A 65,330-nucleotide genomic window follows, 5' to 3' on the forward strand; every position below is an offset into this window, starting at 1 on the left:
GTGTCGCCCACAGCCTGTGACCAGGGTCGGGTCCACCACCGCTCCATGTGAATCATGATGTGCTGGATCAGTCCTAATCTTGTTATGGATGTTCCCGTACCCTTGAGAGGAGCACAGAGGAATGGACGGAGCTTTATCAGATTTCACTGTGCTTTGGAGTGTAAGGTCATAGTGGTGTGTGTACTGCATGCGAGGTGTGTGTGAGGTGTGTATGCGAAGTGTGTACTGTGGGAGGTGTGCACGGCAGTGTCGGCCTCAAGATTATGTGTCAGCGATGCGATGATGGCTTCATTCAAACAGCAGCTGCTCTCCAGCAAAAATCCACTATGTGGTCACAACAAGATTCTCTCAGTCATAATAGCCTACATTGCAATGCCAACCTCCTGCCCCGTACAGGCCGAGCTGGGCTTTCTGTTTCTTTAAAGCCTGACATGTTCAGCAGATACAGCTCTGTTGAATATGTATTGTTTTAAGAAATGCATCACTCATCCCACATTACAAACATGGTAAAATACCCAACTATATTCCTAAAGTCAAAGGTTTTATGGTTCTTTGTTGTATGTCTTTGCTTATATCCACTGACAGCTCATCATTTGCATATTCACTCCACAGGGACAAAACGACTGCGAGTAATGAATGCAAATGAACATACTGTATGTCAGAGTTGCTTCGTGTCTCTGTGAACACAGTTTTACCTCATAATATCACACCAATTAGTCAGTCTCCTGTCTGTCATAACGACTACAGTATGTGATGAGTGATTTCTCACGGTTCACTTTCACTTTATAAAGTAATATCATTCAAACTTAAACACAGTTTGACCAGTTTTTATACAGAGCATCAACCTGCAGCTACTATGTTGCTTATTTATAATTTAAATGTTTTCAGATACATATTTTAGCGTGCCGATACAATTAGTAATACACTGTGTGGATGTCATGTTGAATGAGATGGGCACATTTTGAGGACATACTCTCTAGAGAGTTTGTAGTTTTAAGATTAGCCTAGTAATTAGTCTCTCTATCCCTATCTGTGCCTCCGGGGCACAGATACCCCAGGGCATGCTCTAATGATTTAGCTATAGGGCACCCGAGCCTGCATGGCGACCTTGGGAAACTTTGTAAAAGCTGCTGAAAGTTGGGGTAGGATACCATTAACCTATAAGGAAACATTTTCAAAATGTCATTTAGTAGCATGTGACGTGTCAAACTAGGGGGTTTTAATTATTCTGAATCCATTCCAAGCAATCGTTTTGCACGAAAAACACTCCTTGGCCACTTTCCCAAATGTGATGATGACCTCATCACATTGTGATGACGGCTATGGCCGTGTATTGTATACTGATTGTATTGGAGTTTCTTGCGTGTGTGTGTGTGTGTGTGTGTGTGTGTGTGTGTTGTTTTTTTGTAAATGTAGTTTTTACTCTGTTTACTTGTTGCATGCACAAGATATAACACCAAAATTATGATATTTATATTTTGCTACTGCTGTTAACATTAAGGCACTACACATAACAACAGAAATCAATTCGATACAACATATATAATGTAAACACTATACAGACAAAAAAGTGATTACATTATACATTATAATATATATATATGTATGTATATATATATATATATTGCTAATGAGTTGAAGAGATGCAAATAGTCAATTTGAATAAAAACAAAGCATAAAAACAAAACATACATTTATATTTTATATGACAATATACATTATGATTCATGGCAGCACACAGATCTTGAAGAAGAGATTACAGATCATTTGTCCCCTTTCTGCAGTTTCTTCTCATTCTCTGGTCTCTGTTTTTTAAGCTTCAAGTCTTCCAGAATGGTCTTTGCTGTCTCCTTGCCAGTTCTATTCACCACAGCTCTGACCCCCAGGTTATTCACATTGAAAGCAGTGATGCCCACATTAATGGCAGAGTTGACAGCCTGGTCTGTGGCCTGGCCAACTGCTGCCCCGTACTTATGCTGTACAGTGGTGACTGTCTCCGATGCTACATTCTGGATAATGTGCTTTGCTGCAACTTCCAAGCCAGTCCACATAGTCGCAAGACCTACAACTCCACTGGCAGCCACTGCCATGGCTCCATTGAGGTTGGTGCATATATTCTTGTCTTTCTTCACAGACTCTGGGATCAGCTTGCCTCCATGCTTCTTCACTTGTTGGGCTAGCTCCTGACCCACACAGTTAGTGACAACAAACAGTCCATCTGTTAGAAGCTGGCTGACTTTGACTGCTCCTTCGGTGACTTGCTTGGCAGCAAGGAGCCTTTGTGCCACAGCGGGGCTGACATTCGTGGGTCTATTGTCTGGAGTGATGTGTTCCCTGAGTTTAGATGCCCCCTTATGAATGGCCTTTCCTGAGAACTTGGCTCCTTTTGTCAGACCCCGGCTCAGCCATGACGCACCGGTGAGGATGCCACTAGAGACCTTCTCACTCCACTCAGGCAACGTTTTTTCCTCCTCGGCTGCAACAGTCTCCTTAAGGGGAGCAATGGGTACCTTCTGACGTAGATTGATGGCCTCTTCAACTTCATCTGGGGCCTGAGACCTGAGGTCTGTCATCTGGGCAAGCAAGTCCTTGAACAGCTCTCTGTCTGCATGTGGCAACTCAGAGGACAGTACCACCCCCACATAGGATCCTGGAGCCGTAGCCATCATGTCAGGGAACATGAACACCCCAGTATTACACAGCAATACTGGTGAGCCTGTGGCCGTGAGAGGGTACAGCCAGTCACACACCTGTAGAAATGCTGGTGGTCGGTTGGGCATAATCTCGCAAGGCTCAGTAGTAAACTTCACTAGGCGCAGAAAGCCAGGGTAAGAGGGAGTGCTCACTTGACCCTCAGGTTTGACAAAGAATATCTGCACCCCTTGAGGTAGGAAGAACACCTCCTCTCCCTCCTCCTCGCCCATGCTCTGGAGTGATCGTGATGATTCAGACATATGGCTGTAGAAATCTTCCTCTACCAGTGACATCTCTCCTGCATCTGTCCCATAGGAGATGGTGAGATGGCCCTCAGTTGTCAGAGGGGTGCCTTGAACCACAGACCGTCTCGTGGGCAACGGTGACATGCCAACACTGTTGAGACCTACGGCACCAGCCAGTTTGCCGAGCAACGGTGGTGAAGGCCTCTCTGGTTTCTGTTTGGTGGGGAGTTTGGGGTACAGGCTTTCAGAGGGAGTGTCTGCATATACCTCAGCAGAGGTAGGTACATGTCCCCTTCGCAGGTCTGAGCTGGTCTCTAACATAGCAAGACGGGTAGTAATGTTGTTCAGGGTCTCCTGCATTTCCCGCTGCATGAGTCTGGCCGACTCCCAGGAGCTGCCAACACACTCGTCACCCTGTGAAGGCACGTTGAGGGCCCTGAGCAGGTGCTGTCGCCCTTCTTTGTACAACACCAAGGCCTGTGCCTTCTGTTGAGCTTCATCTGCTGTCTGCCCTTTACCGATGACCCCAAAGGCCCTTTCATAGGCATCTTTAATTACTTTAAGTGCATTATCTAATTCATTGTTTTTGTCTTTCTCCATTGAGCTCCCCAGAAAACAAAAAGCACATACTATATAACAAGACACTTGATCCTGTGGTCTCTATTGGCAGATAGCAGACTCCAATTTATACTTTCTGTGCATGTCAGCCACAGAAAAATGGAAGCCCAAATATTAAGATAACATCGTAGATAAATGACATCATAGATAACTGACATCATAGCCTGATAACATGACTCCATTACGGTTAAACTTTTAATAAGCCATCACTTCAGTGTTGTAACCCTTCGGAGTTGGACAAATCACAGTCCAGTAACGTTGAAGTAACGTTGTATGACTTTATTCTGTCACTCTTGTCCTTGGTCATGGCCCTGATGACCCATGTGTGCCTTCACTTATAAGGCAAGGACTGGGCAGACCGCCATCGCTGAGAATGTTTGTTTAGAGCCTAATTAAAAATCACATCCGTTTAAAGGGAGGGGCGCTCTTATCATGCTATGATTAGGTGATGTAATGATGACAAACGGTGTCAAAACAAACATTACATTCTCTTTATGGGATTTTATGTTTGTGTTAGGGATAAGATGACGTACATTTTCCCTTCATTGTCAATGGCGTTTTTAAAACAAACATTGAACTAAAAACAAACATTAAACCTATATAGGTTTAATAACCAAAAATAACCGGTTGCAAGTCAAGTCTATGGAGTTTGTTTAGGGTAGTTATGAAGTAATTTTCGAGGAATCTAACATGGTTAAAATGAGTTACAATGGGTTTGTATAGGGAGGGGGCGGGGCAGCTAAAATGAATATCTTATATCTAAATACTGAATTGAGTGACTTAAAAATTGTCTAGGGTGTTTGTTCACATAAGCCTGAGTAGACGATAAAATGGCCAAACGTTTTTTTGAAAGTGAAATATCCCTTTAAGGATTACCCGCCATATGCCGCCGGCCCTCCCATCAGGCAGAACAAGCAGTTGCCTAGGGCATCATGAGGGGAGGGGGGCATCCACCAAGCAAAAAACAAACAAACATGTACAGTGCTTTAGAACACAAGGGGGCCATGGTCATTTTGCAAGGGGGCATCACGAAAAATCCTGCCTATGGCACCAAATTGCTCAGGGCTGGCACTACTCTACCCACTAAACTACAGCGGCGTGTATGTCTTGGAGAGCCCTGACATCAATGCCACGGCTGGCGGCTGTACATGGTCTCCTGTGTTCAGGAACAGAAAGACCTGTCCTTGGGAGTGCAAAGACAACATGTCGGGACTCGGTACGCCTGAAGGTCTTGCATAAAATGAAAGCACGTTAGCCGACATGTCCGCTAGGCAGGACAGATGCTGGGCGAGGGGCAATAGGGTTATGTTATCCTGATTAGATTAGGTCCTTGTGGAGGTACTGTATTGTGAATCTCTATCACCTCAGTGTCACATTGCAGAGAGAACGGCAAGCAGACCTCCCTCTGTCTCCCTCTCTCTATTATTTAGAATCCATTATACCTCTCTAAGTCTTGCTCTTTAGATATCAATCTGACGAATCCTCTGAGCTGTTCCCTGTAGAGGCCACCTGTATGCAATCAATGCTGCGGTCTCAGGCCTCATACACACATATTAAACGATCGACCCCCGATCCCAACGGCCCTTACTGCATGTCATTCCCCCCATCTCTCTCCCCATTTCCTGTCAGCCTACTGTCTGTCCCTCCATAAAAAATATAAAATGAAGGCGAAAGCCACAAAAAAAAACATAAAAGAAACCCAAATTGTTGTATACCCTGCCTTTTTCCCCCTTCTTTCTAACTATTTGATCTGACCAAAACATTGTGTTTATTGTCATGATTTGTCACAACAAGAGTTGGATTTGTCCGCAGCATAAAAGTCTTTAAAAGAATACTTTGTGAAAAGTCTTTGGGGAAAATGAACGGGGAATTATTTCCTGGGTCCTCGTCGGGGGCGGGACTGCAACGCTCTAGCATGGTGATCTGGTAGAGATTTGACTCACTGACCCACTGCACATTCAGCCATGGGACTTAGCAGAACCTCACTGTTGTGTGGAACAATACACTGAGTTCTCTAATATGATGCATAGATTCTTGATGTGGCTCGATGGGCTGGGCCTTAACCCACTTCTTTTCTCAGCAGAGACAATGGTGGCTTAATGATATAGGCCTATACATGTGAGTGTTAACAATCAGTATGTGGATTTACCGGTATATCTATGTCTAGCCACTGTGCATCACATTTTGGTCCTTCTGTATAAGATATTTCTTATGATAATAAATGCCACAGACGAAAAACAGTCTAAGTCCACACTATTGATCCATAATGTATAAATGATTGATAAGGGTTCAGGACAACGAGGCCTTTTCGTGGAGGGGTCAGAATGAAATTTGGACTTAGACTGTTTTTCGTCTGTGGTACTCAGATCATAGTCATATTGTGGTGTAGGTCAGCACTTAGACACAAGAGATCCCTGTTCATAAATCCATTTATATGTTCTGCTAACTCTGCAGAGCTGTCAGAAAGCAATTAAGTTGAGTAGTGTGCATTTTATCGAGAACTGTCAATCCCTCCAACTTAATTAACTTCCATTTGGTTCCACGAGATCTGACCTTCACTGTGTAAATAGTAGTCACTCTTTGTACAAACATGGACTCAAGGTAGGGTGACACTGTCCAACCAGCAGAGTGCAATCTGACAGTGAGGGATATTTAAAGTTGACAGGAACAAACATGGCTTGGGCACACACACACACACACACACACACACACACACACACACACACGCACACACACACACACACACACACACACACACACACACACACACAGCCCCCCAACTGTGCGGAACATTCCCCAGAGAATGTACACAGAATAAAGTCTGGTTCTCTAAAGACTAAGTGGTCAGTAACATTCCCTTGACCATAATTTACGGGCGGTAGGTTAATGGGGACTCATGGTTCACAGTGACAAATAAATTGTCTCTGGATTTGTATGCAAAACAAGTCATTCTAATAGTCTTAACATTATCCAGTAATTTAATCTGCTCTCGTAATGGCCGTTTCATTTGTGCTGTAAATCACTGGCTGCCAGATTTTATTTTTTCCTGTCCAGTGTGTTTTCTTTTGAAAGTGAACCAGTCATTAGAATAAACTATTGGCATATGCAATGTTCCTCCGGTAAAGTGGCTTTTAATAAAAGTCTGAGGAGGAAGGTTGTTTATTAAAACAAATGCTCCTTCTTAATAACCCGATGTCCTAATGGCTCAAACAATCAAAGATTAGTCTACATTCTGCAATCAATCCCTCATTGAGTGTTTTAGCTTGGCAGAGAATTGTTATTGTCTCTGTCTTTCTGTTTTCCATTAAGTCCAGCTCAAAGCCTGAGTTTTTAATTAAACATGGTGCTAATGACGTGGCAGTAACCACTGTGCTAACATTATGACTTCATGTGTTTAATCAGGGTAACACTTTTGAAATGACACACAGAGGGAGGGAGGGATGGTAGAGACTAGAGACACAAAAAGAAAAAGAGAAAGAATCAGAGTGTGAAAGAGTAAGAGAGAAAGAAAGAGAGAAATGAAAGAATTCTGCACATGGTTTAGAAAAGTCAACCATGTGGAAAATAAAGGAGGCTACGAAAATTACATCAAGATGAAAACAGCAAATGATAATGTAATCCTCCTGAAACGCTGCTTCTTTAGGCTCAGGTTCCAGCGTCGTCCAGGAAAAGAAACAGAAGATTATCTGGTGCGAGAGCATTAGACAAGAGCCTGGTCACCCAGTTCATCCAGCTCCTGTTGTACTTCACCTCTCCATTCTAGCTCTGTGTGTGAGTGCGTGCGTGCTTGCGTGCATGCGTGCATACACACAGGGCATATGCCCTAAGGTCACCTATGGCTTGTGTGATTTGTTGTGTAAATTGTGCCACATTTTGGTCTGGGGGAGATAATCTGTGTATCATCGCCGCACGGAGCAGAAACACAAATTGGCCACAAGGTATTAAAGACGATAAGCCCCAATATGTATGAACTCAATGCTCTTGAGGTAAGGCACACTTATGACCGTGTTTGCACGTGTTTAGAATGTCAAATATGCCCAAATGTGCTTCATCACATTTGTGATGACGGCAATTACCTTTTTAAGCCCGAGGAGTGTTTTTCATGCAAAACTAATGCTTGGAATGGATTCAGAATGATGAAAACCCCCTAGTTTGACACATCTCATGCTACTTAAAGCATAATGAAATTTTTAATATTGTGCCTTATAATGGTTGTATGGTACCCCAACTTTCAGCAGCTGTCAAAAATTCCCCAGGCTAGGGTGTTTGGGATATGTTACTAGAAGAAAGGTGAAGAAAATTCTTGGTAAGAAATGTATTCCCAGATTTATTAATATCCCCTGTGTTATCCACCTTTAGCTCAGAAGAATATGAGAAATTCAAAGCTTCCCTTCCATCAAATGTGTGGATGGAAGGCCGTCCTCGGTGCAGGAAAAACAAACATCACCCCAGTGTCTCATAACCGCTGCGGCCAGTGATTTGATATTGATTAGGTTTGGCAGCAGGCAGGGTTCTCCACCTTATTGTTCCACAACAGGACAATGGAGTGTTGACCTCCGCTGAGTCCCATGACCTCTGTGCCAGCTGTAGTATCCTCTGTTATGGCTCCACAGCAGCCTGCGTCCAGAATGCTGAATGAGGGTCCATGACTCAGACAACACAGCCCTCCTGATAAAGTCATCATTTTCTCACTACCGCCGGAGGATCAAAACATATACATCTCTCTGTTCCTCTGCCTCCGCCTACATTCATGTCTACCCTGCTAACTAATTTCTTTCTCTCCCTCTTTCGGGTCAGTAGCTGTTCAATGGTGTGGAGATAGTGTTGTTTTGTAATTAATGTTTCTGTCACTGAAAGAGTGAAAGTGCAATAGAATCTGCTCTGCCTCTCGGCGGTTCCATTTGAATATTGCAGTTTAGTGTTGGTCTCAGTTTGAAGTGCTGTGAGGCCAGATGTGGTGGCGTCCTTCAGCTAATGTTTTCCATGACTATTATTTTATTCACATTTAGTTTTTAGCTTAGTTTAGTTTGTTTCTTATTTGTATGCACTCATACTGTAGGTTTTAAACTAAGCAAGGAAGAGACAATTATCAATTAAACAACTATTTGTTATGCATGTCTAATCATTGTTTTTAATTAGATTAATCCCCATTCTCACTGGTCCTGATTCATGACATGGCACATGACGTGGCATTTAGCCCTGTTTGGAACCTAGCTCACCCTAGCTAGCTCACCCTATTAGCTCTGAGAAGAGATTCCGTCTGGAGCTATCCAGGCAGAGGTAGAGCTTGTCCAAGTGCAGTGAAGATCACCCTTTTCGCAATATCGTATCCAAAAAGTTAAGGTATTCCCAGAGAACTACAGATGTTTTTCCGGAAAGTTGCCGAATTGGGAGCAGTACTGGCGCCTGCAATACAAACACAAACTGCACAGCTGCTTCCATTAATTGACTCAAATCAAGCTGGCTTAGAAGTGTGTCTGTATCAGCCAGTGTTGTTACCTTATATTCTTATCTGTACAACTATAGCCTAATTTAGTCATTTGATTAGGGGTCAAGCCCGAAGGGAAAAAGACCCCTATTGTTTTTGTACCGTCTTTTCGTCTTACGCTATTTTTCGCAGTTTTGAGAGTTGTGTGCTAGCTGTCATTTTCCACGAAATTTGGCAATATGGTCGTGAGTGAAGCTGAAATCTCCCAATGAATTAATTATCTAATCTGCTCTATCCACTCTTGACGTCAAAAAGGTGATGTCAAAGATTTTCGTAGCCTGGTTAACCACTCCCCTCGCATTTCCATTAATTTGTGTGGAGTCTGGACCCTGCTAATGCACGGTTGGTTGCGGGACTACAGCTTTGACAGACAACCCCTTCAGCCAATCAGCGTAACAAAGAAATGTACGTCATCTCCAGTCTCTAATCAGTGAACGACACTAGCCCGGAACACGGGACCTGATTGGGTCCAAAATATGGACCCTGCTAATGCATGGTTGATCCGTGGGGGTAACAAAAAAAGTGATGTCATCTCCAGTCTCCAACCTAATTTGCTATTTTGCTATAGCTTTTTTCTTTATTGCTTTGTTACTTTTACAGCTTGTCTTATCGCTGCTTCCAGAAACTCTTGGCAGCTTTGAGGGTTTGTGTGTAAACACAATATTGTGTTAACACAAAAATTGAATGCTATTGTTGACAATGAATGGCCAGCTTTGAGTGATTGGCCGGGTGTGATTTGTTTTTATAATTGTTTTGTGGTTTATTTGATTCCTTTAAATGCATTCAGAGTCTGTCAAGGAAGGTAATTACTTGCAGAAGCAGAGCGTGCAAGTACTAGTTTCGCCCGGGACTTGTATGCACCGTCCCAGCCGTCCCACCATGCAATTTTGATGCGTATGCACCGTCCCAGCAAATTACGTAATTACTAATTGTGCCTGATACGGCAGTGGTGGCAGATTACATACATGTATACATAGGAGCATTACCTTTAATCCTCCCAACACTAAAACATATCGTCATAACGTCACCATCTAAAACCAATTACACTCTGGCATTGGGTACTTTAATCCACATCTTTATTACGTAATCATTGAGAGCTAGTTATACATATACTGTGTGTATATGTATAAAAGCAATGGTTTTCGATGGTGGTGACGTAATGATGTTTTAGTGTCGGGAGGATTAAAGGTAATGCTCCTATGTATACATGTATGTAATCTGGCACCACTGCCGTATCAGGCACAATTAGTCATTACGTCATTTGCTGGGACGGTGCATACGCATGAAAATTGGCGGGGCGGAGTATGCACTCGACAGAGTGCAGTTCTAGTTGTATACAGTATCTATCTCATGGGTCATTTTTTACCTTGTTTGCGTTGATTATGCCAATTACTAATCATTGTGGGTGGGTGCACCTGATATGCACCCGGGTCTTGACTTGTCCATTGATAACAGTCGAAGCGGGTGCACCATAAGTGAGCTAGAAATGTTGAGAGGAAAATGCTCAGTTGCTTGAGAGTATAGACACCACAACACCAAGATGCCATGGCCTTCAGGGAAGGTATAGCCTGTTTTCAGTTAAAGTTCTTATCGTTGCCATGTAGGCCGTTCCCTAAATCCTCATCCTAATGCAAAATGTACATAATATTGTCACAAAACAGTAAAATTAAACCATTTGACACTCCTCACAATGTAATAAAACAAAAACAAGTCATTTGCACACCTACAAAGGTATACATTGACAGAAGACCAAACGAGGGTCCTGAGGTGCTGAATGAAAAATACTTCACATGCAATTAAAATGTTTTAATGGGAATAACAATGTTTTGGTCTGTTAGAACAGTGGTTCTCAACCTGTGGGTCGTTATACAATTTTAGATTTGAGCTATGTATTATAAAACATGTATTTCATGTAACATGTAAAATGTAACATGTAACATGTAACATGTTTTCCAGAAAACACTTAGGATTTAGAACAGTAGTTTAGAACAGAAATAGAAAAATCGTGAAAATCCAGAAACGCTACAAGTAACTGGACGCATCGATCTCTTCGACGCCGCAGTCCGGAGGCGCGTCCGTTCCGAAGTAGCGATCCCCAAAGTTCCCTATACCGGGAATGATGTGGAAGAGGCTGTCCACCTTCTTGTCCACGGCGGTGGTGATGATGCGGACCTGGGGGAAGGCGTAGGCCACCGAGTGGACCCCCATCTCGGCCATCAGCAGAGACACCAGCAGGATCTGAGCCTCCTGCACGTCGTGGTCCAGCAGGACCCGTATGGCCATCATGGCCGCGGCCCCGGTGGACACGGTGCAGTCCATCAGGATGACGTGGTCCTCGCTCATGTCCTTCGGCAGACGCAGGTAGTGGAGCTCCGGCTCTCCCGTGTGGTTGGTCTGGATGAGGATCTTGCCGATGCAGACGTCTTTGCAGACGGCCCTCAGCGCGGGCTCCATGGTCTCGCCAGCACGCAGGATGGACACGCCCGTGATCCTCTTCCCGTGGAAGGTCCTGCCCTCGTAGTCCTCCCCCTGGGGAGTCTGGACCACGCGGACCTGCGAGGGCAGGAAGGAGAGCGCCCGCTCGATCAGCAGGCGCATCAGCCTCTTGGAGTAGAAGATGAACTCGTCGCGGCTGGTCTCCTTGTTCCTGATGATGGTGTGCATGATGCGCACCTGCGGCGTGCTCTCCAGAACGCTGAGCGTCTGGGGGAGGGGCTGGGCCTGGTGCGCCGAGGCCAGGGCTGCTATATCCCAGCGCAGTTTCCTCTCTTCCAGCTGGCTGTGGACATGCTGCACGATCAGATCGACGGCCACCATGTTGTTACCGCCCCGCGGTACCACGATATCGGCCAGGCGCATGGTGGGCTCGATGTGCTGCTCGAAGGCCGGCTTGACGTACTTGTTGTACTGATTGATGACGGACTCAATGTCCCTCCCCCTCTCCGAGATATCCCTCTTCAGCCGACGCACCAGGCGGATATCAGAGTCCACTTCCACGAAGATCTTCATGTCCAACAACTGCAAAAGTTCTTTGTATGCGAAGGCCATGATGCCCTCGAAGATGATCACACTGGCTCCATAGACCGTCTTCCACTCCTTCTGTCGGCCGTGCGTGGTGAAGTCGTACACGGGGATCGTCACACTCTTTCCCAGTTTGAGTTTGCGCAGCGTGTCGGTCAGCAGGTCAAAGTCAAATGCTTCAGGGTGGTCAAAGTTGTAGTTGTTACTTGCGGCCAGATCATGCTGTTCCGGGGTCAGCACCTTGTAGAAGGAGTCCATTGAGAGCAGGACCACCCACGGCACGTCCAGAGCCTCGATGATGTTCCTGGCTACGGTTGTCTTTCCCGAAGCGCTCCCGCCACACAGACCGATGACGAAGGCCTCTTTGGACTGGGTTCCGTGTTCGTTGTACCACGGGGGGCGTCCGGCCGTGTAGATGGTTCGCTTGGACGTGCGCAGCAGAGGGGGCTCCGATCGGCTGGTGGTCCGTGTCCTTGGTGACAGAACTTTGTTTACAGAGAGCTTGTCCTTGGATCCCTCTACATCTCCACTGTTGGATACCGTGGAGGACCTCTCGTCATCACCTTTCATCTTTGATAACATTCTTCCTCTACTCGCGGCAGACATTATTAAACATAAACGATGAAATATCTAGTCTGTCAATCGAGCTGTGACATCATTGGCCCGATCAGCCAATCACATGTGAGATCGGAACATGGCTTTGCCAGACATTTGTGACAAAATATATTTACTGGGAACAGTGCATATTGCAAAAGTACATCATAATGGACTTAAACAAACATTAAAGTCCATAGACTTAGCTGGCAAAACATTACATCATCATTACTGCCCTAAACAAACATTAAAGTCCATAGACTTGGCTGGGGTTTGGAAATGTATAATTAGGCTCTAAACAAACATTAAAAGTCCATAGACTTGGCTGGCCTATGATGTAGTTTCGGAAAGCCATCCACGAAAATGGGGATATCCATACAAAATCCAGAACTCAGCTGCCCACATGCTCAACATTACCGTTCCAGAGACCATCATTAAACCAGTCCCCAGTGACCTTCACTGGCTCCCGGTCAAACAAAGAATCCACTTAAAAATAACACCTGCAAGGCTCCATGCAGGTCATCATTTTCAAAAGTCATGCATTAGAGGGGAAAGTGCCCCTCAATAATACAAGCCGTAGTAGTGTAGCCGACAAGTGAAGTATATAGCTGAGTACTTGGGGCCAGTCCGGAGCCTTTTGGCATTCCAAACCTGGACATGTAAAACTGATGTCATTTTGAAGACATCACTGTGAAACACCGAATTTGGGCAAGAGCGAAGCCATATACGGTTATCGTATTCAGAGGCTTAAACTACATCACGTCTCTGGACAGACTGGCTATTTAAACGGATACTTCCAGAGCACAGCGTATACTCTGTGTGTTTCAGTACAATATATTTTCAGGGTACTTTTAATTGGACTATTCCTATTAGTTTATATACTTCTACTCACTACATCTCTCGTAGCCTAACCAAGATGGGCGAGCAGGGTTATGGGTTTTCACTGACCACATTCAGTCCTTCTGGTAAACTGGTCCAGATCGAGTATGCCCTGGCAGCTGTAGCGACTGGGGCTCCGTCGGTGGGGATCAAAGCCTCAAACGGGGTGGTCCTCGCAACAGAGAAGAAACAGAAGTCCATCCTGAACGACGAGCAAAGTGTCCACAAGGTGGAACCCATCACCAAGCATATAGGGATGGTCTACAGTGGCATGGGGCCGGACTACAGGGTGTTGGTACGTCGAGCCAGGAAGTTAGCCCAACAGTACTATCTGGTTTATCGGGAGCCCATCCCTACAGGCCAGCTGGTCCAGAAAGTGGCCTCCGTGATGCAGGAGTACACGCAATCCGGCGGAGTGCGTCCATTCGGCGTGTCACTGCTCATAGCCGGGTGGGATGAAGGCCAATCGTACTTGTTCCAGTCTGACCCCTCCGGTGCTTACTTTGCGTGGAAAGCCACGGCCATGGGGAAGAACTACGTCAACGGGAAGACCTTCCTCGAGAAAAGGTACAATGACGATCTGGAACTGGAGGATGCCATCCACATGGCCATCCTGACGTTGAAGGAAAGTTTCGAAGGACAGATGACGGAGGAGAACATCGAGGTGGGCATCTGTAACGAGGACGGATTCAGACGATTGAGCCCAGCTGAGGTCAAAGACTACCTGGCTGCCATTGCCTAAGACAGTGCTTCTCAACATTTTGTATTTTCATTTCAAGCACTCTGATATCCAATAGACCATGGACGCCCATTTGTTAGGATTTATTGTTTTATCTTTCTCTCCGCCACCATAATCTACAATCCTATATCCAATAAACGTATGGGTCCATTTGGTACAGACCTATCTGGCTATGGCATACCGTATATAGAAAGACTGAAAATAGATCAGAGAAAAAGCCACACGTTGGAGCTAAACATAATGAAAAATAAAAAAGGATCAGCATAATAGATGACAAGCTTGTAGATCTTCTATTGTCTCCCAAAGTTTTCCCCAGAATACAGATACTGGGGTTTAAGTGGTTAATTTAGCCTACAGCTTTGGAAAAGAAATCACCTGGCTGAGCTGGGACAACTCCTTACTTAGTCAAAAAGAAGTGACGCAGTCTATCGACCTGTGATGTACAAAATAGAAAATCACACTTGTGTGAAGTGAGGGGCGCTCTTATCATCACGTTCCGACCAATTACAATTGGCGTTGTCACTTTTCTGTCCTCACTTTTTTTACAGGCACACTGTCAATCGCCTAGTCCAGGCATCTCTTCCTGGTTTTGAAACATGGATGGAAATTATGCTCGTGCGCGGCTTAATTTGTAGCGTTGGCAAAGCTGTGGAGACACGGTCTGTCTGTCTCCACCCTGGCTACTCCCACATTAATTTCCACCTCACTGGGTGTAAGCACACCTAGGATTCCATGCGTGGCCAAAAGCTGCTGTCCCATTTACTCATCTGTCTCCCTCAGCAGTTCCATTCCATTACAAACATCATACAAACGGCAGTATGTATACTAATAAAGAATGACGTACACAGTGATCATTTTGTGTGGGGGGGGTAATTTCCTAAGCCTAGACTTTTTATTTGTTAACACTGTTGCAATAGAAACCATGTTAGAGGTCATGTTTTATAAATCAAACATCAAACATGGGCAACTGCGGGGGCCACATGCGCTCACCTTAATTCACTTAATGCAGCCCACAGGTTAATTAAGTTTAATGCATTTTATGTCCAATGTATTTGTGTTTAAGTTCATGAAGTTTACATAAGCAGTATAACTAAATGCATTTGAAATTAAATAAATGTGTGACTTTTCAGGATTCCAATTAAAAATAGCAAAACATTATTCAGCATTCCAATTCAAAATAGCAAAAATAGCAGATCTACAAGCCCAAAATGCATTGCATTGCATCGGCTATTTTTGCTATACTTTTCCGTGACACTTTTGTGTGACATATAGGGTGGCCCTCTTGTAGTGAGTGTGGAAATACAGTGGCTCTCTGGAGTCAGTGTGGAAATTCAGTGGCTCTCTGGAGTCAGTGTGGAAATACAGTGGCTCTCTGGAGTCAGTGTGGAAATACAGTGGCTCTCTGGAGTCAGTGTGGAAATACAGTGGCTCTCTGGAGTCAGTGTGGAAATACAGTGGCTCTCTGGAGTCAGTGTGGAAATACAGTGGCTCTCTGGAGTCAGTGTGGAAATACAGTGGCTCTCTGGAGTCAGTGTGGAAATTCAGTGGCCCTCTCCATCATCTAAGTTGCCCACCTCTAGCATAAATGGTAAACATAAGTTTACTGTACTAAAGTGGAAACTTCAAAAGTCTCTTGAGTCTTCACTGTTGCTGCAGGGCTACAGGATATTTTATTTTGGATCGCAACCACAACTCAACTACCTTCAACAACCACAACACTGTAGATTCACATGAGTCTTATATATTTCATGTAGAGCTAGAAACAGTCACTGAACATGTGACAGACATCCCAGTTATAATGAAGGATTGATCTACCAACATTTTATTTGTTTCATGTCAAGACATGCCTTGATATTAACAATACTTTTGACGCCTTAAATATTTCTAAATAGAAAATATAGTATGACCACGTTATTTTGCTCCTGATCCGATTCCGATCATTTGATTTTGAGTATCTGCCGATACCGATCTTTCCTGATCCGATATGTATAAAATTAGGAATATCGAATATTGCATATCGGCTATATAAGTATTTATTTTAATGCACTGTGTTATGCACCTGTCCTAGGGGGTGCCAAGGTACACAACTAAAAACAGGGGAGTTTACCAAAGAAATAGAATGTATTGGTTAACCAAAAATATTGGATGTTGAAAAGTGTGCATGGTGGAAAAGGTGTAGGAGGCAAATGAAAAGAACAGAGCTGGGGAAGGACTGGGGAAGCAGGCATTTATAGGCGTCGGCACCCGGGCCCAGGTGCGAGCTGATCATCATTAGTAGCTCTGCTCCCCAATCCTATTGGACAGAGAACATACAAATGATTAGAAGAGCAAGACACCGAACCAGACAACCTAAGAGTAACGTATAACACACAATATAGGGAACCGTCATATCGGCTATATAAGTATTTATTTTAATGCACTGTAAAATATTTTAATTGTATTTTGACCCCATGGGAGAATAGTCACTGCTGAGGCAGTGACTAATGGGGATATCAAAACCATAAACAATAAACTAAGCCTAGTCCAAAAGTTGTTTTTTGACATAGCAACCTCCACTTGAGGCTGGGTTGAAATTGGATAGTTTATATAATACTTTGACTCAAGTACTGCGCTCAGTTGAGTAACCCTGGTTGTGTGCCTTGGCATGAACTGTAGCTTTGTTTTTACAGGGATCTGTGGTGTAGGTCATAGGTGTAGGTATGTATTTCATCCACTAGATGGCAGCAACTACACACCATCAGTCGCTCACAGGCTGATAGAATGCAGAAAAGTTGCTCTTCATCACAAACACAGCAACAACAATAAACAAAGAAGGGCTCACATTTTAGTAAATTGGGCATGTTCAAGATTTTACTTGAGTGAAAGTACAAACGTATTGGGTTTAATATTGGCCTACTTACAGAACCAAAGTATTATTTTCAGAAATAGCAGATCTGCAAGCTCACAATGCCCCCAATGTTTTGTGAGTGAGCTTGTAGAAAATAGATAAAGTAACTAAAGTTTTCAAATAACTATAGTGGAGTATAAAGTACAATATTTCTCTGAGTTGTAGTGGAGTAAAATGGAAATATTCAAGTGAAGTACAAGTACCTCAAAATTGTACTTACAACAACTAACACCAATATATTGTCCCGGTGAGCTACTCAAAATGATACATACAGTATTGTTATTGTTTGACCGTTTTATTAAGGTACAAAGTAGGTTAAATATCACACATATACACACATACATAAAACATTTAAATAAAATCATTAATCAATTGGGGTCATTCAAGGACTTGAAAACAGAATGGAAAACAGAAGAGACACCAGTATAGAGACCTGAGGGACATCCAGTCAACCATTTGGGCTTGAAGTGTTTAGTTTGATTCCTTTATACGACACTGACAGTGGTGGATAGAGTGGATGGAGTCTATACAAGAATGCTACGAATGGCACTAGGTGTCACTGCTTCAGGCACCCAGAACTGGTGCAAGTAAATTGACCCTATGGGAGCCAACCCAGGGCAAAGCCAGGAGTTTAAAGAAGCGTACCACCTATGTAGACGTGCTGCGGCACGACAGCTTGGCTGACAACACTGCAGAGCTCAAGAACGTTGAAGAATGTTGGATAGGAAATTGTGGAGGGCAGCGATCCAGGAATCCCGAGTTGGTGTTGGCTAGACCTCACTCTCGCAGCAACTGTATACTAACTATATGACAGCGGTGGTGATGAGTCATGAATTTCATCAGTCATCACTGATGACTGATGAAATTCATCGAATGGGATCTGCAGAACACTGGACACAGAACATCTTTCAGCAAGGTCCTGCATGTGCAACAGAAGAACACAAAACAGAAGCGTTCCATATTAGTACTTGCTATGAATACTTGTGGCGTACTTATGATGGACAATGTACTCAACCCCACTACATTTAGGCTACTTTAGTCAAAGTATAGACAGTCCTGCTGGAAAATATTAACTAAACTATAAAGTTAAAGTTCCTCAGTCAAATGTGTACACAACTTAACACTTTAGTATTCAATGGTGCATTTTCTTGTTAATTTAGAAATGTTCCCCAATAATTTAAAAGATTTTCAGACATTTTCAAAAATAGAATAGGCCTACAGGTACATACAGACAGTACAAGGTCACAGTGTGTCGCAATGCCTCGTGTTGGGAGCTTGTGGATCTGCTATTTTCGAGCTTAAGTGGTTCATTCATAATGTATTTTGATCCTTTTGGTCATGGTTGCCTGGAGTCAAAAGTCTTGTCTTTGAAATGTAGTGGATAAAAGTCATGAGCTTCCAAACAAAACCAATACTCCAAAGTACAGATAAGTACAGACAAAGTTGATAAACCCAATTTCGTGTGCTGAGAGTGCAGAGGCACATTTTGCATGGGTTTGCTTATTTGCATGCGTTAACATAATTGTGGCTGGCTAACCTTGTCAGGCAGTTGGTGGGAGTGGTGCAGTGAGACGTCTCTCTCCAGGAACAGTCTCTGCTGCTCGCTGCTGGCCAGGCGACAGGTCAGCCAGGTGAGCAGAACACAGCCTGCAATGCCCAGGCCCGCCAGCGCCATGCTGGCCAGCCGCACGGCCGGCAGCGAGGCCAGCTGTCTGGACGCCATGCGCGCAAACTGGATGTTGAGAATGCCACTGATCAGGCCGCAGATACAGCAAGTGGAGAATACGATCATCTGACAACAAGGAACAGAGATGGAAACATACATGCAATACACCTGTAAGATCCACAATTATGTCAGCGAATATCCAGTGGAAATAGCTGATCTATCCACACTTTTCCTGGGCTGTGTGTGCTCCAGTTCCTGTCGATTTGATCCAATGAAAGCCAATGAAACTGGTCAAATGACCAATGATATCCAATGAAATCAACAGGAACTGGAGCACACACAGCCCAGGAAAAGTGTGGATAGGTTTGTAGATTAGCAAAGAAAAGTGTCAGAGTCAATGTGGCTTTTAACCACTCAGCTATTGGTGCATCCTAATCTGCTAGAGTTTTTAACCTGGACCAGTATTCATAATCATAACATATGGATCATAAACTGAAGGATGCAATAACAGAATTTGCTGCCATATATGATATCGTACAAATTAAGATATCAATATACTTACAATAAGTCCTGATCTCTTTTTGGCACATAGCACACCAAACATTCCACTGACTAAAAACTGAAAGAAAAGAATGTTAAATGCGATATTGGACAAAATCAATGGATGAATCACATCATTTGAGTCCAAATACCCAAGATATGAATCCAAATATTTGTTAAAATATTTTTCCTCAAAAATGTAAAATTTCCAAATAGTGATTCAACGTGTTGTGAGCTTACAGATTGTCTATCTTTGCAATGCCTGAACACATTTTAAATGTCTTTTTAATGCACTAAAGTGATTAAAAGCAGGAAAAGTATAACTCATGCTATATCCCAGATTCCAAGACAATATCTAGTCTCACATCACAACATTAAATAATATTGATATCTTGCCCAGCCATATTTGAAAGGAATAAGGTATAGTTTTACGCACACACACTCCACTCCATATAGGCGCTGTGTTGGCCAGGATTGTCCTGTTTGATGCCTGGTGTTGGCGGGCCGTCCCCAAAACACCTAGCAGCACACTGGACACGCCGAACACAGCCTCCACAACGGAGAACACCACCAGACTCCTGATGATCAGCCGTCCACTGCACATCCTGGCATCATTACATCACCGTGATCAGCCGTCCACTGCACATCCTGGCATCATTACATCACCGTGATCAGCCGTCCACTGCACATCCTGGCATCATTACATCACCGTGATCAGCTGTCCACTGCACATCCTGGCATCATTACATCACCATGATCAGCTGTCCACTGCACATCCTGGCATCATTACATCAGCAGACTCCAGATGGTCAGCCGTCCACCGCACATTACTCCAGATATGGTCCAATCAGGTACACTATGTCATCCCTAGACAGTGGTGGGTAGTAATTCAATTATTTTATTTTGTTACATGTACTTAAATAACTTGCTGAATAAATGGTTCTTGTAGTTTTAACCACATGAAACATGTTGTGTCTCTATAATGTACTGAGGCAAACATTTTGTTGTGCCACTGTCCTCGAGATCTAGGACAGTGGTTCTCGATCTACCTTTTCTGGAATCAAACATTTGAAAAAGAAATTGGGTCAGGGACCCCCACTCTACCCACCTCTGGCCTCTGCAGGCTTGGGACAGGTGATGTTGCAGCGTGATGGTGGTTATTATGGACAGACGTCTCACGTCACACAGCAGGTCACTCTGAACTTAACCAGGTCCTTGCTCCTCTCAGCGTGATCCTCGGGTGATGGGGTCTTCCTCGCGTTTGAAGAACCGGTCTCCACCAGACCCTTTACATCTTCAAGCGGACAGATGGGACGCTGTGTTAAAGTGTGGCTACAGCGGAGTCAACCCAGGAGGACTGGATTCAAGCCACCAACCAACGTCACTCATTTCTTTGTGTGACCTTCCATACAACTGTAAAATGCAGAGGCTTATCGCTTAACTCCAAAAGAAATGGACCTGAAAGGGTCCATTTATAGACTGAGTTAAAGGAACACTCTAAATTTAGCTTTTACTCAACTCTTTGTGGGACTTCCACAGTGAAATAATGTGTTAATTTAACTATGAGATGCGGTTCCATTTGTCCACTCTCAAAGTTAAATTAAAACTCTTGGCACTTTACTTCTACTGTCAAAACATAGAGGAAGTTATAGACAGCAGTATACAACAGTATATAATAGTGAAATATGAGTGTTGGTCTGTTTGGCCATATTATATAATATAAGAAAGAGTGTCTCTGCTCCCTCCAGCGTGTGGATCCACTCTTCCGCTTTGGTGATATAAAAGGCTCTCTCAACAAAAGTGGTCATATTTCATCAGTCACAAATAGTGCTGCCTCACTGCCTCTGAAAGAAGGAGAGACCTATTAACACTCTGTGCCCCCCCCCCTCTCAGACTCTCTCACACACACACACACACACACGCACACACACACACACACACACACACACACACACACACACACACACACACAGTTTGCACGAGTGGCCCGTTTTGTACAAAATGCTGCTCATCCAGAATTCTATCCTCAGAGATGCTATGAGTGATCTGGCTCTGCATTTCCTCTACAAAATTAAAAAAATTGTTGCAAAAAACTAACAAAAAAACATTTACGTTTATATTACTCCTAAACATTGTGCCAAACATCACACACACTCCTATCCTCCTGGTGGAGACCTGTGCCCAGAAGGGCACTTTTTCTAGTTCTAGATTGATTACTAAGCGATGTGTTTCGAGCTTGTAGATCTGGTACTTTAGCAGTTTTGGAATTTGAATCCTGAAAAGTAAACAGTTTTGGACATAATGAGGTTTTAACATTTAAAGTGTAACCGTATTTAACTGTCATGTGTCTCTCGTTGTGGCTCTGTAATCTCACAGGTGACGTACTGTAGGAAATCATAACATGAACTGAGAATCCTTGTTGTCGTGAGATGGATCTCATCCATCCTCAGCCCATTGTCCAACACAGCATGTCTTTGTCCTGTGTGCACTCACTGTGCATCATAGTGAATATCCTCTAATTAATTGGAAGGCCGTAATGAGAACACACACACACACACACACACACACACACACACACACATTTGTCTTGCGACCCAGCGGCCTCATATTATTTTATGCCCATATACACCCATATACTCTATACTCATTCGACACAAAAAATAAAACAAATAAAACAAAAATGATATACATAAGAACATGAAGACAGGAGCAATGTCCACAGCTCAGTCTACTCCTGTCCAAACTCCTGATTAAGCCTCAAAGTCGACTGATGGACAATAGACTGTTTCAGTCTGACCTTATTGTACTGTATGCTGAAGGCAGCAACCTATACTCTCCATACAAAACATGGCTAGTGAGGTGACATTATGATAACCTTAGGATGATGTTATCATACGTGGATGTATAGTCTCTGAATCTTTAAACAAATGTTCAGTTGTTGCAGCAATTGTGACTTAAGGTTACAGACAATACCAGTAGCCTACTGAAAACCACTCATAAACAGAAATGGAAAAATAAAAAAAGAATCCGCACCAAAAGATCTTAAATGGCGAAGGAAATATTATTTTTTGCTTTGTTTTCTTACCCACTGATTCAATCTGATTTTCCCACGACAAAATGGTCTATTACAACTACGTGTATCCGACTCTGTTTGCCTCAACGGCAAAGTTTTTGCATTAGTATAATTGTATTAATATTATACATCATATGGGGCACACAATAAATAAGGAAACAATCTGGCTGCTCTCTGAAAGATGTTTGCAATCAACAATATTTGACTAGAGGTTCTATATTCCGTTGTTCGAAATGATAGTGCATTTGCTTCACCACAAGGAGGAAACAGGTGATTTCAGTCTGTACAGAACAGCGGGTTAAACATTGTTCCACTCTGCACAGAGACACTGATAGGGAAGCAGCCTCTGCTGAAACCTGCTTAAATAAATAGCACAGTGAAAGTCAAACAAAGACAGCCTGACCAAAGGAAGATAAATAAAACGCAGAGCTGAGCAGCAGAGCACTTCTGACCATTAAGCAGTACAATCTTCAAAATGGCTCTCTTATTACATTATTTTCTATTACTATTTATTTTTTTCTGCTACAATGTCTGAGGAACTGAACAAAAATGTCAGTTTGAAACCCTGTATGTAAAAAACCCCCGTTAGTTTTCAGAAAATGGAACGATATATTTTAGAAAATAGCGAGAAGCCGATCTACAGTCATGTTACAGTATGTTAAGTTAATGCCTAACATGTAGGAGGTCCATGTTTGAATCCTGGGGTTAGAGATAACATATAACTGATAACAGATAACATATGCTCATTGTTATCAAAAGGATGCAAAATTATTAAATAGTAACAGTATACATTTGTGTTTTATTCATAGTAAGTTTACACATCACATCCAATACATGGATTTCAAGGTCTAGTTTGTATGTATTATCCTTTTGACAGATATGTACAAGTTATGTGCATGCATAAACCTATCAATAAAAACATTTACTATTTATTTAAATAAAATAATAATTATTAATAATAAGGGTAATAATAATAATAACAACAATAACAATAATTGTATATATTTTTGTTTATCTTCATTACACCTGATGGACTTTTACAAGCTACTTGAGACAGTAAAATCCCCAGTGTTAATGTAAGTGTACAAATGAAACTAAACCCTTGGTGGTTGGTGTCCGCTCTGAGAGTGGGAGGTTGGGATTCAATCCCCTGGCCGGGTCATACCAAAGCCTAAATGGCACCCAATGGCTCCACTGCTTGGCACTCAGCATCAAGGGCAAGGCTTGGGCTGGGGATAGGTCCCTGCAACATACTAGCATAATGTCAATTCTATCACAAATGATACAGTGAAATGTCAACTACCCACCTTTCCCCATTAAGCCGGATTTATACTTCAATTTGCTGGTCTACAAGCTTTCAATTGGCTATTTTCGTTGAGCAACTCTATTGTACAACAGTGTATACAATCTAGCAGAATTTATAGACAGCATTAATACTAATGTTGGTATGACATTATTAAAGCCGCACTATGACACTTTTTCAATTAATATACCGGTAATACAAAATTGTCCAATCTGTATAGTATGTTAAAGGACCACTTCACCACTTTTCAACCTAGGTCCTGGCACAATCTTTTTCCTATTCAGTCTGTGTCTCATGGGAGGCTGTGGGCAGTTCAGAAACCCGTCCACCAGTGACATCATCGATGGGGTATACAAGCTAATAGACAGAAATCGTGCCATTTTATCATGATTATTAGTGAGGACCTATTATATGAAGATAAGTTGAAAAGTGGTCCTTTAATACAACATAACTTGGGGTGGTTGTATTGTGTCACTCTCACTCTGCTCTTCTATTGAGACATTTAGTTTGGGTCAAAGGTCATGTCTCACAAACGTGTACCTGTTGTTCAAGGTTCAATTTATCCCCTGAGCAAGCAGACCAAAACATATGACAGCACTTGCTCAAGAGGCATTACATTAAGTAGCCTACAACTTTGTACAGTGATATGGCACTCAAAATGTGGTTTTCAGACCAGGGTTTAAAAATGGTAAATATATGGTTTTCCAAGGCACTATGCATCCACGAGGGCAGCTCCATTTTATAGTTAAGTTAATTATCATAAACTTGTATAAAGGTATGCAAGCCTAAAGGCATGTTCCACCCAAGTGCAATATCACTCAATACGTCAACATATAATGTACACATATCAGGGTGTTTTCAGTTTGACACAACATTCCTTCATAACTCAAACAATAACAAAAAGGACGGTGGAATAAGGTTTCCATTTACCAAGTGATTTCTAACAAATATATAGTGCAAGTCAGTACCTGAAAAAAAATCTGAATATTTTACTATTTAACAAATTCACCTCACAGTCTGAAAAATAAAATGAAAAGAACTGAGCATTGCATCAAAACTCTAGAGAGTTTGGCATAACAGACAGCGCTACAATGAAGAAGATATCAGACATGTAACCATGTAAAAGGCTCCCAACTTGGATCATGTGCATGAAGGTTCATAGCACAAAGTTCTTTCACAAGACTCAGGAAGTCTAGGATTTGGTATAAGCAAGGGGGTGGGTAGAGTCAAGGATGCATAATTTACGCCAAAGATTGTGGATAGATAGGCCATCCCAATGGTAACCACTATAGAGGCCAAATTGGTACACAAATGGCATACAAATGATCTACTCAAGTGGGCGCACTCGGACGGATGTGTTGCTGGAACAGAGAAAGCTCGATCATAAAGTAGATTTTCCCCTGATGTGTCTCTCTGAAAAAATACATTTTAGTGTAAAAAAATGTTCAAAATGTTGTATGGCTTCTGGCGATTGGGTACAATATTTAGTTCAATGGGGCTAAATAATCGTGCAGAAGTCGTGTTCACGACTGCCATTTGGATGAATAGACTCCAATCTAATTCTGATCTGCTGAAAAGGCGGCTTTTCAACAGAAAAAAAAAACTGTTTTTTTTGGTTTACGCTCTGCCACTAGTGAAGAAATTGAATGGATGAGGATGAAAGCATGCATTGATTGTGCGTTGCATGTTGTTACCGGATCTCACAAGAATGTGTTGCTGGGACAGAGATATGTTGAGGATAAAAACAGAAAAAGAAATGCCATTTTAATGTCAGCAGGTTGGGTGCATGGAATAAAGCTAAATAAAATCTTGTGACAGAATATATAATAATCATGATGTTTCGGTATTATCATTCTAAACGTATGTTACAGCCAAACCAGTTGAAAACAAGGAATGATTACTGTACATAGTAATAATGTGTCGGGTGAAACAGGCACTGTCTCCGTTGTCCCCCTTTTTGTCTTTGTTTTCCCCCCATATTATTATTATTTTTATTATTATTATTATTATTGTTTTTGTTTCTCTGGCGCAAACTCACGGCTGTTGTTTGGATTCATTTCAAACGTTCTGTGCGTTGGTTCAATGACTGTGACTTGTCGCTTTTCTGCTGTCCAGCTCATAACATTAGCAGCTGGACAGCTTCGAGGCTGCGGTCATACAGCTTGCTTGCTTCGGTGCAGAAATCAGCCCTTTTGTGGTGCGTGTGGCATAGCTTAGGAGGCAGGCCATCATACTATCAATCATACACCCAATCTTCCGGTGCCGAGACATTGCTTTCATAGAAAACATGCTGGCTAGCCATTATAAATGACTGAAATCAGTCGTGACTACTTCAAACTTTAATCCATGGGGGTGGTTACCGTCTATGGTTGGAGGTGGGTGCTGTCATTGTTTGGAGGTTGGTGGTGTCTATGGTTTGGGGGTGGGTGCTGGGTGCTTAGGAAAAGCGTTGGCCCGTAGGATGTCCATACAGTTGACGGTGATGAGGGCCCCGGTCAACTGCCTCCACTGCCTGGTGACGGGGTGCTTCATTTTGTCCAGGGCCAGGTGCAGGTCCTGGATCATGTCCCTGTAGCTGTCCCCGTAGCGCAGGCTCCATGCATACAGGAAGTCATAGGCAGGCTTCCACATGGACTGCAACAACAACAACAACAAACAAACACCCAGTAAACAAACATGCCTGAAAGCCTTCAAAATGTTCCTCGTGCAAGTTACAATGTAGGCATTTAGCAGTCGCTCTTCTTAATCCAGAGCGATTTACAGTAAGCAAGGTAAACAAGGTAATACATCAATGCACAGAAAGAGTTATCTAGGATCTAAGTAAAACAAGTAAAAGAAGAATCATCAGTCTAAACAGTATATTATCAAGAAATAAATCATCTGTACATTGAAACTATCTGACTGCAATGGGGAGTTAGTTCCACTGTTTGGTAGCCAGAAGGAAGAAGAGTCTGGGACGTGTGGAGCGTTGTCCCAGATGTTTTAGGGAAGGTTCTATCAGCTTCCCTGTGTTAGCTGATCTGAGTGAGCAGGAGGGGTTGGATCAGGCTTTGAAGATATGGGGGTGCCATACTTTTGGTTGCTTCCTAGGCCAACATGTGAAAACTTTGGCTGCTGACTCCAAACCCCCATCCACATTATGTCTGATAGCACTGACATCAACTACACAGTCGGGGCTATAGGGATATGGGATCTGGATTCTGGAATTGGAGGAACCGGATCCAACATTGAGGAACCGGGAATCGGTTCCAAGTTTACGGAATCGTTTTTTGTCACACTGTCAGACTTGGTATGTGGACTTTACATCGGCTATGCAATTACAATACAAAACATTGTACTACCACTCTCAGAATTGCAGACCTGTCCATTGCACCTCACTTTGAGAATCACTACAATAATATGCATGCAATACTATCATGTATGATTGAATTTGTGTTTAGCTAAAATTATAATGAAGGCCAAAATTATCGAGATTTTTCTAAATATAGGAATCGTTAAAGGCAACAGGTTCCCCAACTAGGGAACCCTAGTCGGGGCTGCAAGTATGGATGCAATTTATTATTCTATTTTTATTTATTTATAATTAACTACCGGTAAATTAGTTATTCCAATGTCATTGGTAGGAAGACTTCTGAACTGTCCACCGCCCTCCTCTGAAACGCACAGTGAGTAGAGCATTTCATAGGACCAATTACAATTACATAACCGTAGATACATAAGAAAATGGTCACAGTGCTACTTTAATGAATAAAAATAAACTCACCTGAACGCCGACTTCGCCAGTCTTCCCTCGGTGCGGCGCCTCGTAGCCGGCGATCTGAGCGCTGGACAGTTTGCCGATCCTCTCGGCGAGCTCTCGCCACCGACCGGCCAGCTCCACCGCCGTGGAGAGAATGACTGTGTTCTGGATCAACTGAGCCACCAGGCTCAGCGTGTCCATCTTCAACAGACCCTGGAATACACACACACACACACACACACACACCACATAAACATGAAGGGTACACTACAGTATACATCAAATATAGCAGATCTACAAGCTCACAACGCGTCGCTTCACACCACATTGTGAGCTTGTAGATCAGCTATTTTCACTACTTCTTAAATATTAGTTCAAATTTATGGAATTTCTTTGAAAAGAAAGATCACTGAATTTAGTTTTTAATTGATAACATGTTTTGCTTTTTTGAGAATGTTTTTTGAAAATGTTTTAAAATAATAGTAATAAAAATAATAAAATTTAGGAAACAAAAAAATAAGGGGATGCATAAAAATATGTCTGCAACCCACAGATGGGTAGTATCTGGGTATGTGTGTGTGCATACATTATAGTACTGTATCTAGGTATGTGTGTGCAAACATTATACAGTAGTACTGTATCTGGGTATGTGTGTGTGCATACATTACAGTACTGTATCTGGGTATGTGTGTGTGCAATGCATACATTACAGTACTGTATCTGGGTATGTGTGTGTGCATACATTACAGTACTGTATCTGGGTATGTGTGTGTGCATACATTACAGTACTGTATCTGGGTATGTGTGTGCAGTGCATACATTATAGTATCTGGGTATGTGTGTGCAGTGCATACATTATAGTATCTGGGTATGTGTGTGCAGTGCATACATTATAGTATCTGGGTATGTGTGTGCAGTGCATACATTATAGTATCTGGGTATGTGTGTGTGCATACATTACAGTACTGTATCTGGGTATGTGTGTGCAGTGCATACATTATAGTATCTGGGTATGTGTGTGCAGTGCGTACAGTACTGTATCTGGGTATGTGTGTGCAGTGCGTACATCGATTCTACTTACAGCCATGAGCTCCTGCTGGAACTTCCTCCGGCTCTTCTCGGCGTGGCAGTCCTCCTTGAGCTTCTCCAGGACGCACGACACCTTGTCGGCCTCCGTCTCGGCGAAGCGGCGCGTGATGGTGTCCAGCGCCAGGTCCAGGTAGCCCAGGGCGTCGGCCAGAGCCCTCCAGCTGCCCACCTGCTTGGACACCAGCGTCTCCGTGGTGGAGTACATGTAGGTGAGCTTCTTGAAGGGCAGCGTCATGTTGTCCAGCAGAGCGCCGGTGGTGAGGCTGATGCCCGCCGTGAAGTCCATCACCTGGTGAAAGAAAAGGGGTTTCACTTAGGTAAAAGTATCAATACTGCAATGTAGAAATACTCGGGTAGAAGTAAAAGTTCATTAAAAATCTACAAAGAAAGACGTTTTCACATAATTGCAGTGGAGTAACAGTACAATATTTTCCTCTGAGATGTAGTGGTAGAGTAGAAGTAAAAGTATTGAAAATTGGAAGTACTCCCGTGAAGTAAAAAATACCTCAACATTTTACAGTACTTACAGTAAGTAAATGTACTTAGTTACGTTACACACTGTCTGGTACCAAGCACAATTTACTATTTAGGTCAGGGGACCCCTAGGTGGGTCTTCAGAATTAATACTAATTAATGTGTTTTTGTAATAGGAAAATGTTTTTCTTTTTAGTAGTAGTAGTAGTAGTATCCCTATTCTAAGTGGAGCATTTGCCGAAGATAGTAGATCTACAATTTTCGGCAAAGTGTTTTGTGTAGAGGGAAAAAAGAGCAATACAGAGCCAATGGTCAGGTTTACTAAGTATTGAGGGATGCTATATCCATGCATCACGACAGGTGATGGCGGCGCGCACAGACGCTGCGGCTTTGAGCTCTCCTTTTCAGTGCTTTTTGTTAGTGTTGTTATGTTTGTCAGTCACTGCAAATCCTGTTTATAGTCGACAGGACCTTTTAGGCATTGGACTGCGGACTGATCAATCTGTAAACAATGACTATATTCACTGGACTTACTGTGCAATATGCGTTAAATGTTTGTATTTTGTATTTTATATAGAGTATTATGTCTTTTGTTTTACATGCACTGAGCTGGATTGCAAATCAATTTTGTTGTCTTGTACAATGACAATAAAGATATTCTGATTCTGATTCTGATAAGAAGTGTCTGAAAATACACTTATATAGATACTAGAAAATCATAATGTGTTAAACTGTTAACAAACAAACACACACAAACAAACAAACACTGAAAACAGCGCTGCCAAACAAGTCTAATCTGCAACACAATTTGGTACAATATTAACTGGTAGTCCCTGCTTCAACTGCCAGGGGGCCCTTGGCCTGAAAAACACTTTGTTTGTAGATAATCCAGCAATCGAAACATGTTTTTTTGTCAGATGCAAGAAGTCCAAGGAAAAAGGCATGTAGGACCAGACCGACTTCAGAGCAAAGCAGAGTAACCATGACCTCTAGTTAATAAACAACAAGGTAAATAGTCACATAAGTAGAGTGCAGAGAGAACAATGTAGTGCCTCAAAGAAACTTGAAACTTAGTTCATTGTTTACCTACCAGGTCAACAATGAATGTAGCAGTTTGTCTATGCAACAAGCTATCAAAATGACATTCTGTACTTTTGAAACTAAATACTAGGAGACCAAGTAAACAATGGACATAGCATCCATCTAAACATCAACCTACGGTATCTAAATACAATTCTAAATTGTGGCCAAGAAAAAGTTTAAAAAATCACGCCCGTGTGAAGTGCGGAGCGTCTTATCATCATCATCGTAAAATAAACACTATGTCTATTTTCCCAGACACTATGACGTAAAATTCTGGAATTTAATGTTTGTGTAAGACAAAGTTTGTGGACAGACACCAAAAGCAGGATATAGAAGGGGCTAGTGCCCCTCAATAACTGAACACGTGACCAAATGCCATACTGTACCTGGTCCCGCCCGATGACCTTGATGTTCTTGCAGTGGATCAGGCCGGTCCTCCCCCGCAGGAATCCGATGTACCACTCTTTGACCTTGGAGTTGCCCACCGAGCGCACCGTCTCCCTGGACAGGAGGGCCACCGTGTCTCCTTTGAAGTACTCCAGCAGGTACTCCACCCGCGGCTGCCGCAGCACCGACTTCAGCGCCACGCCGTACCACTTCAGGTGCACCGAGTGCTCCTGGAACTTTGGGAACTGCGGGAGGGCGGCGGCGGGGGGCTCCTCCGGGATGGGCAGCGAGCGCGCCATCTGCTTCCGCCTGTCTAAGCCCCGCCTGGGGGCCGCGGCACGCTTCTCCGAGCGGCTGGGCGCCGCGGCAGGCGACGGCACCAGGAACTGCGTGATGGCGCCCGTGTGAGACTCCCTCACCTGCGGGGGTTAGGCCTGTCTCAATTATTTACATCGTTGCCGTTGCCGGATTGCAATTATATGAGATAATCGCAATTATTTTGTTCGCATTGTCATTTCCATATTTTCAAAAACAGTGGAAATAGCTAATCTATTTGACAGATTATCTGCCCCGTACATATTTTGTTTACGAAGCCTAAAATAAAAATAATATTTGTATTCATAATGTTTCAATAATAATGTTCAATTACAGAAACACAATGAAATCGTTAATGGTACTGGTGACAGCCCTACTATACCTGCAGGTCCAGTTTAATGGTGACAGCCCTACTATACCTGCAGGTCCAGTTTGAAGCCAGTCATCTCCGCTCCCCCGGTGTGGGTCAGCGCCAGCGGGAGCCGCAGCACTTTGCCCATCCTGAGCTGACTCTCCCTCACATCCTTGCTTCTGTCCTCGGGCGCGATTTCAAACGCGGAGTCCTTCACGCCGGCGGTTATCTGCAGGTCGTCGAGGCTGTCCGGTTTGAACTGACGTTTGCCCCACAGCTGCAGCACCAGCGGGGGCAGGTTCTTGCCGTTGCCTCGGTTGTGGACGTCGGAGAACGGGAGCCGGGGTGGGAGGTCGTTGTGGCAGGAGACGACCATGATCACCCGGAAGGACGGGTGGATGTAGCGGGGGCCGTACACGGCCACAGTGACACGGCGGTCCAGGTAGTCCCAGACCGACGTGGCGGGCGGCTGGATGACGGAGGCCTCGGCCGCCGCGATCACGTAAAAGTGCCTCTTGAGTTCCTGCAGCTTGATCTGCATGACGTTCTTGTAGATGTAGCAGTCCTTCACCTTGTGGTAGGGACCCTCTCTCCTGTCAGACACCAGACCCACCAGGGTGGTCATCACCTGGCTGAGGGGGTCGCTCTTCACCTGTCCAGCCAGCTTCATCTCCAGAGAGACGCACTCATTGGTGTTCAGGTTGCTGAGGCTGACCTACAATTTACAATTTTACATTTTTAGACAGTCAAATTACAAATGTTCAGATTGTTGGAATAAACAGACAGGGATTGACACTAAGGGTTGCCCACCTTCCCCTGGTAGGTAAATACAACTTTAGGGCAGGTTTGCTTTCAGGTTGCCCGACAGGGCAAGTCCTCATTTGAACGGGGGACGCAACCGTCTATAAACACAACACGAGATATCTGTCTAAACTTTGCCAGTCTTAAATATAAGAGCACTTTCACATACTGTATAATGTGACGTTTTCACTGTTGCTACACTTATATAATATAAAATAACAATTGTGAAGCCATAGTCATATTCATAGCTATATGTATTCATAGCATGTATTTGCCATAATAATTGAGGTACGACATTTTTTGCACAGCAAAAAGAAGTGTAAACAACAAGGTAAATGGCCACATACTATAAGTAGAGTGCAGAGAGAAAGAATACCAGGTTCACAAAGCATTTGTGCCAATATTTGAAACTATAGGATACCAGGTAAACAATGAACCCATTTCACAGGTTCTGGATGTATTTCCATAGGAATTCTGGACACCCATGGAAATGTTTACACTTATACGAGAATTTCTGATCTACAAGCTCACAGTGTGCCACATTGCGACGAGTTGTGTCCTTGCAGATCGGCAATTTAGGCTTTTCTCTTTTTTTCACATACCTCCCCCATCAATGGGTGGTTAATGGAAACGTAAAACCATCAAAGAACTTCAGGGTTTTTGAATGTGTATAGCAGACGTCAAGTCCACATACCAGCTCCGACAGTGTGATAAAAAACTGTTCCAATCCAGAAACGGTTCCAAATACGATGGAACCGATTCAGGTTCTTCAATCTTCTTTAATCATTGCGATTTGGATTGGATTAGAGTAGGATTAGGGTTTACCCAGCTCTTTTTCAGGCCCAGTTCCGGGTCCCAACCCTAATCACTACCAATCACAATGGGTATACATTTTATAAAAGGCCATGAAAGGAATTCCATACCTCCAGCAGTGGACTCATGGTGGTGGTGTAGTCGTTGTTGAGTCCCTGAGGAGGGTCCAGGATGGCTTTGAGCGCCACCTCCTGGACCTCGCCGGGAGGAACGTGGCCCTCAGGGATGTGCACGGTGATGTCAGAGTCGGGCAGCTGCAAAGAGCCGCCAGCGTGGCCCACCTTACACACCATCTGAGAGCCTGTGGCCTGGGTCTGTGCCCAACCCGGATTCTGGCTTATCAACGCCAGGTCCAAACAAGACCTGGTTACACCCAATGGAGAAATCACAATTTACAATTTGGCAGACGCTCTTAACCCATTAAGAAGACCTGAGGCTGATTCTACAAATGCTCAAACTTTTTCATATCAAGGACCCCTTTGCTGTCGACCGCCATCTGAAAATATTTTAGTCCACGGACCCCCAGAAGCAAAGATTTGTGTTTTTGTGTTAAAAATGTTTGCTTTAACAAAACCTGTATACATTCAAGAATTTGCACAAATGTTCACATTTTTGAATAGCCAAAGTATAAAACAAAACTTTGAGAACCAATGTGCTGTATTTTTTATATACTGTAGCTAAAATGACACAGATGCTTTCCCGGTTTTAATGGGTTAATCCAGTGATTTACAGTAAGCAGGGTCAACACAAGGTAATACATGAATGCATAGAAATATCATCTAAACCAAGAGCCTATCAGCCACGTCTAAATGGGATAAAGTACCACATTTACCTGGTCAGCTGCCGGTGGCTCAGCCAGGCCATCTTGTAGGCCTCCCTGTCGTTCTTCAGCCAGTCAAAATCCGGGTTCAGAACCGACCCCCCAGATGTCTTTTTGAGGCCCGCCGTGTCCCTTTTAGAATCCTTTCTCTCCAGGTCGTCGAGGATGTCCGACGCGCTCCGCCATCGTCCCGATCGATAGGCGCCGCCGGCCTTGCGCCCTCTAGAGTTCAAAAAATGTCCCAGGTTGTTTTCGTCCGAAGACGTGCTGCTGGCGCCATCGTCGTTGGGCTCTAGTGCAGTTCGGTTGTGTACGATGTCATCTAGGAAGGGGTTGGATCCAGACAGCCGGTTCCAGAAAGGATTGCTAGTCTGGGTGGAGGAGTGCAGGGTCTGTGGCTGCAACACGGGCCACTCGGAATGCTTGGTCAAATGGGAGGCATAGTTACCTGTGGAGACATTGCCATTTTGTGTCAGATTAGCGGTGCAACAGTTAATCGAACCAATAGATTTGAACTGATTATAATAAAGATCTACAAGCCTAGGCAGTGGTTAATCAGAATTAGTCGACTAATCAAATTACCGGTAGTTGATTATTAAAATAATGTTTTTTTCACGTTGATTCATTGATATATATTTTTAAAAAGCACTTCTCCATTATTTGATTAATCGAAAATGTAATGTAAAATGTATTGATATAATAATCTTTAAGAAAACAATCGTGCAGCCCTATGTCTATATATAATTAACATTCAAACCATAGTTGAAAATATTATACAATATGTTTAATGTTTTAAAGACGTCACCGTTCAGATCGTTGGTGTTCAGAGTCCCGTTGTCTTCAAGGTCGATCAAGGTCCCCTCAGATCTGCTTCTCATCAGACTCCCAACACGACGGAAAGACTTTGTTCTTCCAGCTGCCATGTTTACACCTGTAAAAACATTCAAACGCATCACTTTAATGCATCAAGGCTGTTTTTTTATGATGGGACTAGATATCACCAAGGACACAATATGATATGAAGTGTCGTCTTTTCCTGGTCTTAATAATGTAATAAATTAACGGTCTTAACCCATTAAAACCGTGTAATTTGGGGTGCATACTAACAGTCCGACAGGCATTTGTTCGACAACACCGTCCCCGACATGAGCTGCCGGTTACAACTAACCCGTGCTGCGGGTTAAAACGTACCTGTGGCTCTCGATATGCGCAGCAGGTTAAAACTAACATGCGTGCATGGCAGGTAAAAACTAACCCGTGGCAGGTATAAACTAACCCGTGGCTTCCTGATTTATCTCTCTGAATGAATGAATGAATGAATGAATACAAACAAGCAAACAGACAATAATACAAAACATTTTATTAAAATCTTGGGAATATTGTGTGGCTTGACTCGGTACAATAGGCTATGTATAGTTCAGTGACCAATGGAGCTAAAAAGATGTTCAGAAGCTGTGCTTACGTTCACTCTTTCATTGGAATGAAAGACTCCAACCTGCTTCTGGTCTCCTAAAAAGGCGGCCACCGATTACTTCATGCAGATACGGGAAGTAAACCGGAGATGGCAGGTCTTTCTATTCTTTTTTTATGAGGGGCTAGGGTGTGTGTAAACCACAAACATTATATGGCATTGAAAATGAAGGGCCAATTTTGTAGTGTTTGTGTAAACACAAACATTACGTAAACACAAACATTGACACAAAAGTGAGGACGCAAATTGTGATTGGCCAGAATGAGGTAATGTATGATGATAAGAGCGCCCCTCACTTCACACGGGTTTGATTTTTTGTTTTGTCACCGACTCAGTGACATGCAGCATAACAGCTCGAGGCTAACTGTACTGTCTGAGACTGGCACTATGACAGCTGCCTGAAAGGCTGTTGTTGTGAATGAACAAAGATTCTTCCTGCGTCCTCAGAGCCCCAGGCGCACCTGGAGACCCTTAGTGTTTCATCTAACTCTGAGAGTGTAAGCCTAAAAGAATTGTTCCATATACACTTGGAGTTACTGTTATAAATTACATGAACATTATTTTACTGTGTGTGGCGTAGCAATAGTGGAAAGTAAAGTTAATTTGACTCAAGTACTGTACTCAAAGAGCACTTACGGGTGGCTGCAATTTGAAACTGGCCCCTGTAAAAAAAGAAAAAGTCATATATATATTTTTTTGATTTCTAACTGTTTATATGAAATGTTTTTCTTTTGCTGTACTGTATATTTGTATATCATTATGTTCTGATTAATTGAAAATGGAGGACCTCAAATGTAAACAAGTCTTTCTGGGTTTATGCTCTTAGCAGATCTTGTATTGAACTGTGCTTTCATCGAACTGTGCTTTTTCTACAAACTGTTAATACAATTCTCAATCAATCAATCTTCAATAAATCAATCAATCAATCAAACCTTAAATACAATTTTAGTGTAATACAACTATCCTGTTCTACCTCAGATTTGAACAAGTGCAGAGGAGCCTAAAAACAGGAGCTGTTTCAACAAAATCAGATTGCTTCCTCGAAACAACCTGTATAATTTTGTTTTTACCTTCAGGTCAAAGTTTGTGTTAAAAGAAACACAGGATCTAAAGGATCTAAAGGTCTCAATAGATGAGCAGGGAGACAAATTCAACCACCCCAATTGTATAAGTTATACTAACATACTCTACCATACAGATTGGACAAAATAATAATAAACTGGACACCACTATTTCCTTTCACCAAATCTCTCATCCAAAAATCCTATGCCCCTCTCCCCCAGAATATGGAGGGTTAAGTGGTATTAAGTATTATTTGATTGATTGAATACATAATCAGTCATAAATGTAAACAGCACACGATACAGTAAGACATAAAAGGGTGATTGTGGTCCTACTGTACGTATTCAATTAATCAACAAACATAGCATCACAAATTAAGTAAAAAGAGGTTGATGAACTTTTTCCACCACTCGGTGGCTGCTGGCTGGCAGGAAGTATAGATCAAAAGGTGTGTGGACAGACAGACGGTAGTGTCACTTGTTTGGGTAAACGTAAAGGACAGTGTAGCCATTGAAGCTTTGTGTGTGTGTGTGTGTGTGTGTGTGTGTGTGTGTGTGTGTGTGTGTGTGTGAGTCAGCCATTAATAATGTGGTTTAGCTACACAAGAGTCAGGAACGGAACTGGTTGTTCTCGTCTCTGTGACACACACCGGTTTGCTCCTTCAATTGTTTCTGCCGACAATGATAGTAAGACTAGACACACCATGCAAATGCACGCACACACACTGTAAGCAAATTCTTAACCAGTGGTTCTCAAACTACGGGAAGGTGGCGGCACGTTGGAAACGGAATAAAGTACATTTTAATTTGTTTCTGAAAAGCTTTGTTTCGTATTTAACATGTTTCGATATATATATATATAGCTGATGCATATGCTGTCAGAACTGAATTAGACCAATGACCACCAGAACTCTGAAGAGTACAAATTTAACCATGTTTACACTTTCAGAGTTACAGCCACATATAAGTAATGGGTCTAACTTGGTTCCTAACTATCCATCATTTATCTGAGGAGTGAGGACCCACTGGCATCAATTGGCAATTCAATGCCAGAAGCTACTCGAGCTCATCTTTAGATCATGTACATTACACTGTACATGATGTGATATATATACTGTAAATTGTACAGTATATATATATATGCCTATAGATAGAGGGTATGCCGTGAGTCGTGACATCGATCAGCAACACCTGGGACGTTATGCTATAGAACGCCTTCTGAGTGGCAAGATAATACAGTACTTTCTGGCCTTGACAGTACATGCATACAGAAAAGTCCTATCTGATTGTATTAAATTAAGTTAAACTCACTTTGCTACTCTATGCATGTTGTGTGCATAGTTGCATACCCTCTATTCAAAAAATCTCAGACACACACACACACACACACACACACGCACGCACGCACGCAGGCGCGCGCACGCACGCACACACACACACACACACACACACACACACACACACACACACACATACACACATACACACACACACACACACACACACACACACACACACACAGCCCCAGAGAGAGAGAGAGAGAGAGAGAGAGAGTTTTACCATTAGCCGCAATTTGCAACTCTAGATTTTTGAGGTGCAATGTTGGTGAGTTTAACGTCGTTTACTACAAGCAGAACGCAAACGCAAATTGGAAGAGTGGGCCGTCAATGGAGGGGATTGCAACTCTAGATTCATCGCATTATTTAAAAATCTAGAGTTGCAAATTAATTGCGGCTACATTATAACTAGCCCTAGAATGGCTCTTAAATGATAGAAGGCATTCTAGGTCTACATTAGGCTACAGTATCATAAATGAATTACTATAACGCCTTGTCAGTGACGGTAATCAATCAATAAACCAAAAACGGCATAGCATATCTGTCGCAATATAGTCAAGTCAAGTCAACATTAGCAAACAGAATAACATTATTTAGTAGAGTTAAACAGACTAAAAAGTTTTACACTCACCGTTTTTCATGAGACATCAGCCTGTTGTAGTTTTATCTCGATAATACCGATCTGCCTGTTAGTGTTGTCATTATACTGATCAGTTGTATGTCTGATTCTCTATAAACTTACCGGGTAATACCATATCCACTATCATTTACACAATCACACAGTATAGGGAGTGTCTTCTGTTCTCTCTTGTCAAATACAAGCTATAGTAATCTCGCGCGTCACCAGGCTCACCATGCCAGAGGCATTGCTCTGAATGGGCCGAATTCTGGGAGCTGGAGTTTTTAAAATGAAACTTTTGTCTTTGGGGAGGACTGCTCCGACCGTAAGGAGACTGCAACACCCACAATGCAAGGCTTTGTTTGCAACCTGTGCGCTTTTGCAACACCTGAAACTGAGAGGCACCTTAGTTTCGATATGGGACGGGACACACACACACACACACACACACACACGCACGCACGCACGCACGCACACACACACACACACACACACACACACACACACACACACACACACACACACACACACACACATGTACACACACACACATGTACACACACACACACACACACACACACACACACACACACACACACACACACACACACACACACACACACACACACACACAATAATAAGGGTAGTAATTGCAAAAGCAGTGAGCACTTACTATGAGACCTAGCAGATCATGTCTGTGTGTGTGTCTGTGTGTCCGTCCCCCCTTTGTGCCCATATATGGAGCTGAGTGATTTGTTTGTCATTGATGCAACACACTCCATATTTGGACGTATAGCTGCTTATGGTTATGGTTATGGCTGAGTCATGGTGAATTGTTATCGTTATTTACGATCTGCGTTCGCTTCCCGCGTTTGCGCGTCTTACTCGTAATAATAATAATATTAAATAAGGGTAATAATAATAATAGTTGTATTTGGTGATAATGGTGGTTGTATTCAGGCCGGTCAGCACATGGGGTCAGAATGGGTCATTGACCCCATAAACGGACCACCTGGTCAAGATTCTTTTTTTTTGTGCTTGCCACTTACAGAACGCACCACTGGTATGCAAATATATGGCTGCACCCTCTACTTATGCAAATGACCCCTACAGCTCCGACCGGGCCTGGTTGTATTTGGTCTCCCCCTGCTTGTCTATTGAGACGTTTAGATCGTATCAAAGCCAGGTCTTGTCTAACCGCATAGACAGTAAGACACAGGATCAAATTTTGACCTGATGGAGGCCAAGATTGAAATGATCCCCTGGGCATGCAGGCATTTCTTTCAGAAACCGGGTTCAAATCCGGCATAGAAGAGGAAACTGTTTTAATGTCCTACAATCTCCATACTAAACACATTGAGCCTAATTAGACTATAATAACCCTTGTTTTAAAAGGGCTACAGTATGTCACTCATTGTTTACCGGTAATTACTTTTTTGGGCTGTTGATGAGTTTAACACAGTGATAACACAGAGCATGATACTATCAATGGAGTGATCATAGACTGAGGTTAGGGAGCGACCTACGTGGCCGGTTAAGCAAGAAAACCTCATAGCCTGACTTCATCCGCCCCTATTGCATATGTATGCATACTGTATGCCCCGAGGCGCAGTGGTATATGTATCGCAACGTGAGGCTAGAAACCTCATATGTCAAAAAATGTTATGTTTCAGGATTCAAATAAAAAAATAACACAAGTAGCAGATCTGCAAGCTCAAAACGTGTTGCTTTCGAGCTTGCATATCTTCTGCTTTTGATACTTCTGTGTGACACTGTAGTATGATAAAGTATGGCATTAATTTCCAAAAAGTTGGAATATGGAGATTAGAGGCTTCTGCCCGACAGTAACAATAGCCTGGCCTATAGTAGGTACAATACATGGTTATGTCAAACATGGCAGAGTAGGTTCTGCTGACCAGAAAGGGGACTGCCCCTCAGTCCGACATCCCGTTAGTCCGACGTGGCCGGTTAAGACTGAGGTTAGGGTCTGCGACCTACGTGGTCGGTATTAAGACTGAGGTTAGGGTTAGCAACCTACGTGGCCGGTTAAGACTGAGGTTAGGGTTAGCGACCTACGTGGCCGGTTAAGACTGAGGTTAGGGTTAGCGACCTACGTGGCCGGTTAAGCCTGAGGTTAGGGTTAGCGAACTACGTGGCCGGTTAAGGCTGAGGTTGGTTAGCGACCTATGTGGCCGGTTAAGACTGAGGTTAGGGTTATCAACCTATGTGGCCGGTTAAGACTGAGGTTAGGGTTAGCGACCTATGTGGCCGGTTAAGACTGAGGTTAGGGTTATCAACCTATGTGGCCGGTTAAGACTGAGGTTAGGGTTAGCGACCTATGTGGCCTGTTAAGACTGAGGTTAGGGTTATCGACCTATGTGGCCGGTTAAGACTGAGGTTAGGGTTAGCGACCTATGTGGCCTGTTAAGACTGAGGTTAGGGTTATGGTTTGGGATAATGTTAGTAACCGGTCGGACTAACGGGAGGTCGGCCGGTACAATGACACGTTACCCGACCATTTTGAGGTCGCAGAGGATTTGTGGGTCCGAGTGGTCCGTCCACTCTGAGGTTGCCGTATTTGACCCAGGGGCGAGCATATTTTTGGACGAGCATTCTTGTATTCGCTGGTAGATAACAAGGTTTCCCACGCGTTTCCCACAAGGGTTTGAATCCCAGATACGATGTAAAACCTATGGACTGAAACTTTAATTCACAGATAAGTATGATAATTACTAATCATTTGAAAACCTTAATTACTAGTTACTTTGAAGATTTAGATAATTATTATTACATACCGGTACATAAAATCACTTCAGCCCTAGCCAATCTACAAGATCACAATGGTGAGCTTCTATGTCTGCCATTTTCAAAGCATCTTGTATACATTTGGAAACTTTGTGAAATGGGGGCATCCTGCAAAATGATTATTCTTTACTTTTTTACTAGTTAAGTATATTTGAATGCAACTACAGTACGTAATGTGTACCGTTACTCAAGTACATTTTGAATACTGGACTTTTATACTTTAATCAGAGGTACATACTTTTACTAATAGGTAAAATAATTGAGTACCTATTCCACCAAACAAAAGCATCTTGAGTGAGCACTGAGCAGTTATATAGAGGCTAAAGTTGAAATGGATATGGTGTTGGGCAGAGCTCTGCGGACCTTGGCCTGCATGCCGCTGGTGGAATGTCTCTAAGCTCTTCTGAGTGGATTAAACTCAGTGCTTCTCAAACTTGACATGCCAAACAACCCCCAAATTGATATTATATTTGGCCATGGACGGCCATCTGAAAATGTTTTGTGCCAGGGGCAGAGGATTTGAGTTAAAAAGGTTTTGAAAATACCACCTAAGCGATATATTTTAGACTTCAGCTATGTCTTAGCCTTAAGGCCTACATTGAGGCCTAAAAACACTACTCCACTACATCTTAGACTAGAGGCACATTTTTACTCCACTACAATTATCTAAGCATTTTAGTTGATGTTACTTTGCCTTTGCCTCAAAATCTTTCAAAAACAGCACATCCACAATAGCTCACATCACATTGGGATGCGTTGGGAGTTTAGATGGGCTTTTTTCGATGGCTAAATATGGTTTAAGTGGTTAATGATAAATAATTATAATCCAATAATCAATTTTCTGAAATTGATGAAATTCTGAAATGGGCATTAAATTAACCTGCTTTTTGTTCAATTTTGCACAACAGAAAAGTGAAGCTTTTGGACATGCTTCACAGTTCACACACTGTTGTCACTGTTGTCATGCTTCAGATGACATCACAATATATATGGTAACTTAAATTGAAAGTTCCCAGTGGATTCCTCTCGACTCGTGTCAACCTCATGTGCAACCACACTTGTAATTTCCCAGAATTGCTAGTTAGTATTACTACTATAAGAATATTTTGATGCTATTGCCAATACCTTATACTTTGACTTTGCTTTAACAACTTACTTAGTAGTTTTTACACTGGTATTTCTACATCTAATATGTCCAAAATCTAAGTACTTCTTCCACCACTGATCAGAGGCTGAGAGACTAAAGTTATTACCTTGTTTACAAAACCATGTGTATTGTGTACTGATTGCATTAACGATTTCACACTTCAGGAATCATGTGAATGAGGGAAAAAAAGAGTGAATTCTGCTCCCTAGTGGCTGGTTGTGAGAAGTACACACCCTGGCCTACAGCCACTACAAATCTGCAATACATTATTACTGCCTGCCTGCCTGCCTGCCTGTCTGTTGGTGGCAGTAATTGTCTCCACCAGGCCGTGTGTGTGTGTGTGTGTGTGTGTGTGTGTGTGTGTGTGTGTGTGTGTGTGTGTGTGTGTGTGTGTGTGTGTGTGTGTGTGTGTGTGTGTGTGTGTGTGTGTGTGTGTGTGTGATCGATTGGAAGGAGAGGCGCACAAATGTGAATGTGCTCGAGGAGGCAGATATCGACAGCATTGGCACAATCATCTGTAAACACCAGCTCAGATGGACAGGCCATGTTGTGCGAATGCCAGACACTCGTCTTCCTAAACAGGTCCTCTACTCAGAGCTAGCAACTGGTCAGAGAACTCCTGGAGGTCAGAAAAAGCGTTTCAAGGACAACATTAGGATCAGCCTCAAGCAATTCCACATAGACAGCACAAGCTGGGAAGACCTTGCTCGAAATAGAAGCACATGTGACATGGAGGCAAAGTTTCTATGAGGGAGCCATTTTCCATGAACGCAATCTCTGTGTGTGTGTGTGTGTGCGTGTGTGTGTGTGTGTGTGTGTGTGTGTGTGTGTGTGTGTGTGTGTGTGTGTGTGTGTGTGTGTGTGTGTGTGTTTGTCCTTCTGTCCGTCCTTCCGTCCGTCCGTTATCAGCTAATCTCCGGCACCGTTGGCCCGATCCATGCCAAACTGTGCACACACACTCCCTGGATGCCAACGATGAACCTCTGCCCCAAATATTCCTCAACGGCCTGTTATAGCGTCACCATGAGGCCGATTTAGGCAAAACACATTTCTGTAGATAACTCGTATACATTTTATCACACAATTCGGTATACACTATCTCCATAGTCATGTGATCAACACAGATCTGCACAATTTCCCATCTTCCATCCTGATTGGCTAAGATTGGCTTCCAAAGCTCACATGATTGGTCCGTTTCGAACTGGGCTGTATTTTGCGTGTCTTAAGTACCAGGTCTTATTCCCTAACTTGAGTAATCTAAAGACCTGGAGGCGTGATCAATGCCATTTGGCTATTCTGAGTGTCCAAAGAGCATTGATCACGCCTCCAGGTCTTTAGTTTACTCAAGTTAGGGAATAAGACCTGGTACTTAAGACACGCAAAATACAGCCCTGTAACAGTGTCCAAATTCCATGAAATTATACACGCACATTTCCACTAGGCAGAGGACGACATGCCACTATTTCCCCCCCAAATGTCCTGCTCATCCGCTCTGCATTTCCTCAACAAAATGAAGAAAATTGTTGCAAGAAACAAACAAACAAAAAAACATGTTTATATTACTCCTAAACATTTTGCCAAACATCACACACACTCCTATCCTCCTGTGGAGACCTGTGCCCAGAAGGGCACTTTTTCTAGTTTCACTTCTGCGTTTCGTAGTTGGCTACTCCATACTAGGCACTAGGCAGTCTAGGCAGTATGTAGAAAATGTCCATATTGCATGGTCTGATAACATAAGGAACATATTGGTCATCATTGGTTGATAACATTCAAAGTGGTGGTGGTAGTACAGTGGTAGGGGCCCCACAGGAGTAGAAGAATGCTGGTGTACCTTAGTGTACTTTAACACAACCCTACCATTAGAAGTAGAATGTATGGTTCTGCAGTACTGTACTGTCTGTCTCCCCCAAGACACAGACAAACCTGTTGTAGATAATAATCAGAGAATCACTACTCACTCACCACTTCAGGTAGGTTGTGTTCTCTTGGGTATATTGTCACCATCTATTCCTCATTGTTCAAAAACAAAAGCTACAATATGAGGCGGTGTGGAGGTGGTTCAGATTAAGCTATATACAACAATTCCTGAAGATATAGGCTGATAATTAATTTGGACGATAACCATGACTGTTATCTTGACCATGTCAACCCAGATCATGTTTAAATCTCTCAGTTTTGTCAGTGTAATATTAATGCTGCATTTAGGTCAGTTAGATATATTAGAAATGAAAATTGTGCCGTTTAGTTATTTTGTCTGCCCCTTGCATTTGTGAGGAACTTTTATAATTTGTTCTATAGTGCCACTCAGTGGTTATCCACTGGTTCTGGCATGACACTTAAGAAACTTTTCATTAGGTGCACTGGTCCCGGCTGAGGATGCACTATACCTCCTTCGCCAATTACTGCCCACCTTCGGCACTGGATGAGTGGGCACCTGCCCACAGCCCTGGCACAGCCAGACACGCACGCTGCTGTTTTGTAAAACAATTAAGGCATTTCCTCCTGTCGCACACCACGTATATGACTGATAGATAGGCTGCAGTGTCTGGGACCGTCAATTATATGAACGTTTATGGAGTGACTGATTATATGCTTAACATTAATGGAGTGGTGGGCTGGTTCTGTTACCTATCTCCGATCTCCCGATGCGGCCCCCACTTGCACTTTGGCTCGGCACAGTTGATGCGAGTGTCTCGTTGAGTTTAGCGCGCCTCTCCCAAAATCCTCTCCTAGTTCTCACATGTAAGCGTTCATGCAAAGCATTGTTTAATGCTTTAAAACTTGTAACATTGTCAATAATGTTTTTAATGTGTGATTTTAATTGCTTGTAGGCCTACACTTTGAAATATTCTACCAATTTCATATGACAATGTGCCTTTTTTTCACATGTAGGTTTATTATTTATTAGTTTTATAGTTTTTACAGTAAATCTTTTGGAGTGAATACTTGTGTTTAGATGCCTATCAGCTGATCAGACAATGCTGCTCTGCTTGTCTACGACAGAAAAACAAGTGTACAGACAAAGCCTACAACAGCTCCCAACCAGATGTGACTTTTGGTATGGCGTGCGTCAAAGTCCAAACATATGCTGGAATGATAAATAACAAAAAATGCGGTCATCTCGCGGTACACTGTTTTTTTGGTGTAAATCACATAATAAAATGAGGGCCTAGTGTTACAAATTGCGGCTATTAGTAATGTTGGCTGTCAAATACTACGACAAAATTGTAATTGATGGTTTGCTTGGCTTTGAAGAGACAGGAGCTCGAGAAAATAATACTGTTCTGACCTGCCTCTGACGACTGTACCTCTGTGTTTTACTCAGATGCTTGCTAGTAAAAGCACTGACTGAACCCAGCTGTGACTGTGTCAGCTGCATTATTGAGAACCAGAAGACAGGGGTTACAATTGCATACAGCTGGCCTACAGGGCAGCCCTCCGTAGATTTGTCTACAGCAGGGGTTTTCAACAGGTTGTCCGTGGACCACTGGTGGTTCGTGGAAGTATTGCATGTGGTCCCTGACCATTAATTTTTATAATAAAAAATAAAGAATCTTGAATTTCAAGAGGGGAAGTGCACCGGATTGTCTAGTTGAGTCATTATTATTAGGAATTATATATATATATATATATATATATATTATATAAGAATTATATATTAGTAGTCAATGGAACATTGGTTGAGAAACAGGGGGTTGTATACACATGGGATGCATAGCAAGTGTTACAAAAGCACTAATCTTAGCCCATATCCCCACACAACACAGCAGTGGTCCACAGGTTGAATCAGTTGAAAAACCCTGGTCTACACTCTACAGTTTATGCACTTCCACCATGGACAGCTATAGATAGAAAACAGCATAAACAATTCACTAACATTAAATTAACAACATAATAATATATGTATAATGGCTAATATTGTTTTGCCAATCTTTTTTTTTTCTTGTCTGACCTCACTTAACTCAAACTTTATTTATAGAGCACAGATTACAACAGCCAATGGTTGACCAAACTGCTGACCTGTTTGTTCACTTCAGGGGAAAAGGCACGCTCTACTCAGACAGTTTTATAGTTTCAGGCGTGTGCTGGGTGCAGATTCCAAAAGAACATAATAGAAAATGAATTAAATACGCACTTCCAGTCGAGTAAGAGTCTTTATTCATAAAGAATGTGCTCTGCAGCAGCAGTCATACCAGACAGACAAACGCGTTTCGGCGCGCAGGCCTCGTCAGTGTCAAAATAGTTTTGACACTGACGAAGGCCTGCGCGCCGAAAACTCTTACTCGACTGGAAGTGCGGATTTAATTCATTTTCTGTTTGTTCACTTGTCACTAGTTGAACTCAGCATGCAAACATTTGTTCCCATTGTTTGGTTCTCATGTAGCCTAGCTGGAATAAACACGGGCTACATTCTACAAGAGGACATCTATCTTTTAATATTTGCATTGTATACTGTAGGCTATACTGTCCGTCAAAGGCATTGTTTTGTGCATTCTCACACATGTTTTCATCTTAAGCCATGGAGCCTAGCCACGTTTTGGCACATGATGCGCAATTGACACCAGTCTGCGTTACATGAGCCACTTCTATTTAAAAAATAATAAACTGACGAAATATGAGAGAGAGAGAGAGTTTCCCATGTGCAACCTTTGCTATGATGTCTAATTTCCTAATTGATTGATTACTGTCTGTAGCTCCTGTTGTGTGATCTTTGAATCTTTGGTTTTTGTTAAGTGTGTGTCTGGGGCAGCCAGGCATTCAGTGTGTGAAGGGTGAAGGGGGGTGAGCATGTTCTGTACCGTTTACGGTCAGTTTCTTTTGCTTTCAGTTTATCTTGCAGTATATTTTTGAGAACCGGTACTGACCTTCAGTGACCTATGCAGGATGATGACATGTCAATGTTGTCATTTGTGGGAAGTGGGAGGTGAAGAAATGCCACAGAAAAAGGAATTGGAATCTCAAGAAGGGGGTTGAGTCATCATTATTAGAATGTGTGTGTGTGTGTGTGTGTGTGTGTGTGTGTGTGTGTGTGTGTGTGTGTGTGTGTGTGTGTGTGTGTGTGTGTGTGTGTGTGTGAGAGAGAGAGAGTGTGCGCGTGTGTGTGTGTGTGCGTGCTACGGTAGGGTGGAGAAGGCTAATCTGAAGAGGTGTGTTTTTAGTTTTTGTTTGAAATTGTTGGCCTCTCTGATTTCCTGAGGAATTGAGTATTAATTAAGTATTCCATAATTTTGGTGCATAAAAAGAGAATGCGGCCTCTCCTATTTTCTTTCGTGGTTTCTTTTTTCCTTTTGTGATTAGTAAACCTGCTGTTGAGGATCTTATAATGTTCTGGATGGAGTGTATGATGGTAAGAAATCTGTTATGTATGCAGGGCCTTGGCTGTTGAGTGCTTTGTAAACTATAAGTAGTAGGCTACCTTAAAATCTATTCTATGGGAATGCACTCGTTCCTTCTGGATCCTTGTCCAGACCTTTTATTATGAGATGACACTTAGGTCAAAGGGATGGGCTGCTGTTAACTTTCCTTGTTATTTCTTTCTTGTTTGTACTTGTCTCCAGGGTGTGCTGTTTTTCAGTGACGGAAAAAGTACTCACATTTCTTACTTAAGAAAAAGGTAAAATAATTCAAAATTTAAAAGTACAAAAGTATTGGCATAAAAATGTACTTAAAGTACCAGTAGAAAGTACTCATTACCTAGCGGCACGCTGCTCCTTCGCCTAGTATGTTCCCGGAACCGCACAGACCTTCAACTGTGCACGACTACAGCATGGTGATTTTTTTTACCATGTGTGCTGGCACATTTCACTGTGTTTCTTTGTAATGCAATTTGTTGTATGACTTGCTGTGAAGTGCACAGACCCCTTGGGCTTGGTGTGATGTAAAATGACCTGAAATTGAAACTGAAAGTAAAAATCACACCTGGTGCAACTTCCCTCTCCCCCTGCCTCTCTCTCTCTCTCTCTCTCTCTCTCTCTCTCTCTCTCTCTCTCTCTCTCTCTCTCTCTCTCTGTGTAATTAGCAGGCAACAGTGCAACTCTCTCTCTCTCTCTCTCTCTCTCTCTCTCTCTCTCTCTCTCTCTCTCTCTGTTTCTAGCACAACAACGCCACTTTTGACTATGTGTTGTGACTATGTTTAGAGTACCCTACTGGTACTCTAAACATAGTCACAACACATAGTCACATAGGTTAGGACATAGGGACATTGCTGGTTGCACCACTCAAAAATACAATTTTACTGAAATGCAGTACTTGAGTAAATGAGTCACAACTCTTCCTGCAAATCTCCCTCCTTCCTGGTGAGTATATTGTTGGTGAGTAATTGCAGCCCCTCTGTAGTCCTCTGCCAATCACCCGAGAGTACAAGACGTAAAGGTTCGGTCCATCCCCAAATAAGGCGGCCTCGGAAAGGTAGATATATCAGAGGATGCGGGTAGACGGAGACACTATTCGGCTGACTGCTATAGGACAAGACTACAGGGACTTCTTGGATTATTCTTTTCTTTTTAGTTAAACTTATCGTAGTGTTTAGTTATATATCCATTGTGTTGTAACCTTTTCCAGCATATTTTAAATACATTCACAAGAATATTTCACTGAAGACAGACGTGACGGTGAGTTGCTCTTATTATATGGAGTGAAATGTTTCTAAATGGGTTTCACAGGCATGATACATACGTACAGCCAATGTCATATAATAGTACAGAACCTATAAATGTCTTGGGTGAAAACTGTTTATAATATTTGGTATTATTAGCATAGTCATTATTATTACCGAAATTGCTCTGAAGTTTGTTCATCTTTAGTGGTTCTCAACCCTTTCAGGCCACGACCCCCCCAAATAATCATATTTGAACTGGGGACCCCCCAAAATAGTTACAGTATATTTGAACTAGGTCCCCCAAAAATAATCAACATCTGGGGACTCCCCCATCATGATTAATTCAGTACTTGTAATGTACGACTTCCCTCAGAATCAGATAAATACTGTGGAAATAGCCGATCTACAAGCTCACAACACCTCTCAATACTAGGCGTTGTGAGCATGTAGATCTGCCATTTTCACATTCTTTCTTATTATTTTACAGTTTGGCCAAATAAAACCAGTTGGCTTTGCTTACCTTTTATGCAGCAATGGACTTTTTTTCCCTCTCTTTTTTTAGGTGATTAGAATTCCTTAAATTGTCACTTCCCACCCAAACTCAGCAGGGCACTGCTCCATGGACCAGTGCCCTGTAGGCGAAGGTCTAGCTAATCCGGTAATGGTCTACGAATACGACACATCTGTAGTGGTCACGCCCAGGGCAGCCCTCTGTGGATTCGTCTATACTTTTATACGTTTATGGGGGAAAAGATAATAACGTGTTCAATGCAAACTGTGTGGTCAAGGCGCACAGGAGAAACCATGAGTTGAAGCGTTGATATCCTAAGCAGAATTATAGCAAGATCTGTGAATATCGTGTAAATTAATTCTCTTGAATGCCAAATATGTTTTATTTAATAATAATATTTTAATCATCATCATCATCATCATTTTCAACAGGTCTGTGTCAGATCTCCAGGATGTGGACCATGATGAGAGTGTCAGCTGTTCTGTTGGTTCTGTTCATACAGAATGTTAGTGGAAACAGTGCAGGTAAACTGACTCTAATGTCTAATTAACAATAACATTCGCTGGGTGTCCTGGTTGGTATGCCTACCATGACAACTGTTCATGACAAGTGTATCTTAGTTATCTCATTGCTCTCTCTAAAAATCCTTATTTCTTTGGTAAAAAGTTATTATCATACTTAAAAATATGTTGTAGTATACATTATCAGTATACAAATTTAATAGAAATGATATCGGTATACAAAACGATCCTGATTATTATCGCCGATATTGATGATGCAATAATACTGTAATGTATCATATCGCATTGTAATCAATGTCTACTTTGACCAGCAAAACTAAAAATAATAATCGGAGATGAGATATCGAAAATGTAACAATTTTGATAAAAATTGGTACTGAATGTATTTTCCTTGCTCCATAGCAGTGCAAGTGTCATTTTAGATTATTATAACTTCACAGCACATGACGGGGACATTCGACTGGTAAATGGAGGGAACAGCGACAGCTGCTCTGGCAGAGTGGAGGTCTACTTCCGTGGACAGTGGGGGACAGTGTGTGACGATGCCTGGGACATTAATGATGCCAAGGTGGTGTGTAGACAGTTAGGATGTGGCGAGGCACTGTTAGCTCTATCCAGTGCACGTTTTGGACATGGCAGTGGTCCCATCTGGTTGGATGAGGTCGGCTGCACAAGCAGTGAATCAGAGCTTGCACAGTGCTCACATATAGGTTTGAGGAACCACAACTGTGGTCACAGTGAAGATGCTGGTGTTGTCTGTGATGAAGGTAAACATGAATATATATATACTGTACTGTACAGTGGCCTAATGCCCTTCTTTCTTATATACTGCAAATCATACTGTAATTATACATTTTAGTTTGTTTTTTCTTGTTTTACTCTAAAACAACTACATTTTACACTACTCAACACTGTCTACAGTCTACACTATCAAAACTTTTAACACTACTAATACTTTGACACCTTACCACCTTTAAAACCTTTAAAAGCTTCAAAACATAGAACCTTAAACTACTTTTAAATGCTTCAACATGTTTAACACTATTAATACTTTAACTACCATATTTGTAAACCTTTAACACTACAAATACTTTAAAACTTTTAACACTAATGCAACTCTGAATATACTTAATACTATCAACATTCTTAGCGACACTGTTTCTTCCGGAACAGTACTTTCTAGTTGTATTAACTGTTGTAAATAGAAGTTCACACACTATTTTATGATATGGTAAACGTGTACTTCAAAATTGCATACCTTTCAACTTGTTATTATGGACACATTTTATTTGAGCAAAACACTTTAATTCTCTTCTTTCTTTCAGTATACAGTATTACACATCATACTGGCGCCTACTATAATTATACTTTCTAGAGTATTAATCTTTTGGGGTACCGCTGTTGTTTTCCTCTTTACAGTAGCAACTCGTCGGACTAGCAGGCGTACTACACTTGATGATGGTAAACATATTATGAACTGCTGTGTTGCTATGGCCTAGTCAGTGAAAAGGTTTTAATTGTTTATTTGTTTATTAACATTAAGATGCATGTAATTTTTTTGTCTACATTTTTTTAAATAGTTTATTTTAAATCTAATGTCCTCTCTCTCACACACTTATGCCAGTGTGCCAGTGATCACCATCCTTTGTGCCAATGTTGGCACCGGTGCCAAAGTTTGCCTATCGCTGCTCTAGTGTCCACACAGACATACATGGTAGCATTAAAGGCCTGAGTGTTGTTTACAAATATCTATGAAAATGTATTTTTGATTTACAACAATGTTGACAACATTATTGTTACTGAATGTATTTTCCTCAAGCTTGGTCCAACTTGGCCGTTACATTGTCGAACTAATGCGCCGTCGTAATTACAAGCAGGTCCCCCAATCTCCCAGACTCCCTCCCTAGTCAGAGTTCAGAGTTTCAATGCCCAACGGCCAGTGCCCGTTGGGCATTGGCCAACGGGCACTGGCCCGTTGATTGCATACCTTTCAAGTTGTTGTTATGGCCATATTTTCTTTTAGTGTTTCACTGAGCAAAACACTGTAGAAAGAAAGAAGGGAATCTTTCTTTCAGTATTACACATCACATCATAGCCTACTGTCTGTCTATACATTTTAGTGTATTAATCTTTTGGGGTATCTACCGCTGCAGTGTCTCACTGCTGTTTTCCTCTTTACAGTAGCAACTACATCGTTCGAGTCCAGTCCGACTCTATGGCCTACTACACTTGATGAAGGTAAACAAATTATGAACCGCTGTGTTCCTATTGCCTAGTGAAAAGGTTTTAATTGTACTAAGTATGTTGTACAGTAAATATACTTTGAATGTACCATATTTATCTCACAACAAAGCATATTCATTTCAAGGTTTCCTCACCTATACAATTAATTGTAAATTAGATATACAGTAGTGTAGATTTACTTGCTTTTAATTAGGCATGTAACGATTCACTCAATTCACGATACCATTCAAATAAAATAAAAATCCCAGACAAAAAACACGTTTCTATTATTTACCCAAATAACCCGGAACGATTTCTATTGCAATTTCTTTTGGGTCAAATCTTAGATTGACTGGGATATAGCTTATAGGGTTTGGGTCAAATCTTAGATTGGCCTTAGTTTAGGGTTTGGGGTGTCGGACTTGTGTGTGTCGGAACTGTTAGGACGTCGGACACAAGATATGCACCCATGAAAATAGCCGATCTACAAGCAGTGCGAGGCGTTGTGAGCTTGTAGATCGGCTGTTTTCACAACGGTTGCCTCTTTCTTGCGTAATATTTGACAATTCGGCCAATTTGGTATCAAATAGGTCTTAAAAGTAATTAAATCGTCTTTATAAATGTGCAGATACCCTATCGGTTTGTTTACCGCTGAGTGAGAAAACACTGTTGCACATTAAAGCTAATCGTCTGAGGGACCCCCAACATCATTCGGGGAGACCCGCCAAGTGCTAAATTAAACACACACACACACACACACACACACACACACACACACACACACACACACACACACACACACACACACACACACACACACAGCACAAGTACATGCAGTACAGCACCACTCAGTTCAGACAGGTCTGATTTTTGTGTTTACTCTCTCCATCAATCTACTACTTCCTGTCCACCAACCATAGTCCCAGAGATGACCTGTTACACTGACGAGGGCCTAAACTATCGGGGGACGGTTGCCAGGACGGGCTCTGGGAGAACCTGCCAGAGATGGTCGGCACAGACACCTCAGAAACACTCCTCAGCCACAGTCTATCCACAAACGTAAAAACACTGTCTGTCTGTCTGTCTGTCTGTCTGTCTGTCTGTCTGTCTGTCTGTCTGTCTGTCTGTCTGTCTGTCTGTCTGTCTGTATTATACTTACCTACTGTATACCTACCTACATATTTTTGACAGAGGCCTGGACAACAACTACTGCCGTAATCCAGACGGTGACAGGATGCCATGGTGCTTCACCACTGACCCACAGAAACTATGGGAGTTTTGTGATGTCCCCAAATGTGTTGGTGTTACAGAGCCAGGTAGCGTTGAACACTTCTCATGAACCCGACCCTACTTTGCTGCGACCACCATTACATTTTCAATGGGCTCTGAACACATGGACGGATTCACAAGCACATTTTATTTTCCACGAATGCACAACAAACGTCTCTATCATTATTTAATTTTAGTGCTTCACTCACTGAGCAAAACACTGTAATTCCCTTCTTCCTTTCTTTCTTTCTTTCTTTCTTGAACCACTGTGTTCCTATGGCCTAGTGAAAAGGTTTTAATTGTACTGTAAGTAAGTATGTTCTACCTTACAACAAAGAATATTAATTTCAAGGTTTCCTCACTTTTAAAATGAATTGTAATAGATTTACTTGCTTTAAATTACGCATGTAACAGTAACGATTTACGGCCGAGCTAAACCAAGCCCTTTAAAATAGGACTGGATCTATTGGTAGCCTACGTGTGTGCGGCCTGGTGTAGCTTGCCCGTCACTCAACTCACGATACGATTCAAATCACAATATGAGGTTCACGTTACGATTTTTCATGATTCTTTTTAAATACAATTTTCTTCCAGACTTTTCCAGATTTGTTATTTCATTATTATAATTATTCCCCTCTGCAGTGCTCTAAACTGAAAGTGACTGCATTCTGGCCTCAAAATAAAGAAATTAATTAAATCGTGACCTGTTTGAATCGATATATCACGATATATGATATATTGTTACATGCCTACTTTTAATGCATTATATACGTTTGCCACGGTGCAGGTCAGATGTGTTTAAAAACACAAAAACAAGCAAACTTGTAATACGCTGTAGCTGCCTCTAGAGGCCACTAGTACTCACACCTGTCATAGCAGAGATGTGAACAGTGTGCACTGCTGTACACTCTGTAATGGAATGAAGATGTACAAAGATAGACAAAATCACAGGAGAAATTACCAGTTTATTTGTATGAAAGTAAGGTAAGAGCTTAGGATGGGAGCTCATGTTTGAAAAAAACAAAACAATGAATGATAGACCTTTCTTTACATTCATCTCTGATTGGTTTAAAGTATGCATAGCACACTTAAATTACATTTTATACTGGATTACATTCTTCACTCAGAAGCACACCTTAATTGGCTAATCAGTAGCATGAAACCACCTGTGCACACACCCGCAGCAGGGTATAACATACCAGAGATCACAAAAGTGTAAAAACAAAAACGGCTTGGCCATCCAAAATATGTTTGCTTCATCAGAAAACAAGACTTTAGAACATAAAAGAAACTCTGCAACTTAAACGACCTAAGGATGTTTCAATGTATGCTCTCTTGCTCTCCTCTCCTCTCCTCTCCTTCTCTACTCTACTCTCCTCTCCTGCTCTCTTGCACTCTGTTCTGAAATAGGTTTGGTTCTGCATTCTCTTTCTGAGGACTTCTTTTCCGGCTACGAAGGTAAACATGAATATATATTGCATCATGAACCGCGTGGTGTTCTTACTGAGAATGTTTTAGTTATCTAGTATATTCGCAGTGGTTGGAAAAAGTACTCAATTCTTTAATTATCTTAAGTAAAACTATCAATACTGCAACGAACTCCACAGAACATATCAAAGAAATATCAGTTACTTTGTAGATTTTTATTATTATCACATAACATATACATTACCCACTTCAGCCCTATGTACATTTCAGCCATTTGGAAATAACTGAACTTTTTTTTTGCTTGAAAACATGTGAAATTGGACATTATGCATAATGAGTACTTTCTACTTTTGGTACTTTTAAGTACATTTTGATACTAATACTTTTGTACTTTTACTACTTATAACATGCACCTTCATGACTACAACACCTGATGAAGGTAAACCAATAATGCATACTGCAACTGCATTATGAACGGCTATGTTCATTTTTATGGCCTATAGTCCTAGTGAAACATTTTATTCAATCGTTACTGTATGTTGTAAATGTAATAATACTTTACCTAAGTGTGTCAATCTCAAGGTTTCATCAAGTTTAAGTAAAATTGTAATATAGCTACTTAACATAGCATAATACATTAATTTAATAGCTACATACATATATTACGTAGAAATATACATTTGTCACAGTTCGTGTCAGGGGAGATTGTTTGATTGATTGATTGATTACTTTATTAGTCAGAAATGTAAACAGTGCGAGGTACAGTCAGACATTAAAGCTAATGAGCTAATAAGTAACAGTCAGCACCTCCCAGAAAACAGGAACTATAACATTTGTCAATAGTCAGATCCTCAATGTTCTGCCCTCTTGCCTCCTACGTCCTGTGTCCTCCAGCATGGTGCTGTTACGGTGAAATTGGTGATCTGCCGAAATGTGTGACCATCTTGTGAACTTCACATGGCCTAAATACCACTAGGTTTAAGTCTGTTAATAAAGACAGCAGTGATGTACGTTCAAACATCGGCATTAATTTGTATGTCAAGTCCACAAGATAGTCACATATATTTTATCAGGTCACCAATTTCACTGTGACATGCTCATGCTGGAGAATGGAGGAGGCGAGGAGGCAGAAATGACAGTTTTGGGTTGTATGGCTGTAGGCTATGACAGTATGGCTGGCTCTGGGGCCATAACGAAAAAGGGGAAACCACACCGGAGGAGAATCCCAAAAAAAAGTATTTTATTTCATACTTGATAATAGATATAGTAATTAATGAATTGAAGTTTCCAACTGAAACTGGCAGGGAAACACACTGCCCAAAACTTATAACCAAACTAAAAAAAAAAGAACAAGGGTGCTCTCCTGCGGCCGCCCCTGCAGCCTGTTGAGAAATGCAGATCTGTAGTGCTGTGAGAGCAGGTCTCTTAAATAGTGTTTGGGGAGGACACTGGCCAGGTGTCTCCTCTTCCACTAATCATCTCTGGCTCCGCCCTCCAACACTGCAATGGAACTGTTAAAGGCACATACACACACAGAACCCCATATAGTAGACTAAAGGCCCAGGGGGCCGTCACAATGAAGACAATATGGCATCGCCTGCTTGGACCAGGCCACACACACTCCTATTTTGGGCACGTTTTATTTGGTGAAGGCGCAACCCAGACAGAGCAGATGTCTCCAAACCCATACAAATCCACTTTTCCATTTCATTTAGCATATCTCAAGCTGCCCCCTCCACACCTCTCTCTCTCTCTCTCTCTCTCTCTCTCTCTCTCTCTCTCTCTCTCTCTCTCATTAGCAGGCAACATTGCAGCACTATCTCTCTCTCTGTTTCTGGCGCCCCCTACTGGTACCCTATGCCTAGATATACAAGTGAGAAGTGGTACCCATACTCATTCTTCATGCTCTATCTCCGACCGAACCACACTTTCACCACACATCTCTATATGCAAAATAAATTCGGCACGCTCCCCGAACTGACATAGCCTATTTTTTAGCCCTTCAAGTGTCTTATTTACTCTGCAAATATTACTTTTATGAAACACGCTGTTATTGCTCAACGTCAACAGCCTACGTCACAATCGTCATGTTGGCGTCTACCAAAATCGTCATGTTGGCGTCTACTACGCCAACTACGTTCACTTAATGGGGCCAGTCTTTCACAGTGACACACATGTTACATGAACCACGCGCCCGGGATGGTTTCTACCCCTCAATGTCGTATTTGCTGCGCCCTACGCTGTTGCCACAACACAAGGAATTTAACCACGCTACTTGCATACACTGCAACTCGCTTACAATTCGCAAACCTGGCAACACTGCCCTCTCTTACCAGCCCCGCCCCCACACTAGCTTGACAATGTCATCTCGCGCAGCACACAATCTGATCTCGCGCAGGACATTGATGAGAGACAGAAGGAACAGGAGAGATTATACGATCGCTATTTCGCTTATTCCATCTAAATCTCTTTATTTACAAAAAAAATGACTCGACGATTCCCTTAGTTACATCAACATTGTTCTTTGTCAATAATCGGATTGGGCCAAAATATCACCCTTACACCGATCACTTTGCCTATTTTCGCCACACAGCCAATTTACTTCCGCGAGCGGCCGGCCCATTCCGCCCATGCGAATGCATGGAGAAAAAAAAGAGACGAAAATCCAACTGTATCGGAGCAGTGCCACACACACACACACACACTCAGTCACACACACACACACACACACACACACACACAGAGAGGAGTTGACAAGTGAGAGAACGAGACGGCTGTTGCGTTTCACCATGGCCAGTGCTGTTGTAGACAGCGACGACGATGATACACGGAAATAAGTGTGGAAAAGAAAACGACTGCCGTATCCCAAAGGCAACACGTCAAATATGGGCCAGCATCTTAGCAGACATCACAAAGAAATCGATCTGTCCAACGACGATGGTACAAAGACAACAACACAGCCAACTATATTCTTATAGAGAAAAGCTCTCAGCTAATTCGCCCCGTGCAAAACAATTAACGCACGGAGTTGCGGTCTGCATAGCTGCAGACATGCGACCACTATCAGTGGTGGCAAACGCTGGCTTTCAATATTTAATGAGAGTTGCAGAACAGCAGAACCACGTTACAAAATGCCATGCAGGTCACACATGTTTTCACTCCTAAAATGTATAAAACTAATAATACATGTGAAACGTTGCCCGTTAAAATCGTTTTGTGTAAAAGATCGTCAAATATATGGCCGTTAGTACTGTTAATTCAACATCCGGTGAGGGGAGGATACGGATTGTGTATGGAAATCAGCGCATACAGTGGGTGGGCTTTAGACCGGATGTAAGCCACATCCACTAAATGTACACTAAATAGAAATAGTATAAAATACTGCATAAAATGGTGTAGCCTACTGCAGCTATTTATAACCAGGTAGTGTATAAGTGAAATTACACACTTAAATTAGTATTTAATACTTGAACTAACAACAGATGGGTCTATATACTATTTGTCTTTTCTTCTTTTTTCTTTCATTTACTTACTTAGAGCTTAACAAGAATGTTACAAGTCATCTCATCTTAAAGAAACATTTAAAAAATGTTAGGGCATAAAACCCAAAGTTGTTAAACCTTTTCTTATTCTCATTCTGATTTGTTATTTATAGAAAATAAATGTGACTTATTGGGAAACAAGTGTTTTTCTTTACAAACCAAGATATTGGCCTAAATTATAATGAATATAGCCCTCAATGCTGAAAAAGAAGGTTTTAAAAAAATAGATTGAAAAAATTTAATCAAACATCGAAGCAAATCGTGAGCTTCAAATCGAACATTGAATTGAATCGTGGACTAGGCGAATCGTGATAGCGAATCGAACATCGAATCGAATCGTGAGCTGCAAATCCAAAATTGAATTGAATCGTGGACTAGGCGAATCGTGACAGCCCTAATGTATACATACGCCTGCACGCACACACACGCACATGCACGCCTGTAAGGCCCCCCCCCCACACACACACACACCAACATGCGATTCATTAAATAACTATTTCTCCGCACGCGCGCACACAACATTATTCACGTGAAGCCTACAGGGAATTACAGACGGAATGTATATACACACACACACACACACACAGTCCCGGCTCACATGCTTAGAATTTATAGATGCGCAATTTTGGGATTATTTTTGTACATTGAAAAAATATTGGGGGTCCTTCGCTCTTGCCATGACAATGTTTGAGAACCACTGCTCTAAAACAATATTAGACAAAGTTTGAGACACAAACACATTGCTCTCTCTCTCTCTCTCTTCTCCTTTTGTATAAATTAAATAGGCCTATTCATGATTCTGCTTATAGAGAAGTAGCCTATGTTAGTTTGTTTTATGGACTTGAGAGCTACTTTCAAAACGACCAGCTCAACATACCCACCAAATAAAACTATCATCCCATTGCTGCAAATAGTGACAAAATGTAATTGAGGGGCCTTTCATATAGGCTACATATAAGACAAACGCACATGGAATGGGAAATAGAGGGGGGACAATGCAAATCGTAGGCTTTTATTTTTGTTGGTATTTGACTTTGCTACTGATGATTGTAAGCAACAACAAGTATTGCATTGTGTGTTTGAGCTGACAGGCCCTTTTTGATGTCAATCACTCAAGTCATTTCAGTTCATCTAAAGCGGAAGATGCAAAAATCGTTTTTTTTATTAAAATTATATATATTTTTACTGCCATGTCATGTGGTCTACCTGCAAAGCCTTTGTAGATCGTGATCTACCATTTGGGCACCACTTAACGTCAGATCAGGGGTTTTTGTCGGCCAGCGCCAACAATGCTCCCCGAAAGCATAATCGCAGCAAATACCGGGCAGTGTGTATGAGCCTTAACATGTTGACTACACTACACTACACATAATAACTAATAACCCGTTTTCAGCTTAAAGCAATTATATTTCATTGAAGCAACTCCTTAGCATTGTTTTCATACCATGGATGTGATAAGAAAATATCAAACATAAGGGAAATATTAAATAGTATCGGGTGTACCAGTTTGGCCTTTTCTTTTTTTTCAATGGGCCAATACATTGATTAAACAAACGTTTGATTGATTGAGTTGTACAATGTTATACAACCCTAAACTACTTTTCGAATACACTACACAATACAATACAATTTCAGAACATATAATATTGGCCAATATGTCAAATATGTAAATATTACATATCCCATTGAATGGAAGCGGACCATTTGTAACACATGTTACAAATGACCCGCTTTTGCAAGTTTTCTTTGCAGTTGCTTACAGACCAGAATGAACGTGAATTCCGTCTAAACACCATGCAAACTAATGAAGAACATAAGCATGAACACATCCATGTGGATTTTTATTCACCAACACCAAAGACAAAAATTGTAGCACACATATACTCCAGGTGTAAAATTATACGCATTTTGAAGGTAAACACTTCAAACTTCCTGGGCACGTAGAGTACGTTGCTGTACACATACTGACGCCATGGCGTCATGGTAGCGTTGACCAATCAAGATATAACGTCCATGTTACAACCGTGAAGCGTTACAACCTTGGCGGCTCTCCCCTACATTTGTTACTAACATTAGGTTGTGGCGAAGTAGAAACGTGGCCAGCAGATACTGTGTTTTGGACAAACAGGCTAGGTATTGGTGTTGATTTGGGTCAACTGGACAAACAGCGTGGTGTTGTTTTGTGTCTGTGTTTGTGTTGGAGCGCCTCAGTGTGGCCGTACAGGTCATGTGCAACCTCTTCCACAGAGAGATGGAGACACTAAATCTCAGCTGGACAAACATGTTTGCATGCATGCATCGCTGCCTTGCATGCTGTGTGCTACTGTTGAGTCTGTCACTTACTTTGACTGATTTATGGCATTGTCTTTCTGTTCAAATCCAACTATGTTAATTTAAGAAATCTGGGCATATAGGTCATTGTTTCTTCACTGTGCACACGTGTAGCCTATTGTATGTCAGACTGTATGTCTGTCCCACAGTCACAATCCTTTAGTAATTAGGCTGTGGAAATATTCACGACAAAACAATGGTACATTTCCAATAACCCATCCGTTACTACATGTGGAGTCAACTCCCGCCATTTCTTTCTTCCCATAGTGCGTGGCGAAGTAGCTCTGGGATGAGTGCGCGCGAAGCGCGCACGAAATTCTAGTAGTCATATACTCATGCTCGTGCTCATGGCCACATAGGTGAACATGGACATATGCCACATGCCACATACATACATAGGTGTACACGGACATTGCTGGTTGTAGGAGTGGTTGCACCACTCAAAAACTGTCAAATAAATAAAGTCCCTCACATTTGTATGTAAATTACATCCTGCACATAATTCTACATTCATTAAAACTCTGAACTCTGACTTCATGGGGAGAGAGTCGAGTTATTGCGAGTTATTGACTCTAATGATCATTATAAATAACAATGTGAGACAACATTTTTAAAAGGAAGGGAAAAGGTTATATTTGTGTACAATCAAAATATGTTGGAATTTTCTATGTGGTGTCATTAAAAATAACGTTGACAATTGACATGACACACTGCCAATTTAGAAAATACAAACATGGCACTTTGTTTCCAATAAGGTTGCAGACCCCTGCTCTATTGTATTCATAGTCCTACCAACCCCATGTTTCATAGTCTAATGTATTCATAGTAGCTACCAAGTCTATTGTATTCATAGTAGCTATACCAACCACATGTTTCTCTATTGTATTCATAGCATAGTAGCTACCAACCCCATGTTTATGTTGCATGGACTTAAGGTGGACATACAGTACAGTAGAGACATCTGCTCATGCTCTAGTCTAGTGCATACATGGGAAACTGGCGGCCCGGGGGCCATATGTGGCCCCCACCTTCACTTAATGCAGCCCTCAGGTTAATATTGGAATACTGATATTATTTATTTCAGCTGTTACAATTTTATTCATGCAACATGACCGGGTTTAATTACTTCAGTCTAAATTAGTAGCTTAATGAGTAGTATTAAAATGTTATTGTCTTTTTTTTATGTCCAATATATTTGTATTATGTTCATAAAGTTAACATAAATATAATTAAAGGCATTTGAAAGGCATTTGAAATCAAATAAAGATGTTCCTTTTTGTCATCAGACAGCCTATTTTGTTCATACAGTATTTCAGTCATTCACATCATACTATACATCTAATGGTTTGTTTGGTAGCGTTGAAGACCTGAGTGTTGTTTTCCACTGTACACTGCAGCACCTGCAACGACTGTAGCACCTACGACTACCGACTACGAGGACGACACCGACACCGACGACGACACCGACACCGACTACGCATCACCTGCACCTGCTGATTATGGCAACTCCTCCTCGTCCAACACTACAACAACCTCACTCGATGAAGGTAAACACGAATATATATCTCATTATGAACCGCTGTGTTCTTACTGAGAATGTTTTATTTATCTAGTATATTGATTACTTTCGTTTTAAAATATTGCATATTTGTTAGTGTATTAAAAGCAATTCACTTAATAAAAAATAATACGTAATTTTACTTGTGTATTTTTGAATCATTAAATTTTTATCTAAATACTGTTAACAAACAGTTTACACAACACTCAGTGAAGGTAATCATTAATGTATTCTGGCCCTCTAGTGTCTACACAGACATGCAGTACAGTAGAGATATCTGCTAATTGCTAAATTGTTCTATTTTTGTCATCATACAGTCTCTTTCGTTCATATTTCAGTCATTCACATACTAATTATAATGGTTTGTTTGGTAGCGTTGAAGGCCTGATCTGAGTGTTGTTTTCCACTGTACACTGCAGCACCTGCAACGACTGTAGCACCTACGACTACCTGGGATGAGGACTATGAGGACTATGGGACTATCAACATCCCTCTAACCAACACTACAACAACCAAAACAACAACAAACACAATACTCGATGAAGGTAAACATCAATATATATATCGCATTATGAACCCCTAGGTTCTTCCTGAGAATGTTTTATTTATCTACTATATTGGTTACTATTGTTTAAAAAATATTGCATACCGTATTTGTTTGTGCATTAAAAGCAATTAGCTTAATTAATTAAAACAATAATTAATTGATTAACAAAAAGATGACAATAGTATACAGAATGTATTTTCCTCAAGCTGTCCTTGCTCCAAAGCAGTGCAAGTGTCATCTCAGTATTCATTATTATTATAACTTAACAGGAGATGACTGGGACATTCGACTGGTAAATGGACGGAACAGCTGCTCTGGCAGAGTGGAGATCTACTTCAATGGACAGTGGGGGACAGTGTGTGATGATTCCTGGGACATGAGGGATGCCACGGTGGTGTGCAGACAGTTAGGGTGTGGCGAGGCACAGTCAGCGGTGGTGGGTGATGATTACTTCGGAACAACACGTTTTGGACCAGGCAGTGGGACCATCTGGTTGGATGATGTCGGCTGCACAGGCAGCGAATCAAAGCTTGCACAGTGCTCACATAGAGTTTGGGGAACCCATGACTGTGGTCACCGTGAAGATGCTGGTGTTGTCTGTGATGAAGGTAAACATTAATATATACTGTACTGTATTTTGAGCTGTTGTGGCTATATGGCCTATAGCGGCACACACACACACACACACACACACACACACACACACACACACACACACACACACACACACACACACACACACGCACACACACACACACACACACACACACACACACACACACACACATGAAAATAGTACAGTAGGCAATCATTGTGTGAAAATAGCATGATTGGCTATGTTCGCTACATGATGTAGTATATAGGGTTTAAGTGTTATTATTATTTTATCTAATCTAAATGTATGATAATATATGAACGTGTAGGCCTACTTTAAAATTGCATACCTTTCTTTTAGTGTTTCACACTAAAAGAGTGTTTCACATTAAAAGACACTGTAGACACGCCCACCAGTTCATTAAGTACGCCTGGTTTGCCTGGTGGGTGGTGATGGGTGGTGATCCACCTGAACTGAAGCCGCACCCACAGCTGTTGTATGATAAAGGGGGAGGGGTTAGGGAGGGGCTGATAGTGTGGTGTCACTATATTACTATTTTGCCCCTCTTTACGGTAGAGACTATAACACCTACAACTACAAGGCCACACGCGCACACACACTGTTTTGGGCAAGTTTTATTTGGTGGAGGCACAACCCAGACAGAGGTCTCCAAAATCATACAAATCTGTCTGTTTCATTTAGCTGTGAAAACCTCAAGCTGGACCAATAGGACCAGCGTTTACACAACACTCGGTGAAGGTAATCATTAATGTATTCTGGCCCTCTGTCTACACAGACATGCAGTACAGTAGAGATATCTGCTAATTGCTAAATTGTTCTATTTTTGTCATCATACAGTCTCTTTCGTTCATATTTCAGTCATTCACATACTAATTGTAATGGTTTGTTTGGTAGCGTTGAAGGCCTGAGTGTTGTTTTCCACTGTACACTGCAGCACCTGCAACGACTGTAGCACCTACGACTACCTGGGACTACCCTGACTATGACGACAACATCAACATCCCTCTAACCAACACTACAACAACCAAAACAACAACAAACACAATACTCGATGAAGGTAAACATGAATATATATATCGCATTAGCATTATGAACCCCTAGGTTCTTCCTGAGAATGTTTTATTCATCTACTATATTGGTTACTATTGTTTAAAAAATATTGCATACCGTATTTGTTTGTGCATTAAAAGCAATTAGCTTAATTAATTAAAACGATAATTAATTGATTAACAAAAAGATGACAATAGTATTTTTACAGAATGTATTTTCCTCAAGCTGTCCTTGCTTCCATAGCAGTGAAAGTGTCATCTCAGGATTGTTTATTATAACTTCACAGCACATGATGGGGACATTCGACTGGTAAATGGAGGGAACAGCTGCTCCGGCAGAGTGGAGGTCTTCTTCCGTGGACAGTGGGGGACAGTGTGTGATGATTTCTGGGACATGAATGATGCCCAGGTGGTGTGTAGACAGTTAGGATGTGGCAGGGCCATGGGGTCACCAACACGTTTTGGACCAGGCAGTGGTCCCATCTGGTTGGATAATGTCGGCTGCACAGGCAGTGAATCAAAGCTTGTACAGTGCTCACATCCAGGTGTGGGAGTACACAACTGTGGTCACCGTGAAGATGCTGGTGTTGTCTGTAATGAAGGTACACCTGAATATATGTTGTACTGTACTTTGAGCTGTTGTGGCCCTATGTCCTATAGTGGGCAAAAACAAACAAAAACAAAATTACCGGTATAATTGCATTTACAATATTGAAATCATGTATACTTACTGTAGAAATATAGGCCTACACTCATTTACAGTACCTAAGTACTGTACTTAAGTACAAGTTTGAGTTATTTGTACATTACCAATACTTTTACTTCTACTCCACTATCCGAAATTGTACTTTTACTCCACTACATTTATTTGAAAACTTTACTTACTACTTTGTAGATTTTGATTACTATAACAAAACATACTCCACACTAACCACATCAACATACATTTCGGCCATTTGAAAATAGCCGATCTACAAGCCCACAATGCGTCGTGTTGCGATGCATTGTGAGCTTGTAGATCTGCTATTTTCTAGTTGAAATGTTGAAATTGGACATCCTGCATAATGAGTATAC

General features: G+C 42.0%; 5 protein-coding genes across 5 annotated transcripts; 1 reads left to right on the forward strand and 4 right to left on the reverse strand.

Moving 5' to 3' along the window:
- Window positions 1–1,763: 1,763 nt before the first annotated feature.
- On the reverse strand, window positions 1,764–3,539 carry LOC308318670 (spartin-like; the record flags this gene model as incomplete). The annotated part of the gene is made up of 1 exon (XM_080768294.1): window positions 1,764–3,539. One exon carries the CDS (start codon window positions 3,537–3,539, stop codon window positions 1,764–1,766), a length of 1,776 nt encoding a protein of 591 aa, XP_080624420.1.
- A 7,528-nt stretch (window positions 3,540–11,067) lies between these two features.
- Window positions 11,068–12,636, reverse strand: LOC308318671 (uridine-cytidine kinase-like 1; the record flags this gene model as incomplete). Its single annotated transcript, XM_080768295.1, has 1 exon — window positions 11,068–12,636. The coding sequence occupies one exon, from the start codon at window positions 12,634–12,636 to the stop codon at window positions 11,068–11,070; it is 1,569 nt and encodes a 522-aa protein (XP_080624421.1).
- A 940-nt stretch (window positions 12,637–13,576) lies between these two features.
- LOC308318135 (proteasome subunit alpha type-2-like) lies at window positions 13,577–14,281 on the forward strand (the record flags this gene model as incomplete). The annotated part of the gene is made up of 1 exon (XM_080767541.1): window positions 13,577–14,281. One exon carries the CDS (start codon window positions 13,577–13,579, stop codon window positions 14,279–14,281), a length of 705 nt encoding a protein of 234 aa, XP_080623667.1.
- A 3,252-nt stretch (window positions 14,282–17,533) lies between these two features.
- On the reverse strand, window positions 17,534–19,975 carry LOC308318672 (transmembrane protein 196-like; the record flags this gene model as incomplete). Its single annotated transcript, XM_080768296.1, has 4 exons — window positions 17,534–17,554; window positions 18,703–18,957; window positions 19,394–19,450; window positions 19,901–19,975. 4 exons carry the CDS (start codon window positions 19,973–19,975, stop codon window positions 17,534–17,536), a joined length of 408 nt encoding a protein of 135 aa, XP_080624422.1.
- Window positions 19,976–25,614: 5,639 nt separating this feature from the next.
- macc1 (MET transcriptional regulator MACC1) lies at window positions 25,615–38,251 on the reverse strand. The gene is made up of 9 exons (XM_080767816.1): window positions 38,121–38,251; window positions 34,426–34,551; window positions 33,633–34,068; window positions 32,911–33,163; window positions 31,254–31,901; window positions 30,519–30,938; window positions 28,568–28,864; window positions 27,511–27,699; window positions 25,615–26,381 (listed from the first exon to the last, which is right to left on the reverse strand). Exons 1-9 carry the CDS (start codon window positions 38,128–38,130, stop codon window positions 26,157–26,159), a joined length of 2,604 nt encoding a protein of 867 aa, XP_080623942.1. The 5' UTR covers window positions 38,131–38,251; the 3' UTR covers window positions 25,615–26,156.
- Window positions 38,252–65,330: the final 27,079 nt, after the last annotated feature.

This window comes from Protomyctophum bolini (genome assembly GCF_963924005.1).
Source record: "Protomyctophum bolini genome assembly, chromosome: 7".
In the NCBI taxonomy this organism is placed as follows: domain Eukaryota; kingdom Metazoa; phylum Chordata; class Actinopteri; order Myctophiformes; family Myctophidae; genus Protomyctophum; species Protomyctophum bolini.

Coding starts and splice junctions, on each gene's coding strand:
- macc1 (XM_080767816.1), bottom strand. Junction 31,902..32,910: donor CCATGAGTCCACTGCTGGAG/GTATGGAATTCC, acceptor TGTAAATTGTAG/GTCAGCCTCAGCAACCTGAA. Junction 30,939..31,253: donor GCTTCAAACTGGACCTGCAG/GTATAGTAGGGC, acceptor TAACCCCCGCAG/GTGAGGGAGTCTCACACGGG.